Source organism: Zingiber officinale, unplaced genomic scaffold (genome assembly GCF_018446385.1).
Source record: "Zingiber officinale cultivar Zhangliang unplaced genomic scaffold, Zo_v1.1 ctg64, whole genome shotgun sequence".
Lineage (NCBI taxonomy): Eukaryota > Viridiplantae > Streptophyta > Magnoliopsida > Zingiberales > Zingiberaceae > Zingiber > Zingiber officinale.
Window position 1 is genome coordinate 1,426 of NW_024589961.1, and position 72,089 is coordinate 73,514.

Sequence of the window (72,089 nt, forward strand, 5' to 3'; positions counted from 1 at the left end):
ATCGACTACAACAACATCCCCATCAAGATAGACATTTACTCCTTCCTCCACCTCAATGGTCGGTTGCCCTTATCCAGTATGCAGCAATTCCACAGCGGTTGCATCTTCTTCACATGCTGGTTCAATATGAGTGGCTAATTCAGCCCCATCCATCATCTCCAAACTATGATCAACAGGTGCTTCCGACATTGATTGTTGGGCTTAGAGTTGAGATTCTTTTCCCGGTTGTTGATTAGCCGTGGCATCGCAGTGCGAATGGTAGTGCCCCATGCGCTGACAGCTTAAACAAAATTTGAATTTAGATTCATAGTGAAGTGGAAGATCTACCTCCATGCCTCCCGGAAGAGTTGTAGGGATGGCAGCTGGTGGTTCCTTTGTAACGTCCACCTCTACAAGAACTCTTGCATAGATGATGTGCCCCCGCCTTATAGTTAGTTGATCAATGTATAGTGGTCGGCCAATCAGTGAGGCTAGCTTGCTCAACGCACAAACCGTCCAACACTCCAGAGGGAGATTAGAAATTTGCACCCAGACTGGCAGACGTTGAAGCTCCTCCCTTTGAAAGAACTCTTTCGGCAAGTGCTTAAGGTATAGGGGGCATCCAAGCGCAATATACGGACCACCATGCAAGACTTTCTTACAGTCCTCAGCATTTTTGAATTTGAACAGAAGCCACATCATCTTATAGAGCCTGAACATCATACTCTAGTTTCCACCTCTTTGCCATGGCATAAATGGCCCGCCAACCAGGAAAACGTCCAACAAAACGGCCATCCAATCAATCACCCTCCGCAACCTTAATTGTATCCACATCTTCCATCTCCAAGGCAACTCACTCTGTAGTTTGTTGCATAAATTGTAGGGCATTCGCCTGTTCGAATAACCTGTTGGATGAGAATAGGTCTGTCCACTTCTTTCATTCATTGCCCCCCAAAGTTTGGTTCACAGATGGTTGTCTCGTTTCCTCCAGTGTTTGGTTCACTGCAGCCTGTCTCACCTCCACTCCCAGCCCCCTGTTCCTCACCATCTTTGCCAGGGGAACAAAGATAGCGGACCCTACCTAGTGAGATAAGGCTTGGTTGTTGTAGTTGTTCCTCTTCATGTCCTACATCTATAATTGCATAGCCGTCTCATCTTTTCTTGGTTGCTCCAGTTCAACTGTTCACAATTGTTTTTACTAATTTTTATTTTTCAGAATGGATTATTTTAATTTATCCTCTCTTTGCTCTTAAATAATCTCTTTTGAAGATTTTTGCTAACATGCTATGCCAGGTCACAAATTGACGAATCATATATCAATACATCTGGCATAAAATGTTTTTTTATTGTCTATACTTCGTACTGTCTCTATGGTGGCCAATTGTCAACAATCATGTTTTAATCTATATTTGATATACATTTATAATTCCTTGATCCTATATTTATCCTTATTTTGCATATCCATGAAATCCACTTGTTTGGCCATGATTTAATTTTATCGCTAGATCAACTACTTTTTTTTCATTCATCCATAAGTGGCATGCAGGCACTCTACTCAAGTAGGTAGTTTGTTTACCAGATGGGATAATCTGTTAAACTATAGCATGATGAAAGTCATGAGGGCATATGTGCATTGTGTCATAGGCTGCTAATATATTTTTCATTTCAATTGCTCTGAATCGTTTCTGATAAAACATCTGTTATAGTTACTTCACATTGAATAATATGATACTGTTTTTTATGTTGTGTATCTCCATAGCTCAAAAATGGGTTTACTTAAATCCAGGGGAAATTTCAGTTTATCCTTAGAGATTTCATTTTGCAATTATCCAATATTGTTTTAAATTGTTAATTATGCACTATAGTTTGCAAATTGTTATCACTTCGCCCACAGGATAGTTTCCATGAGGATTCCAGCTGTTAAAAATGACAGTTGTGGTGCACTTGCTGGTTCTTGTGTACACCATGTGGCTTTTAAAATCTGGAGCCAGCCTGGTGAGCAAAGTGACAAGGTATTGCAGGCTACACGGCCAAAGGGACAGTTACGAAGCTTTTAGAAGAGACTTGCAAACTGAGCAACCCATACATGCTTGAAAAATGTGATCTAATGATGGCTGGAACCCTAATGGCCACTGATCTGGTTGGCAAAGTGACAATGGTTTGCAAACTATGGGAGTGAAATGATATTTTTTCCAACTTTGGGGAAGTGAATTTTAATTAAGCTTATATGGTTTCATTTTTCTCATTAGGAGCAAATCTTCTAGCAAAGCCCTCATATCTTGTCTCTTCATTTTGCATTAGAAAAGTTGAGACGTTATGTGCCTCACTGATAATAAAATTGTTATGGAAGTAGTAGAAATTTTGGATTGTTTGTGGAAGTAGATAACTATCATAGGGGACTATGGTATGCACCATAGTTTTCCACTTGAGATTGGATAAACCCTTCTGAAAGTCGATTGAAATTAGTCCTTCAAGTTTTTTTAACTTCCTGCTAAAGCTTGTCTCTGTTCTTTTTATTGTCTTCCTGCAGATTGTATTGCTATTAAGGCTTGTTCCTTTACTTCCATTCAACATGCTAAACTACCTTCTGTCAGTTACTCCTGTTAGTATTGGTGCATATATGATGGCTTCTTGGATTGGGATGATGGTATGCTTCCTTTAATTCATTTGATTTTTTTCACAAGATTATTCTAGTTTTCATTATGCTTTCCTATGCATTTTTTCTGATTAGAAGTTTTCTTACATATATGTTCCTTTTCTTATTTAATAAACATATAATTACCATTTGTTCTTGGATTCACATCATGCCTAGTTTCTTATTGTCCTGGATTCAAACACCAAGATGTCCTTCGTACCCTTCCTTGAAGACGAGTCTTTCTCAACAAATATACTTGCTGGAATAAATTATCAAAGGCGGCTCTCAACAAATATACTTGCTGGAATAAACTCTCAAAGGCGACTCTTTCTCAACATATTTCCTGTATTCCTCTACATTGCCCTTTGAATACATTAGTTAGATTTGGCCCTTGGCAAACATCAATTTTGAAGAGATTTATGGCATCCATCGAGACTTCAATATGCCTGGTGCTAATGAACAAGGTGAATTCTATCAGAGTCAATGGCAATAAAGATTTGGGAAGAAGACAATAGAAGGGTGATTTTGGAATGACGATAAGGTTTGTGGTGAGCAAGAGTTTGTGGTGAATTGGTGATAGGATTTGTTGTGAGTTTGACAAAGGAGCTAGTTCATGACAATAGTAGGGCTTGGGGAGTAGGTTTGGTGAAGGTCAATGAGTTCACAAGGAGTTTGTTAGATTGGGTTGTTTGTGGTAAGCTTCCATTAAGGCATTACCATCATGATTTCAAATGGGTTGGAATTCTAATTCTAGATATAATATCAAGAACATTATTCTGAACTATTCTTGATTAATAAATTTTTTGATAAAATAATTATTTCCAATCTAACTTTATTATTGGTGGGGAATGAAATATCTATTTTTGTGACTCAAAATGCCACAAATAAAATAATTTTCAATTTTACCACTAATCCTCCTAAATAAGAGGCCTAACTGAACAACTCTTCGAAAATTTGAAAACTTCAAAAACCTAATTTTCCTTGTATGTATCATTTTCCTCATTGGGATAATAACTCAACCTCTAATGAATTGTCCTTATTGTTTTTTGGGTCGTCATTTTCGAGTGTAGGAAATAATAGCTTGATCAAATATATTCAATAATGTTTCCTCATTATCTTTTAGCTTTAGTTGTCTCTTCTAATTAGTTAAAAATCAACCTACCTTATTCTCCCTTTTGAGCTTTGACTTTGTGCCCTTTGTGCTTACCCTTTTTGACAAATAAGAAAATCTCAATTTGTCATAGGGTGAGGATGATGTCCACATTTACAAAATAATCACTGAATGTGAAAGTGGAAGCATCAAGATGAATCCATAAAAGCATAATCTTATCAACAACTGTTGATGAGAGGTTACTGGAGACAAGTGGCGGGAAGAAGTAACAGTAAGGACTGGAGGCGCTAGACTCTTTTCCCTAGCAGTGACAACCTAAGTAATAAATTTATGGTTAGAGGGATTATTATATTAGTTAATCTAGTGCTAATATATGTTTTTTATTATCAGTTTAATTAATGAGTTTTAATTAAATTAATTGAAAGTTAATGTTTAATTAATCAGTTTGATAACGATCAATATTATTTTTATTATCAACTTAAAATTTGTCAATTTTAATTAAAAATACTAAAGTATTAATTAAAACTTTCATAATTAATAATTATTTTAAGGGTAAATTTGCATGCAGTCCTTAATCATAAACTCATCTTTGCATGCAGTACCCATCCATAAAAATCTTTGTTTCCACTCCCTAGTCAAATATATTTACCTAATTGTCCATGATACTTTTCGGTATAAAAAGTCTAAAAATCAGTATATTTCCTTTTAAATTCAGTACATTAAATTAGAATCTAGTATATATTTTCTATCAAATTGAGTACGATTCTTTTTTCACCTCAATTGGATGGAAAATATACTAGATTTTCTTTAAATGATACTCAATTTGATGAAAAATATACTAGATTTTTTTAAAATGGTAAATGGTGCTGAATTTATGAGGAATTATATTAAATAAGAAAAAAATCGTGCTCAATTTAATAGAAAACATACTTAATTCTAGTTTAATGTGCTGAATTTAATAGGAATTATACTCATTTTTAGACTATTTGTACCGAAAAAATATGAGGATTAATTTTGATAGAAAATATACTCGATTCTAGTATAAAGTATTGAATTCTAGTGTAAAGTGCTGAATTTAACTCCCTGCATACTCGTTTTTAGACTTTTTATACCTAAAAACTTGAGGGGCAATTTAGGTAACAATATTTGCATAAGGGAGTTAAACAAGTAATACTTTGCATGCAGGGAGTGGAAACAAAGTTTTTTGTGATTGGGGATTTCATGCAAAGTTGTGATTGTGATTAGGGATTTTTCCCTACTTTACCGTTATTTTAAACAGGATAATCATAATAAATATTTAATTAATTAATGTTAAAGATTTAAGATATTTTAAAAAATATTTTTTATAAAATAATATTCATATTTTAAATAATTATTTTAAAATAGGAACTTTTAGATATATATGTAAAAAATAATTTGAAAATTTCAATGAAAATTTTAAAGTTATTTTTAAACTCTCAAAATTAATTTCAAATGTTTTAAAATAATTTCAAGAATTATCTATTTTTTGAAATCAATTTTTTCATGAATTTATTTTATACCTTTCAATTATTTTTATAAATTAATTATATTTTAATAATTAAAATAATTAAATATTAAAACATCTATATAATTGATTCAAATACTTTTAAAAATTAATTTATATATGAATTAAAAAGATAATGAAATCGTATTGATCTGATACGATATAGTCTCAAACTCTCAAAATCGTATCGTTATAGAACTTGTATGTCATAGTAAGATGAAGTCTTGAATTTGTCACAACAACTTATCATATCTTCAATTTTAAAAATTATTATAATGTCTAAATAAGTTGAAAAGTTAAATTAATATTATAATTTTTTTTCCTCGGTGTGATTAAAAGAATGTCATAAATGATTTCAAATTAATTAATATGAGATTTTAATTTCACCAATACAAAGAAATCTACTGACTAGCTTATGATAACCATTATTGAATATAAGTTTTCTTTAATTATTGACATGCATCCCTTAGCTTAATGGATAGTTCAGTGCGATGATGAGTGATAGATAAGGAAACTTACACATTGCATTAACGTGTTTTAAATCATGAATAAATCCTATGGAAGGATGCATAAAGATAGTTTAATTGATTTGTCAATGTTAAAATTGATGTCTTATATTTGTGGTTTATGCTGTTTGTTTCTTTTTTTGGCTTTTCTAGAAAGCATGAATGGATGAATAACTTATAGTTTGTAATCCTAGGTCTTGATGAGTATCAAAGGAGTTTTTAAGACGGGTCAAAATTAAATAATTAAGAGCAAGGATTAAGATCTTGTACTGTGCTGCTCGTGCCAGGCGACACAAATGAAATTTGTCATTCCGCTTGCCATCCAACATCAGTAGCATCGACACCATGTGCTTTCGTGATCTTGCAATAACCTTTGCGGAGTCGCGGAGGCATCACTATCCTATTGCTCACATTTTTTAAAAAATTATTTTATTTTGTATTTTGTGTATTTTATATTTTTATAAAATTTAGGTTAAAATTTCTATTTCAAAAAAATATTTTTATCTATTATATTTTATATTTAAAAATATCGAAACCATATCGGCACAATACGGTATCAAAATAGTCATAAATTGAAACTCCGATACTGATTAAAATTTAAACCATGTTTAAGAGACTCATTTAAGGTGCTGACAGGAGACTCTTCTGAAAATGATATTAGAGGGCTTTCCTAAGGATATGTTATCAAAGAATTTTTTTCAAGCTAACCCCTTTGTTTTAATTAGAACTTCATGGTGAGTAGGTGAAATAGATACTTTAAAGGTGAGTTTGATTTACTTAAGAATGAGCATTCTAGTTTCATGAATTTATTTTGTGATAGATTAATACGTATTATTAAGCAATTTTTCTGGACATCATGTGATGAGTTCCACTCTCATCATGTAATAATAATCCTTAATACTTTGCCAAACATCCATTAGTTGCTCTAACAAGTTGTTTATTGTTGGTAAATTGTACTTATTCAATTAAGGTCATGCCAATCAAAATCTTGTTAGCTAACCAATCTAAAACATTTTTGAGGTTTAATTGTCCATTAAAACTAAGGGTGTTATGCTTAGGTCTATATTAATAAAAAATTTTAGACAAGTTCAAACTCTCTAAACACAAGATAATGTGATGGTAGGCAAGTACATATGTTATTCTTGAAATTGTGTATCAAGAATAATATTTGTTAAAATCATTGGTTTAGTCTGTTCTAGCTCTCATAAATTTTTTGAGCTCGTCTTTCATAGTTTGGTTAATGTTTCTTATTTGTTATCTATTTAGTGGAAGTTGAGGTGCTTCCTCTCTTTATGCCAGAATAAACGTATGACTAATGATATTGATATAGTAAAAAGCAATATGAGAAATTAAGTACTAATATGAGAGACGGTGATGAAAATGAAACTAAGATGCAAGCAAATAATTATTCATTTGAATGATATATATATATATATATATTTAATCTTTTTGATGGATGAATATTAAATTAACAAGACGTATATGATAAGTGTTCAAAAATTTGTAAGACAAACTTAATTAAATATGAGCAATTTAATCAAGCCAACTTTGTAAACAAAATTAATTTTTGAAAAAAACAAGTTGCAGTTTACCAAGATTTTGCAAATTGAGTTCAATGTCAAAGTTGCCATCTAGTTCGAGCTAGATTGATGGATCAAGGAATAGATGTTCTTATGTTCTCTGTCTTGCTCAAAATCCCAACTCTTCTCTTTCACAATTCTATTTGTAATGTGCCTTGGAGTGGATCCAATATATTCAAAGATGGTTGTGCCCTTCTAATTATCTCATTTTTATTATTTTTTTTCATTGATACTTTTTATGGATTTAATGTGGTAGCATGAATAACAATTTTTAAGCAATTTACCAAAACAAGCCCTTTCTAGTTTAAATTTACCAAAAAACACTTTGTAATTGTTTTGATCTAGTTTGAATTTACCAGAAAAACACTTTGTAATTGTTTTTATTAAAGCACGTCTCTCTTCCTAGAATACCCTTGATTATAGGCAATAGTTATGTAAAAAGATTGTGGTTGGATTTTTTTTTATCAAAATTAAATTTCTTGAAGCTTACAACTAGAAAATACCTTAAAATAGACATAAACTATTTAAATTTTGACAATTATTAAAATTTTGACATCATAATTAGAATTTATTAGGTTTCCTTGTATTTTAAAGAAAACTCATTTTGATGAAAAAATAAGTTGCAAAATAATTTGTAAGCAACTCGCATTCACTTTTAGCAATCTTTAAGGTGCAACATAATTTGGTAATTAGTGTGTGCTTCCAATATATATATATGACTATCATGAGATTTTAAACATCCTAAGTAGAGCACTAGTGATTTTGATGTACAAAGGATTTCACTTGAATGAAAATTTTGGCTGCTATATATATATAGTTTGACCATTACGAGCTTCTAAATAGCCTAAGTAAAACATTAATACCTTTTCATGCCTAATAGAGCTTATTTTGATCTGAAAATATGATCAATAGTTGTTTTTATACAACTTGAACTTTTTTTTTTGATTTTCTTGCATTTTCAAAGTGAAAGATTTTGACCATCATAAATCTCCAAATGCTTTAAGTGAAATAGTAATATTTTGTGTCTAAAAGAGTTTCTTTTGATTGAGAATTTTACCACAAGTTGTTTCATAAGATTGCTTAGAGCATTTGCATGGTTCTAAGTTATAACACCCACCATCTCATCAAAAAACGTGGGGTCCACATGCCACATATCTATTATATTAACACATTCATTCTCTCACATTCGTTTTAACATTAACACTCATTATTAGTGGGTTCAATTGTCCACTCTTTCATCTTTATTTTTATTTTTATTTTACATTAAATAAATTAAATTTCAGTTTTATTTACCCAATTTAAATAATTATTATTTAAAATAAATAATAATAATAATAATAATAATAATTTTAAATATATTTTTATGTAATTTTTTTCTTATTTTATGAGTGTCATTTATTTAAAATTAAAATATTATTTTAATTTTTAAAAACTAACTGTTTTATTCAATTTTTAATTTTAAATTTTTTAATAAATAAAATTTAAAAAATACACTCACGTGGTGTGGGCCAGCCTTGGTTGGCCCACCCCATGTTATCTTGAACATGTTCAAGAGAAGGGGAGTTATAACACCTCTTCACCTTGGTTTTAACACCAAGGGGGTGTTATAACACCCCATTAATGCATCCAATGTGGATGCCCTTATGCCCTAAGTTTATAATTGAGAATCAACCAAGATTTTGACCATCATAAATCTCCAAATACTTTAAGTGGAATATTAATATTTTATGTGTCTAAAACAGTTTATTTTGATCGAGAATTTTACCACAAGTTGTTTCATAAGGTTGCTTATGCCGTATGTTTATAATTGAGAATCTACCAAAACAAGCTTTTAAAAGTAAAAATTGACCATTATCAACCTGCAAATATTCTTATTGCAATATTAGTGTTTTTTTATGTTAAAATAGTTTATCATAATAAAAAGTCAATCCACGAATTGGATTATAAAACAACTATGCTTTATCATTAAAGGTATTCTTGGAGGATTGATTTTTAATAAAAAATAATTATAAATGTGTTTTTTGATAAATTTAAATTATAAACAATGTGTTTTTGAAAATTGCCCATAATATTTTGATATGCAACAAAATATTATTAGAATAGGTCTTCTTCTCAGTTCGATGTTGTGACTAGGCTACATGGAAGTGAGAGGATCAAGGGGTTGACTTTCGGGTCTTGAGCAGATGGTTCCATGTTGCGCACTGAAAGTAGGGGAGGCAGCATAAGGGATCATATGTGTGTTGATGACCTGTCGTCCTACGTCAACTGCTAATTTGACTCCCACAAAAGCAGTGAGGTATGGAGAAGGTGGTTCCGTGAGTGTCAACTGAAGGCTTCATCATGACAACATTGTTGATGTTGTGTGGGCAACCAGAGGTAGGTTGTGGTTTTGCTTGTCAAGGAAGGAGCTGATCAAGTAGTAGCGTGGTGGTGCCACTGTGCCAATGAAGATGTGCTCTGAGATCTGTTGAGGCTGATGCCAAAGTTGTTGGTAGTGCTGATCCGCAGTTGTTGGTCTGTGTTTGCTGATCATAGGAATAGATGATGCCCTTCTCTAGTGTTTCATATAATGTTGCTGATGACCATTGATGGAGTCACACACAAGACACAAGTGAGGAAGCAAAATGGTGTGAAATTAGAGATCAGGACCAACGGCATTGCTATGTTCAGGAAGGCGCAGGAGGCTGATGGCAGCACTAAAACTGACAGAAATAATGGTGTCAGGGTAGGGTCAGTGGTGATATCTGGAGTAGAATTTCTGGCATTGTTGGGAGTTGCAGCTTACTTCTGTCAGCCATGGCTATGAGAAATAGGGAAGCAAACGAGAAAGAAGATGGCAGTTGCAAGGAAATAGCTGACTTGGGCATGCTCTTCATCTCATTTGAGAAGGGTGTGGAATAAAGGTGGTTGTTCGAGAAGAAAGTTCTTCCGTTGGTCTAGAGGAATTTGCTAAGGGGTTGGTGGAGGTGGGGATGTGGAACTGGAACGTGAAACCACAGAGATGGAAGATGGGTAGAATAGTTTGGCAACGCAAGGTGTGGGAGGTGAGACTTCAATAATGGATGAGCTGTGCCACAGTGTGGCACAAAAGAGGTGATAGATGGATGTATGTGTAAAGCTGAAGGAGACTAGGGTAAGATAAAGTATAAAATACCGAGTCATTGACTTTGATACCAAATTGCATCACCAAATTGAACACTGAAATCATAGAAAATTAGGATTAAATTAATGACTAGCTGTCTCACATAAAGAAAAAGAAACACATGCATTAATCAAAACAAAGTTTAATTTTGATAACTGGAAAGATAAAAAGATACATTAAAGATAATAGCTTTTCTAGACTTGACCAATAACAAGTAGGAAAATTAGGAACTATATCAAAAAACAAATTAAGAAAATGCACCAATCTGATTCAATTCCTACAGAAGCTATTTGAAATTTCTAACTTAACATACCTAACCTTCTTTAATCACTAAATTAAATAACTATTCTCCTAAACAGAACAGGACACCCAGCTAAAATCAACTTTTAGAAAATCTGAAACTTCAAAAACTTAATTTCTTGTTTGCATCAGATGGTAGCTTGAGTCAGTCCAGAGAATCTTGGTCTCTCCTTTGAATATGCACTCAACAAGCAAGCTAATTGGTGGCCAGGAAACAACAAATTAGGATCAATCTTGTGTGATTATTTATATATTTTGATAGTATATTATTGTCTGCAAACCTGGAAATAAGTATCTAATTTTATGCTCTTTCTTTGATTTGACAGCCAATAACTTTTGCTCTGGTATATGTCGGAACAACCTTGAAAGATCTTTCTGATGTGACACATAGATGGAGTGAGGTTTCAACTACACGTTGGGTGGGTATTTAAGCCATAACTGGCATTTACACCATATGGCCTTGCACAAAAATTCTTACTCGTTAAAATACAACGGAACCATCTGAACTATTTTTTTTTTTTAATCTTGTCTTCTTCAGTTTATTGTGCTGGAGTTAATATTGTTGCAGTTTATTAGTTATACGGTTTTTTGTTAGATGCAACAATATTTCATGCAGTTGTGTTTCATCAAAAGCAAAAGCAAAAACACTATTGAACTATCTCTCATAGATTATATATATTATTTGGTATTGCTGAAAACTATTCTTTTGCATAAGTTTGAATTACAGACAAGCATTCTATACTGTTAGCATTTAATTCTAACAATCATTTCCTATTAAAAAATGGATGCAGGTACTTATTATTTGTGGATTTTTAGTTTCAGGTATGAAATCTCGTGCTTACTGGTTCATTCTCGCATAGATTTCTTTGTTAGTTCAACTTATCTTTGTTCCATAATACAAGTAGCATATCATAGGCTTCAGCATTCTTTGGGTATGTTTGGAATCTTAAAAAAATAAAAATTGCAGTGCATGACTTTCATAGATTTATTTGGTAAATTTAGTGTCATGCTTGGCTAAACACTAACCTTGGACTTTAGTATTGTGACTTTTGTTTATGGACCTAGGCAAGATTTTAAGCGATGTATTCCATTGCTATTTTTAAGTGAATAGAGTGGAATTTCGGTGAATTCCACACATAATTAGATATAGTGCAACTGCTTTGCGGTACACAGTTTCAAGAAGACCTAGGCAACCCTAGTGGCTCTATTTGGACTACCCATTTGTTCAGGAGAAATGCAATTCCATTCTAACAAGCTTTCGGTTTTCTGTTTTCTGTTTTCTGTTTTCTAGCAACCTTGTTTGAAATTGTTATTGTCATCACTGTAAAAAAAAGTTCATTAATGACAAAAATTGTCACTAGAATTTTTGAAAATAAAAATTTTATTACTAAATTTGTTGAGTTAAGCAAGTATTAATAGTAGTATTAAATTGATCGACTACTAAATGTGTAATTAGTGATATTTTTTTTTATTATTAATTGACAATCTATTTTATAGTATCATTGCTAAATGATACAACAATGAAAAATTTTATGATAATTTTTATCACATAATTATTATTCATAGTTTATCATCAAAAATATTTTTAATGATGACAATTTAACATTAGTTGTAGCTAAAATTTTGCATCATCCTCATCAAATAGTGCATGTGATGTAGCATGAGGATGCTTTGTTCTACTTAATCTAGCATACAAAGAATAATCTCGCATAGAGATTCACAAAAAGGAAAATTTAATAAATCAATGAATTATAATATGATCGGATCCAAACTCTTCATATAAAAAGATACAATATCTAACTTATTCTGAAACGGTAGCAAACTTTTAAAATTTTAGACAATTTTATAAATTCATCAATTGTGTAAAAACTTAAATCCTTAAAAAATTTAAAATAAGTTTAAATTTCAGAAGTAGCAGAATAAACTTTAAATGAGATGCAAAATGAGAAAAATTATTCGTCTTGATAAAAAAGCGGTCAAATAATCTTAACCATTGAAAAAAATATCCAAAAAAACCCCCACCCCCCTCAACGGCTAGGAATCGCTGGGTCCAACAAGCAAAAAAAAAAAAAAAATTGGGTGAATCGGCGGGCTAAACCGATAGGCCAAATCGGTAGTCCGCCGATTTTTGACCCTCCCGATTCGGCCCAAGTCTGGGCCCGGGGTTAGGTCTAGGTGAAATGATAAAATTGCTTCCTTGTGACCTTATGGTTACGAGTTCAAATCGCGGAAACAATCTCTTGCAATACAGGGTAAGATTGTGTATAATAGATTCAATGTGGTCTGAGGACCCCACATTGGCGGGAACTCGTGCACTAGGCTACTCTTTATCATCAAAAGAAAGTCATTTAGCTAGTGAACAAGATTGGTGGTCTTATGGTTAGAAAATACCAAATCATTATGCAATATGTTTAGAGTTAACTCATTTCATTCAATTAAAATTTCTTTGATTTTAAATAATGTAGGAACTTTAGCCGTTGTCATCAAGGTAGGTGCCAATTTTGGACAATCTACTTCCTTTTATCTTGAAGGGATGCAATATTCTATGCTCGACAATAATAATTCTCTATATAATATTCTTACTCTGAAAGTTGTTTAAATTGTTATGGCTTTATAATAATCTCTTTACGATGAATCAGGAAAAATAATTTTAACTTCTAGGGTCAAGAAACTGAATAAACATAGTTCTTGGGCTTTCTCCACCTTCACAGTGAATGAGGTTGTACAAGCCAACTTTGGTATTCCATCACACTAAAGTATGTTGGAGTATAGACTTGAACACTACCAAAAGTTTAGCTGGTATGATAGTGTTATTTTTGAATCAATACTAGTTTGACAGTTTTATCATAATCAAACTAGTTTGATAATTTAATTAACTAATGAAGAAATATTAGGGTTTGTTCATTCAATGAAAGTTGAAACTAGGAGCATCTATCTTAACACCACCGGAAAATGTCTAGGCATCTATTGATTATTATCCTTGAATAAGTGAGATAACTCTTCTTTTCTTCTTTTATACGAGTTGAATTCGTTATATAACCCCCTTAACTATCTAATTTATTTGGTAATAGTAGTAATATTTCCTCTTATCATATTGTTCTAAGTATATTAATAAATAATGATGAAATAAAAAGTCTTTTTTTATAAAAAATTATTCTATTTTTTTAAATTTTGTTTGGAAGGTAAATATATATAAAAAACCAAAGGATCACAAAACTATTGCATCTCTAGATGTCTACACTCTAAACATCAACACAAACAACCACAGTTCAAGACATCTATGAAGAGAAAACATATCCAGCAAGCAACTAACACCCGACCGGGAGCTCTATCACTTGATGTCTACAAAGCGTCAGACATGTGTCTAACCTTGTGAAACATCCTCGCAATACAAGGTATAATGTTCTCAAAACGACAACGGTTATGTGCATCCTCTACAAGATAAATCATCGAAGACACTACAAGATATCACACCTTGGTGCGTCTTCCTTTCCCTTTGTAGTAGCGCCGAAATACCTCACACAATCTGGTGATGCTAGTGATATTAAAACTGATGTCCGACCATCTCTTAACCCTATAAAATAGAGATTTAGTAATAACACATTCAAGAAGATGTGGGCATTATACTCTTCAAACTGGCAGCGTAGGGCACATGTGTTGTTCGGTTCATATGGCGTGTTGTCTGCTGTCCTTAGCTTACTGTGAGCAAGCAACCAAGCTGTGAATTGATGCTTTGGTAGTATACATTGCTTCCAAATCATTGAAAACCAGGAGACTTTGGGTATTCGTGGGCGGAATAACTCATAAGCCAAAGCTGTCCCATTTTACTCTGCTATGAACCATTAAATTAGCTTCATGTTTGCTGCACTTACTAAGGTATTCCGCTCCAAAAGAACATCACGAATCTACAATATACGTTTAATAAGAGGCAAATATGAAGGCTTACTCTTCTAATTCCAAAAATTCACATGTCGGAGGTAATGGTGATGAACCCATCACATCCAAAGTGACTCCCTCTGGTTTTGAATGTTCCATAATATTCGGCATAAGAGAGCTGTGTTTCATACTTTCAAATCTCGTAACCTATAACCTCCTTCCTCTTTTGGTAGACATATAGTTACCCAAGAAATTGGGGGATGTTTGGTAGACTGAGAAAGATTATAAATCTTATCAATCACCCCACTAGGTATTAGAAGAATAGACAATCAAAAACATTCAACTCCTTGAATCATCGAACGTACCAATTCCAACCGGCCGACATGTGAAAGAGTGTGCTTCGGCCAAGAGATTACCTTCTTTGTAATTACCTCAAGAAGTGCCCCATAATTTGCAATTCGAAGTTTCTCCGTAGCTAATGGAATACCAAGATAACGGAAGGGGAAAGATCCTTGTTGAAAGCCATGTGGAGTAGTTGGTCACGTGTTTGTTCATCTAAGTCCAGCCACATACAAGTTGGATTTCAGCGGGTTCTCTCTAAGTCTTGCTTTGTCACCAAAATCCTTTAAATAGTCCATGGTGAGGTTTATAGTAGGAACATCTGCGCTTGCAAACAATAATGTTGGCGCAGCGTGGACCGGCAAGAGGGGGTGAATTGTGCCTACAAAATAAAATTAACCCCTTTTCGTCCTTTGGACTTGATTAGTATAACAAAGAATAACAGTAATAAAACTGAACTAAACAACTTGAAAGAAAACAGTAAGAAGACTAAGAATTAACTTGGTTACAACCTAGATGATTGTTAATCTAAGGCAATGAAAGACACTAGAAGATCTTCTTTGTAGGTGGAGAGGCCTCTTACTGACGTTGACAGCTCAAGAAATAAACTAGGAAAGAGTACAAGAGTTGTAGTTCAAGTTATGTTCTATTTCCAAACTCCAGGGGTCTTTTTATAGCCCCTAGAAAATTCTATTCGAGGCTGGAAGACGCCTTCAATAGGTTAGAAGGCGCCTCCAACGTGGCAAGTATTATTCGTGCAAAGATAAAATGTTATCTTCACTAACGGTCTTCCAAGCCATGGAAGGCGCCTTCCATATGGCAGATCAACTTCTTTGCTGATCTCTTTGTGTGGGTGATGCTCCGGGTAACCAGAGTTGAGCTCACCCGAACCCAACTCCGACCTTCTCCTCGAGTAGCCTTCCTCCCCGGCTTCTCGTCCCTCGGACCGCCGCGTGCATTCTTCTCGTCCGCCGGTGTACTCTTCCGCATCGCCTTATCCTTCGGATGCACCCAGCCCATCGATTCCCTTCCCGTGCCATCCTTCTCGTTGGTTGCGTCTTTTACTCGACTTCTTGTGTTCCTAAGCTCCTGCACACTTAGACACAAGAATCAAAATATACAAGACCTACCTTAACTTTGTTGACCGCATCAAAACTACCACGGGGTACTTATAATTTTCTCCTTTTTTATGTGTATCAACCCAAGTTAAAGTTAGGGTTAAATAAGAAGTAATAACTTGATTTTTCAATGAAGTAACTGAGTTAAGAATTTTGCAACGATAAGTACAAAAATTCCTAACTCCCCCCTAACTTTTCCATATTTCTCCCCCTTTGATCACATAAAAAAGAAGTTTTTGAAAAAATAAAGTAAATTGTTAGAAAAATTTGAAAAACTTTTACAGGGGTACATAACAACGATTACAAATTCACACGAAGAAATACTTTGTATTTGAAAAGAAATAAATTATTTCAGTACAGAAATTAATTTTCGAAAATAAATCTTTAAAAATAATTTTTTCAACTCTAAAAATTCTACTATTTTTCCTGGAGGTGTAAAACACATTGTTTAATGGCAGAAAATAAAATTTTTAAAATTCCTATTTTCTTAAATTTTTAATATTAACAAGTATCTTTTTAAAAAATAATTTGTAATAATTCAGACATTATGCGAAAAAATTCAAAAGTATTTGTAGAGAATATCATATTTCATCACAAAAAAAAATAAGATTTTTAAAATTTAAGCCTGCAAAATAATTTTAAATTTCAAAGTATGATTTTCGTTAATATATAAAAAATAACTCAACAGACAAAAAATTGAAGAAAAAAAAATCCTTTTTGTAGATTAAATCTTCAAATTGTATAGGAAAAATTTTCAACTCAAAATACGAACAGAAAAATATTTTTCTAATTGAGACAATTTCTATCTTAATAATTAAAAAAATTAGAATTTAATTTAAAAAAAATTTTGAAACCTAATATAGGTTCCTACCTACTGGATTTATTTAAAATTTTGGAGGTACATAGTTTCTAGGGATTTTCCTAATTTATTTATGGTGATTTCTTATGTACTAATTAAGCTACCATAATTTCTATATGCTGATATTTGAAAGTCGTTTGAACATGCATGGTCATTTTTTAATTTTTAGATTTATATTTCTAATTTTTCATTTTCTATTTTTAAATTATCATACATTGCTAATGGGCATGAATTGGCTAAGGTCATTTTTATCTTAACATTTTCTTTTTCTAGTTGTACTATATTCTTTGAAAGTATTTTAATAAAATTGAAAGACTGCTTGGGAGATAGTGCGTGTACTTCACTTACCTCATGTTGTGATGCTCTATCTCTATCGCAGCTTTCTTCTGAGGATCCTCCCCTTCATCGATGATCATTTCTGAGCTGCTTTTCTCTTCTCTTTGATGGTCTGCCAATAGGGCTAGTCTGGCGTATTCTTTAACTGCGGACTATGATGACGATGTTTCGTCCCAGGTCGCCTTCAGGGTTTTGAGCTTTGATTTTATTGGTCTTTTGCCCTTGTTCTTCAATTTAGGGCAGTCGTCCTTGATGTGCCCTACTTCATTACAGTTGTAACACCAGACCTTCCTTTTGCTCCGAGATTGTTTCTTAGCTGTCTTAAATTTATTAGATTTAATAAATTTATTGAATTTTCTTACCATTAGGGCCGCTTCGTCTTCATCGATTGATGCTTCGGAGTCTGGATCTTCCTTCTTGGCTTTCAAGGCAAGATTGTTGTTTGACTTTTCGGTTTCTTTAGGATTTGCACATCGGGTTTCGTGAAGTTCAAAAGTAGAAAACAAATTCTCTAGTGTACTTACCTCGAAGTCCTTAGAGATGTAGTATGCATCTACTAAGGATGACCATTCTGGAGTCCTCGGGAAGGCATTGAGCGTGTATCGGATTGTATCCCGGTTTGTTATCGATTCTCGAAGATTGTTGAGCTGAGTGATGAGTTCTTTGATCCGTGCTTCGAGTTGCGCTACCTTTACTCTATTGTTCATTCGAAGGTTTGTTAGCTGGGTTCGGAGGATGTCCCGCCTTGCTAACTTTACTTCCGAAGTACCTTCGTGGAGTTTGGCGGAGTTATAGCTATCGATTCGTTTTCAACTTTATGTTGGTCCTTGGGGGCTACAAAACCATATTTCATAATTAAAAGAATTTCAAAATCCGTTTTAAAAAATACCTCCATCCGGTGTTTCTATTGTGCAAAGTTTTCGTCTAATTTTGGTGGGTGAATACTTGTACCGGCCATCGTCTCGTTACTTCAGTGGCGGTTAGTCCTTTCTGAAGCGTTCTGTCTTTGATACCACTTGTTGGTGCAGCGTGAACCAACAAAGGGGGGGGGGGGGTGAATTGCCTACAAAATAAAGTTAACCCCTTTTCGTCTTTTGGACTTGATTAGTAGTACAAAGAATAATAGTAATAAAACTGAATTAAACAACTTAAAAGAAAACAGTAAGAAGACTAAGAATTAACTTGGTTACAACCTAGATGGTTGTTAATCTAAGGCAGTGAAAGACACTAGAAGATTTCCTTCTTTGTAGGCGGCGAAGCCTCTTACAGACGTTGACAGCTCAAGAAATAGACTAGAAAAGAGTACAAGAGTTTGTAGTTTAAGTTATGTTCTATTTCCTAGCTCCAGGAGTCTTTTTATAGCTCTCGAAAAATTCTATCTGAGGCTGGAAGACGCCTTTAATAGGCTGGAAGGCGCCTCTAACGTGACAAGTTTTATCCATGCGAAGATAAAATTTTATCTAAGCTAACAGTCACGGGAAGATGCCTCCAATATCTTGGAAGGCGCCTTCACACTATTCATCGAAGGCGCCTTCCAAGCCATGGAAGGCGCTTTCCATACGACAGATCAACTCCTTTGCTGATCTCTTTGTGTGGGTTATGCTCCGGTTAACCGGAGTTGAGCTCACCTGAACCTAACTTCGATCTTCTCCTTGAGCAACCTTCCTCTCCGGCTTCTCGTCACTCGGATGTTCGCCGGTGTGTTCTTCCGCAGGGCCTTGTCCTTCGGATGCACCGAGCCTGTTGATTCCCTTCTCGTGCCATCTATTGGCTGCGTCTTCCGCTTGACTTCTTGTGTTCCTAAGCTCCTGCACACTTAGACACAAGGATCAAATACACAGGACCTACCTTAATTTGGTTGACCACATCAAAAATATCACGAAGTACTTACAAATAATAGATTATCGGCTTAAGCTAAGTGAGTGAGTTCGACCACCACACACATAGGATGATAATTAAAAGCATCCATCCTACTTCATGAAGCGTGAGAATAGGGGTGTAAATGAGCAAGTCGCTCGTGAGCCACTCGCGAGTGGTTTAGTCAAAATTTGACTCGAGCTCGAAGTTCACCGAGCTCGAGTTGACTTGATTAGAAATCGAGTTGAGCTCGAGCCTAATTATTACTTGCTTGGTAGCTCGTTGAGCCAATCGAGTCAGTAATAACATATAACATATAATATATAATATATAATATATAATATATAAATTTATTTATTAAAAAATAGAAAAAAATAAAAAAAATTTGAGAGTTCGAGCTCATAATTAAATATTGAGCTCAACTCTACAAGCTCGAGCTCGAGTCGAGCCAATATAAATCAAGTCGAGCTGAGCTCGAGCCTAGGCTGGCTTGGGCTTGACTCGGCTCGTTTACAGTTCTATGTGAGAATACCTCCAAACAGAGTCCAAACAACAAGGGTGAGAGTGGATCACCTTGTCTCAAACCTCTTCTCCCATAAAAGAAACCATTTAACCTTCCATTGAGACTAATCGAATAGGAAACCATGGTCATGGATTCATGTATCCATCTACAAAATTGTTGGGGAAACCCATAACCAACAAGTGCAGACAAAAGAAATTGTCAATCAACCGTATCAAAAAGCTTTCCTCAAATCAACTTTAATCATGTACCTTGGAGAGATTCTTTTATGAGCATACTTCCTCAATAGTTCTTGAGCTAAGTGAATATTCTCTCTAATGGGCTCGTCCTTGACGAAAGACACTTGCGTCTGATCCAACAAACTATCTATCACATTTGCCAGCCGTGTAGCCAACACTTTGGAAATGACTTTATAGAAGACCGTACAACATGAAATGAGCCTATAATGTGAAACACGCGAAGAGTGATTAGATTTTGGAATAAGAGCAATTGAGGTATGCTTCCATTGCTTGAGAAGTCTTCCATGATGAAAAAACTCCTTTACTGCCGCTATAAAGTCATCCCCAATCTTATCCTAGGCCGTCGTGTAGAACTTTGCATTGAAATCATCCGGTCTGGGAGCTATATCAGCCCCAATATCAAAGAGGGTCCCCTTTATCTCTTCCAAAGTTATTGGGGCAACTAGATCCGCTGATTGAGCTTGAGATAGGTGGCTTCCAGGAATATTACTGCTGTCCAAAGGAGTGTTCAGCCTGGTTTTACCCAATAAGTCTTGAAAATACCGCACAAACTCTTCGGCGACTTCATCTAAACTAGTTGTTTGCTCTCCGGATTGCTTGGTGAGCGTGATGCTTGCATTTCTTTTGTTGTTGCGCTTCACCAAGTTATGAAAAAACTTTGTACATCTATCACTATTGTTGAGGTAGGTACTCTTTGCTCGTTGTTGGTAGAAAAGTTTTTCTGCCTTCGCTAGCAATGTTGCTCTCTTTCTCATCATCCCATAGTCACTTTGAGGTTTGGCCCTGACAAGAAGGCTTCATTGGGCATCCTCTAGAACTGATTTTGCCCTTAAAGCTTTCTCTGAGACATGTTGAAAGTGGAGTTTATCAAGTTCCCTCAACTTGCCTTTTAGCTTGGCAATAGCTTAACAATCAATAGTTGCATAATTCTCTTGTAGCCAATCCACGTCCACAATAATATTAAATTCAGACATTTTAGCAACTACGATCCGATGCAAGTACATAACTACAAGTCTAAACAACAATCCTTAACTTCCCATTGCAAGAACATAACACTTAACCTGATAGTACTTCACCTGATAGTGTCATTATTGCTAATCAACAAGATTGGAGAGTTGGACGCTTCTCAATCTTGTATACAAACTTAGGAGAAATAAATGAATACAAACTACCAGTGAGTATTAACATATCACCAAGAACACTATATAAACAAAAAATTTTAAGCCAACAAATAAAAAGGATTCCTAAATCCTCAGATATACCTTGATTTGCACGGAACATACAAAGAAACCACAAAATAGAAACCCAAAAATGAGACCCACCAACATAAATCACAAACTTGACTGTAATACCAACTAAAATTGTCACACACCGAGGTATAATTTTAACTTAACAGGAGATACCTCAGTTGGTAATAGTGTGATAATAGGAAACCAAGGGTCATATTAATGATAACCAAGAAGGTCAACCAACTAAGCATATTTATCATTTTTTATATAAAATCCAATAATACCAAAATTTATGAACAAAAAAAAAATATTAAGACAACATAAAACCAAAATACTAGCTGAAACTAACTATCAAAATGTCACCTTTGGTTACAAAACTGGAGGAATAATGGAGGCAGAGGCCAAGGAATAATAGAAAGTGAACTCAAGTTTGCCAAATGGATAAATAAGAAATATGTGCATAATTCAAGTAATAAAAGCATATATATATATATATATAAAGGAACATGATATCAAATGATACATTTATAGAACTCTATGTGTATCTACAAATACGATATAAAAAGAAAAAGAAAAAAAAGGGCAGCTCGGTGCATGAAGCTCCCGTTATGCGGGGTCCCGGGGAAGGATCCATTATACGCAGCCTTATCTTGCTTTTTTTTGCAAGAGACTGTTTCCAATTCTAAATAAGTCACTAACTCAAAATATTCTAAATAAATACCTAATATTAGTAACACAAATTCTAGAAAATAATTTGAATTCAAGGTCGATGGATCCAACCTTGATAACATCCCTAATTACAAAATTAGGCACTTGCTGCAATTGAATAAACACTTATTCCTCTTCTTAAACTAAATACCTAACATTCAATTGAAATATAATAGAATAATATGTATACCTTGCAATTTTTTCCTTGGTTGTGGAACAAGATAGGCATTTTGTTGATATGCAACACTATAGTCGGCTTGGCCAAAAATAACCTACTAGTGGTCTCCCTTGACTTGGTCAAAGAGCAGTCAGATGAGGGATGCCGACGTTGGAACAACAGGAGGAGAGAAAGAGAGGGCGAAGAGGGGAATGAGGAAAAAGAGGGAGCGACAATAGCCACTTCTCTTGCTCCAAGCTGTGGCAATGGTGCAACAAGAAAGAGAGACAACAAGAGCGAGAGAGAAGGATTGGTGGTGGTCCTCTCCCTTGTCTCAACAACGTAATGGAAGCCGCGTGAGGGAATGATAAAGAATGAAAAATCAAAAAATGGAGAGGGAGAGAAAAAAGGAGACCGAGGAAGTGGCTGATAGGAGATTGCCTTAATGGTAAATGCCAACGGCAGAGGTGTGTGGAGATAGAGCGACAACACAGAGAATGAGAGGAAGAGAGGACAATGATTGCTTTAAGAAGACGAGACAAAAAAGAAAAGAGGAGAGAGAAGGCACATGACGTGTGCAACTTATGTGAGTGGGAGAGAAAAAAAAGGAGAATATAAAAATTCTTTAATATGTTCTAACCAGATTATCTGGTTCAACTTATTTCATTTTATAAAATTAAATAAATAAATAAAATAATTTAAGACACTAAAATTTTAAATCAATTAAAAACATAAGCCTTAGATACATTTAACATATTTTATCTTTACATCAATCAGGTGCTTCTTAAGCTTGATCCACATTGAGGCAGATATGCCACACGTCTGTACACTCTTGATCACTGATCAAGCTTGATCGATCACCTCCCAACAATCAACATGAATGACTTGTAAACTTGTAAGAAAATCATTAAATATAAACATTGTGTTTGTCAAAGATTAAAACTGTAAGTTATCCTAATTATAAGCAAGGAACTGATTTGCTAACTTTCTAATGTGATAAACTTTAAAAGGGGCAAGGTTCTACCTGCAAAATTATCAAATTTTGAATCAAACATGACGAGGAAGAACATAGATTTGAGAAATTTAATATTTGAAAGTTTGATTTGAAATTGTTTAAATTTATTTGAAGAAACATTTAAAGTTAATTTAGATTTGACTTGGATTGATTTAGAGAAATTTTCATGACTGAAAGTTACTGAATGACTTGAGAATCTAATTTCAAGTTGCCTGGATTTGATTTGGTGAAAATTAGAATTAACTTGAATTTGTTTGGTCCAGTATAGAAACTAAGTTGGCTGACCGGGCCGGACTGTATCAGGCATGTTTACATTTTTATATGAAGGTATAACAGTTGGCTTTTAAATCTATGCAGCTATTTTGTTGGTGTGCGTTACAAGAGTAGCAAAAGCATCATTAGACAAAGCTCTGGCCGAGAACACGGAAGTGGAGAACCTCCTAGTGACAACTTCTTTACCAGTTGTGTCTGCTGCATCCTCTGACCTTCGTCAACCTCTTGTGATCCAGATTGACCCTTAAAGCGACAAGCACGAAAATTAAACTTTTTTTTGCCTTTTCCCTGTAAATCCTTTCACCTACCAATTTCTTCATCGACCAGCTTGTGGAACAATCTGCCTCATAACAGAAACAACACCTTGGAGAAGCCAGCTTTTGCCTTCTTGCTCAGAAAGCAAAATTGTAGCCGAACATGGATTATGTATTGTAACTACTCATCCTGACTTCTGTACACCTTTTTTTTTTTTTGTCTTTAAACATTTAAAAAGCCATTTTCTATATGGTTTTTTTTTCTTTCTTTATATCTTATCCTTACAACATCTTACCATCGATCATGCCAAAAGTTATACTAATCTTTAAGTAGTTTACTGAATGTGATGCTGAATAGACCACGGTTACGGTTTATTTAGAACGGAAGCCACGTGGACATCTTGAGTATTTACGAATATGGTAAACGCAAATAAAAAAGTAGAAAAGTTTATTTGGATGTAAAAAGGCTGGTTAATCATTTTGACGGTTGAAGGAGTTTAATTAGATTAATCATTTTCAGATGACGGCAGACTGGCTCAGGTTTGTTTGGGTCAGATGTGAGACCTCTCCGTTTGAAAATTCCTCTGTATTAAATAAATTGTTCAATTGGTTTGCATTAGATAAGATACAGATTCTAATAACAGTCAATTATGGGTTATGTGATGGGCATTCTTTGAATTCTTTGTTGTTAGGGAATTGGAAGACTTTCTGGATGATACACCATTTCTTGGATTTCGTCGCACAAAAGTATTTCATTTAGATTTTCAATAAGAAAAATTGAGTCCATCAAACAAAAGGTGGTCTTATGGTGTTATCAAGTGATGGATTGGTAGACATGGCTAGAGGGGGATAGGCGTAAATTTAAGAATAATTATTTCGACTATTCCTGTGAGCGAGGGCAAGGATAAGATAAAAAAGTTACCTTAAAATAAATCTTAGATTTGTTTCTATTAGACTAAACAATGCAATCTTGATAAACTTAAATGCAAAACATCAATGCTAACAAATAAAATCAATGGGGTGTGGATAACTTTATGCCTCATGAATTTTAGTATGCAAGTTTTGTTTTTCTAGGTACGCTTTCGTCGATATATGTATACACAAACCAACATTATAACAATATATAAGGAAACTCAAACAGTTAACTTTTTTTTTTTATTTAAATCAATCCGAATTCTCTTTAGTTGAATAAAACTTGGACAAAAAACAAGGCCTTATCTACTATTGTCTAGTTGTTAGTTGACTAAAAACCTTTAGGCTCAAATCTATCTTAGTCTACTCCAGTGGTGGATCTAGAAATTCAAAAAAGGAAGGACGATTTTTACATAAAACAAGGGACGAAGCCCAAGTGAATTATAAAGGACTAAGAAGTAAAGTCCAATTGTGTAGCATCCAAAACCCATTTACGTAAACCACATGCTTGATAAAATTAAATGTGCAATGTAAGTTAAATAAATGATTTAGATAAATAAATTATATTATTAAAAAATTCACATACTTTATATCTATTTGTAAATCGATAGTGATTTCGTTCTAGAAATTGAATTTTGATAAAATAGGGGACCTCTATGTGAAGTGCACCCAAATTTTGATTTGTTTTCAAATTGTTTTCCTATATTTTAACCAAAATATCAGACTTTAATTGGGCCTAAATGACTAAGATTAATATAGATTAGTTGGCCTAATTAATCCCTCAACATATAAAACCCAAACCTAAAGTCTAGGAGGGGAGGGGAGGAGACAAACCTAGGGTTTTGGGGGAGGAGCAGCCGAGACACTTGGCTGCATGAACTAGGAGGAAAAAATTGTGGATTTGGGGAAGAAAAGTGAAGGGAAGTTGTTTCCCATCCGTGATCCAAGTCCCTTCGCACCAGTACTTGATTTATGACTCTTTTTAATGAAAAGGCACGTTCTAAACCATTTCTTTTCATACCGTGTAGATATATTATGTGTGTTTACTTATATGATGCATGAGAATAAGTTGAATCACGCTTTTGTTAGATTAAGGTTATGTTTCTTAAAAGTCATGAAGTTTCTTGAAAGTCCTTGTTTGATCTTGTGGAGTTTGGTTGCTAGAAGGTTGCAAGGGAGGCTGCTACATTTAGAGACCATTTAGCATGTAGTCCAGGAGTTTTGAGGAGGGTTAGGACTGTTGGAAAAAGAAATTATTGGAGAAGAAATAAAAAGATTATAGAAGGAAAAATGTGGAAGAGGTGAAGAATCTCTACGTGGAGAGGAGGAGAATAAAATAAAATATACAACTTATTTCATTCATTGAAAAGAGGTACATATTTATAGACTTATTGGATAAGCACTAATAATTAAGATTTTTTTTTTTTTAAATTCTATCTCTACGAAACTCTTATCCTATCTTGACAACTCAACAATCCTATCACAAGTTTGGTCAAACTTGCCACCTCATCCTTCTATCTTCACAAATTTTATCAACATTAAAATAAAATTTAATTAATCTCCAACAAGGACAAGGGCCTTGGTTTTGGATGGGAAGGGGTCGAGGCGCAAGCTAGAGTTCGTTTCAAGAGGGAATTAGTTTCACTTAGGTGCAGATTTTTAGTTCACCTTGCGAGTTGGGGGTTTTCATGCCACTGTGGCATGTGCAGGGGGCTCGGTCAGGGCTTGGTCAGGGTCTGAGGATGTTGGTGAGGGGTTGGTTGCATCTTGGGTTGAGGCGAGGTGAAGACTAGGGGATTGGATAGGACCCAAAGGAGGGATGGTCGTGGGAGAGACTAGGACGTAGATTTTTGCGTGTTACATCCAGTTGTGTTGTGGCAGTCTTCAAGTTAGTTCCTAGAGTTTAGACGGTGTCTTAAGAGGATGGCAAGGGTCTGATCATGCCTTGGATTGAGTAGAGGAGTGAAGTTAGGGTTGCATTGGCTGAGTTGAGAGGCTAGGGTTGTAGGTTTGTGAGATTTAAGAAGTATGAATTAATTATATGGGATGGATTAGAAGAGGTGAAGTAGAAACTTAAGGTAAGAAGTCGAGAAGGTTAAAGTTTAGAATTTTACGGGTACGCCTATATCTTTTTTTTAAGAAAGTGAATCGGTTGTGACAAGAGGTGGTGAGGAACTCATCGAAAATCAAGGTGGTGAACTCACAAGAGGAAAGGGATCTGTCGAAAACGGGGGTGGTGAACTCATAAGAGGAAAGGAAATCCATCGAAAACAGGGACGGTATACGTGCTATATGATGGCATGAGGGATTGGACAATAATGGGGTCACTGAACTCTGCCAGCCTAGTACTTTGGTTTATAGATTGATCAATCGATTAGAGGATAATACTAAGAGGTCGACATTGGGCATAAAGTTACTATAAAGGTTTAGATTAATGTGGTTGCCATTGAATTAAAGTTAAATGCTTTTGTAGTAAATGAAATCATAACTATTGGGATATGTTCGATACGGGTGCGTGCTAAAACACATTTCGTAAACATGTGCAGCGAAAATAAAACAATAATAATTCCTAATTATTACATCACACACACCACATGCATACAAGGATATAACATGTCAAACATGATCATATAATTAAATTTTACAGAAAGTAAATTTACGCTAGGTATACCTTATAGATGACCTGTAACGAAACGAACATTAACCATAGCGACGTTGTCGAACCTCACCTCTATTCGTATCCACGCTGAGCTCCTCAAGACAACTCCTTGAGTACAAGCCTCTTTTTCGAAAGTTACTAGCCACAATCGAAGAAGAGGGATCAAGAGAAAGAAGAAGAGAAGCACACAAGGGAGAATTTTTCTCCCTTGTGGCGGTCATGGCAATAAGAGGGAACACCCTCTTGTTGGCAGCGGGAGAGAGAGAGGAGAGGGAGAGGAGGGTTGAGTTTCCAAAAGCCAATTAACCAAATATATAAAACTTGTATTTAATTCTCTCCCAATTATATCTATATATAATGCTCTTTAATGAGTTAGATTAGAAAATCCAAATCTAACTCATTATCTCTTAATAAAAAATTAGCCCATTAACTCCTTGGTTTGGTTCACAAACCAAGTTAGTTTATGACTAATTCGTGATTGAACCGTATGGTTTAACTCTACTATAAGAGATGCAGCTCATCCACGCTTCCATTATGATAAATATTTTCATATTTATTTTTTGTATGGTCCAACAAAATATTTATCTCTTGATCTAAGAATCATATTCTTTGACTTATTTTATGTCTTCTAGACTCATTGCGTGTAACCCAATAGGTTCTTGGTTTATCTTAATCGTCCATAATTAACTACTTAATTATAGAACGATCATGAGTGATACTTAGTAGTACATCATGATCTCCAATTAGCCAGAAAATCATAGTTGATCTCAGAACTAATTTTAAACCCTTCAGTAGCTGCAGTGAGTCGTGCCTTGTTTCTTTCACTCATCTTAAACCCACTTGGTTCAGGACATGGTCTATGTGTCCGCCTCCACTAGACTGACTACGTTACACCTAGCCAAAGTAATACTTCCTTGTTCTATGAATTCAAATTACTCATACATGTGTCTAAGAGGTTTGCACTCTTAACATATGATGCTTTGGTCAAAGATTTTAAGTAATAATCCTAACGAGTGGCCATAGGATATATGTCTCATCGCAAGGAGAGGTGAATCCTTTGTGGGCTATCTAAACATCTTCGAGCATTTCGACTTATACTCAATTACCCCAGGTCCACACCTCAATGAGGTGCTTGCTTAAAATGTCAAAGTATAAGTCTCCATGACCAAGATGACTTGTATACCTCAAGTCGAATGAAACTTACATTCGAGCTGCAGTAAGAGCTTCACAGACATATCCATATATATAGATAACCATATGAAGTCTTACAATGAGTCACTCCAATGAACTTGTTAGACTCTCGACATCTCAATGTTTCCAGCTAGTGAGAAAATAGCTGCTTGGCGAACTAAGGAGTATAACCCTTGTTAGTCTTACAAAATTGATGATGTCTAAATACATCAATTCAACGACTATGAAAATTTTAATACGTTCATAATTATACATGTAGAGATAGTTACTAGTTGTGATCCAATCATAATTTCTCTCATGCTATGAATTGTATTACGGGCATTCAGTAAATGAGTTTAAGATAATCAAATATATAATATGCACTCAAATAATGAATCTATATTTAGTAAAAATCATAAGATGATTACCTTAAGATATCCCTCAAAATCTAACAATAACTGCATGTGAATGTATGTTTATGTACTTATTATACTAGTTTGGACATGCTGAGTCACTAGGCTCACTAAATATGAATGGTTGCAGGTGAGAAAGATGTTGAGGCAGGAGGCTCTAATACTTGAGTGGATCCGGACCATGACAGTACACTCCCGAAGACCTTTAATTTTCGCATAAGACTTAAGTGAATAAGTTTGAGGGGAGAGTTTTAATTAAGTTTGTTGAGGTTTTAAATTTATGGAATTTTAAATGTCGATTCCATATGCTTTGAGTGGGTATTTAATTGAGACTTGAGTTATGTTTAAGAGTTTCATCAGTAAAGTTCAGATAATTTTTTTTCATTTAGTTAAATTTAGTGTTAAGGTTGTTTCAGTCGGTATCAGAGCAATTGTTCTTGTAAGAGATGTGCCTACTATCGGGTGTGAGAAGCCCAAGAAGTCAAGCCTCAAAGTCTTCAAGTTTAAAGTTTAGAAAATAAAAATTATTAAGAATTTAATTGATATGCTTTTGTTAAAATACACACACACACATGCGGTTTATGTGCTTTTTTGGACTGTGAAGAGAGATGCTGCCTAGACAGTACGTAAGGAGGAATAAGGGGAATGGAGAGGAGGGGCATGAGGAGGCATTGCCGTCGCCTGACATTGGGATCGAGTGCTTTAGATACCTCCTCCACATCCACCCCCAGACACTAGTACTCGTATGTTAGAAGGTATGGAGCAATTGTTGGAGCATCAAGTTAAAGTTGCTCGCAGGGTTCGACAAGAAGTAGTTTATGAGCGCTTTAGGCGGATGAACCCCAAAGATTTCTTTGGCACTACAGATCCATCCGTGGTTGAGGAATAGATTAGATCTTAAGGTAATATTCAAGTTTATGGATATCGTAGATGCAGATAGGGTGTGTTGCACCACCTATTTACTAAAGGATGATGCCTCTTTGTAGTGGGAAGGAGAAGAGAAGTCAATTGACTTGAACACCTTAACTTGGAAAGGGGTCAAGAAGATATTCTACAAGAAGTACTTCACAGTAAATGTACAGTTGAGGGTAAAGAGGGAGTTCATGAGTCTCTGACAGGGAGACTTATTTGTTGTGGAGTACGTTTAGAAGTTTGATAGGGGGTGTCACTTTGTGGCCCTAATTACAAATGATCCTGAGGAAAAACTGAGGTACTTTTTAGATAGTATGCTGCCTTCTATTCACCACGATGTGTTGATGGCAGACTCGACTGGGTACTCTACTGCTATTACCAGAGCCTTCTGGGCAGAGCAAGCCCTAAAGGATATCGATTTTGAGATGCAGAGAAAGAGGCAATATCAGTAACAGAACAAGAATTCATTTGCGAAATCATCGAAATTACAAGGACCCCCACAGGCCTCAAGGACAGTAGGAGCAGCCTCCGAGGCAAGTTGCCCTGAAATCAAGTGACAAACCCTTGTGCAAGGAGTGCAACCATCATCACTTTGGCAAGTGCCTGTGGGGATCGGGTAAGTGCTTCAAGTCCGGGGAGGACGGGCATCAATCTTATGGTTGCCCGAAGCTAAAGAGGACAGTGACTGGTAGGGCTTATGTGATGCATCCCGAGTAGGCTGAGCCAGACACCACACTCACCATAGGTATTATAGTTGATTCGGTAAAGTTTTAATCGTCAAATATATTGAGATGCTAAGTTCAAATGCTAGAATTATTACTAAGATAGGATTTCAAAATTTATGGATAATTAGAAGGAGATTTTTGAAAAAAAAAAATTGATGCCTATACCATAGGAATTTTTGAAATTTTGTGGTAGATTTTGAGAGATTTGGACTGGATGTGATGTTACTATTGACACAAGCATGATTTATATTGCAAGGGTAGCCACTTAGGCTTTATTGGATTCTGGAGCTACGCACTCGTTTATATCTAAATCTTTTGTTAATCGTTTAGAGATCATCCCTGAGCATTTGGAAGGGGGATATAGAATGACAACCCCTTTAGGGAAAGAGATGTTATCTACCAGTTGGGTTAGAAACGTAAAGCTTGGGTTGTAGGAGAACACTATTTGAGCAGATATTATTAGGTTTCCAATGCCTGAGTTCAATATTATATTGGGCATAGAATGGTTGACATTAAATGGAGTTTTGATTGATTTCTAACAAAGGCCAGCGTTGGTCAGACCGATCAACAGGAAGTCATTTATCTTTGAGACAGTGAAGAGCAAGCAAGTGTTGTATGTCATTTCTTGTGTTCGTGCGAGGAAGCTTTTGCATAGAGGCTGCTAGGGATTTCTAACCAGCATCGTTTCAGTTTCTAACGCAGTTAGTCAGCCTATAGAGGATGTGGAAGTAGCCAGAGAGTTCCCTGGGGTATTTCCCTACGATGTTGCTGGTATTCCACCTGAGAGAAAGATGGAATTTTTAATTGAATTGTTGTTGGGTACAGTGCTAATTTCTAAGGCAATGTATGGTCTAGCACCTGCTAAAATGGAAGAATTGAAGGACCAGATTCAAGAGTTGCTAGATAATGGATTTATTCATCCTAGTTACTCTCCATGGGGCGTGTCAGTGCTATTTGTGAAGAAGAAGGACAGAAGGATGAGACTATATATTAATTATCGAGAGTTGAACAAGATGACTGTGAAGAATAAGTACTCATTGCTAAGGATTGAGGATCTCTTTGATTAGTTGCAGGGAGCTTCGGTATTTTCGAAGATAGATCTTCGTTCAGGATATCATCAGTTGAAGATGAGGGGAAGCAGATGTTCACAAGACAACCTCCATAACTTGTTATAGGCATTGTGAGTTTTTGGTAGTACCATTCGGGTTGACGCATGTCCCAACTATCTTCATGGATCTCATGAATCACATATTTCAACCGTACTTGGATCAGTTCATCATCGTATTCATAGATGGCATCTTAATCTATTTCAAGAGCAGAGATGAGCACAAACAACACTTGAGGACCGCATTACAAGTACTTTAGGATCGAAAACTATATGCTAAGTACAAGAAGTGTGAATTCTAGTTGGAGAAAGTGGCATTCTTAGGTTACATTATTTTGAGTGAAGGAGTAGCAGTTGACCTATCTAAGGTGGAGAGCGTGACAGAGTGGTCAGTACCAAGAAGTAAAATCGAGATGCGCAGTTTCTTAGGCTTGGCAGACTATTATCAAAAAATCATCAAGGGGTTTTCGTCCATTGTAGTGCCCTTGATATCCTTGACGAAGAAGAATGCCAAGTTCGTATGGGGAGCTGACTGTCAAGAGACTAAAAACTCAACTGGTTACTTATCAATTGATAGATGATGTTTAACAATTGATTGACGGTGATCAAATTAAGTTGGTAAGAGCCGTTCTATAAGTACAACAATTAGATTCGATGGAGCAATCGATTAATAGGTAAGATCAGTCAATTGATAGGCATAAATCAACCTAACAACAACCCTATAAAAGAGAATTTTATGGAAGATTGAAGGCACCTATTCTTGAGGGGTTGCAAACAAAGTGTTGCTACATTTTCTACCATCAAGAGGCAATCTAAAGCATAAAAAAAACATTTAAAGCTAAGTTTTCACTAGTAATGTTGTTTTACTTTCATTTTTATTTTGATTTATTATTGTATTGTTTGTAAGAAATAAGTTGTAGGTTTATCCACCTCCTGAACACTTCGTTGAAATGATTTGCACATCTACTATGCTGAAACGATCTCTGACAACCTACTCTGAAATCTACTCTCTTATTGTCAGTAAATTTACTATTGTATTTCATTTTATTAGGAGATCAATAAAGTTGTTATTATCTCCTACATCTTGTAACGATTTCTCTCTTTGCTGAAAGTTTTTGGAAAGAGGATTTTAGTGAAATTGCATATTCGAAATAATCCACGTAAACCTTGGAGTAGCAGTCACTGGACTATGAACTAAGTAATCACTCGAGTCTCTTGTTTTTATTTTTCGCTGCATCTTTGGTTTTTCAAAAGGTTTTGAAAAAGATAATTAAAGAATTATTTAAACGAGCATTATTCACCCCCGTTCTATCAAGCTTTTCAGTCCTACAAGTTGCTCTTCACTAAATCGCTGACGGATTGGAGTAAAAAGTTAGAGAAAGAAGGTGTGATTTTAAACCCTCTAATACTAACAAGTCATCGGATTGAACATCAAAGGTGCTATTGTTAGAGGGAGCTATGATTTGGGATGGATTTAGATACGACATTCAATCAAACCCCCACCCTCCCCTCCCCTCTTAGATTAGGAGACTTTGATCATTGGAAGGAAAGGGTGGAGAATTTTTGATGATGTGCATTGAAAATTGGTCCACCTTGATAGACGGATTTGAAGTTCTAATTGATAGCAAAGGAAGACTTTTCAAGAAAAAATAGACTAAGAAGCAAATATAAAAATATGAGATAAATGACAAGGTAACTAAAATTTTAACTAATTTGGTTCCAAATGATATTTTGTGTAAACTATAAAATTACAAGGATGTGAAAGAATTATGGACAAAGCTAATAAATCTTAATGAAGATCGAACTTTAATGCAAAATGTGTTGGTGCAATCGGCCTATATAGGGTTTTGATAATTTGGTTTGAACAATATGTTTAAGGGAGCTTGGTCAAGAGTGACCAAGTAACTTGATCAAGGTTGATCAAGCTGGTGAATGAGCTCAAACAAGTTAAGGTTGACTTAAAGCTTGTAACTGAGTGAGGAGTCCAAATAGGACTAGATATAGATCTGACCTTGGGTCGGGTCCGAACTAGACCCAGCCTATAATCGAGTCAATGGGAAAGTACCAATTCGGTACGGGCCCAAGAATGGTTTTGTCAATACTTGAACTCTAGTCTCTTGAGGGAGAGCCTAGTATACGAACCAACTAGGCTATATAAATATTTTTGTGTGTTAGCTAATTATTTAATAACTAATCAATAGTTTCTTTAAAAAGTAGGAGAATAAAAAAAATAATTTCTTTCAACTCTATAATAGCCTAGAAGGAAGGAGTAAAAGCAATTTTGACCATTAGACTGATGGTTGTGATCATTGAGGAGAGGAGAAGAGTTTTTATTTTTTTTTTAAATGGTTCTTACTAATGATGATTTAGGATACACTTATAAAATCATAAGAGATACCTAAGAAACTTAAATTAGTTCAAACTCTTTTTTATTTTTATGAATTATATTTTAATTTTTTTTAATATAATAATCTTGAACCATGGCGAACCGTTGTAAACCGTCAATAAATCGTGAACCGTAACTATCTTGGACTGTTAAGATTAAGGGTCGACTTGCTAAAAATCATGAAATCGATAGTTTTGAATCGTCGAACTATCAATTCCAAACAGTAGTCGGGTCTAACCAGATACTTAGCAATTGGTGAAAATTCTGATTGGGAGAATCAGGCAATAAAAGACTAATAGGATTCAGCAAAGAGAAGTCTTGATTAGGAACTAGGCAGTGAAAGCCTTAGTGGGAATAGGCAATGAAAAATCTGGTTGGAAACTAGGTAGGAAAAATCCTAACAGGGTTAGGTAGTGGAATACTTAGTTGGGAACCAGGTAGTGGAAGACCTAGCGGGGCTAGACAATGGAATACCTAGTTGGGAACTAAGCGGTGGAAGTCCTAATGAGACAAGGCAATGGAAATCTAGTCGAGAACTAGGTAAATCTTGTTGGATAATAGGCAAACCTAGTTGGGAACTAGGTTAAGTCCTGGAAGATCAGCTAGGAGTTGAACACTTGACTGTGGAAGTCCTAATGGATCAGTTGGGACCTGAACAATTGGCAAAGGAAACCTAGTAGGTTGGGTAGACCAATTACTAGGTTTTGTATGTTGCTCTTGCATGTTTATTTTGCAAGAAAATAATAGTTGTATAAAGACTCAGGTCATACTAGTTGAGAACTAGTCCAAGCGATCGAATCCATGGTCAAGTCAATTAGATGGTAGTTCGGTTGACTAAAAAGCTCAATCAACCAAAGGGTCCAGTCGACCAAAAGTCAATGATATCCATCTCCGAGAAACTCATTGACTAAGTTCCAAGTGACGAGAGGATGTTCCAGGTGACCAAAAGGCCAAGACTTAGCCCAAAGAGGATCAAGTTCAAACTTGAGTCGGTAGAGGTCTAGTCAACCTGATGGAATTTCAATTGATTGAAAGAGTGTCGATTGAGCTCTATAAAAGGCAGTTGAGACAACCTCTTCTATCATCAATTGCAATCATCCATCTTTGTTCTAGTGCTCAGAAAGTTCTCCAAAGTTATACTCATGTGATTTGGGAAGCATTAAAGGAATGTCTCAACATCCAAGGTTTCTAGTTGGAGCAACATGGGCTTTGTACTTAATTGTTTGTGCTTTAGTTATTCCTTCCTTTTTTTTATACTTGTATTTGTATTACAAATCTGTACGAGGTTTTTCCACCTCTAGAAAGTGTCGAAAATAGAGAAAGAAACTTGTAGACTCACACTTGAGTGCATACCTTGAGCATAGCACCTCGGGGGTGTGCGAACCTAGTACAAAATTATGTCTTTCTATATGATTTATGTTTTATTTCTACTGTCTTTCTAACTAACTCTGATAGAAAAGGAAAAGAACAATGAAAAGACATTAATGTTATTCACCCCTTGCATAAAATTGGATCTTACAAAGTGAGGACGAGCCCAACGAGGGAGACTCATTGGTTCAAGAGCTTGAGGATTTAGAGGTTAAGAGTTGCTCAACATCCAAGAAGAATATTGAAGAAGCATTCACCTCAAGAATTGAGGGGAAGATGTCATTGACACTGGAACAAGAGGAACCCTCAACATTAGAAGCTAATGATAATGAAGCACGAGCCACCTCTACTAGCATGAAAGGTATATCAATTTCATGTAATAAAAATAAAGATTATATCATTTGTTTCGAGTGTAGGAAAAAAGGATATTACAAGAACAAGTATCTAAAATTAATAAAAAAAGAAGCTTTTAGTGACACCAAGGGTAAACGAGAAGCTAAAGGAGGTCATAACCTTAATACGTAGAGACAAGGAGCACATTGTGTGCTTCTCATATAATCAAAGTAAATATTATCAAAATCAATGTCCAAGGAGAAGTCATTCAAGTAAGAAGAAAGGAGGCCCCCTAGCCATGGCGCAACGGTAAGGCAATCAAGTAGTTTCCCAAGTATTCACGGTTCAAATCTTTGCTACGGCGCATTATAGGACATTTTCCTCCAGTTGGATGAAAAATTTGGAATATTGACTGCTAGGCAAGGATCCGCTTGTGCTTTTTGATCTGCCTAGTGGTCGTTCTATGGGGTTGGGTCATCCATCTCAAGGACTAGTTGGACCGAAGACTCAGATACCTAGATTATCAAAAAAAAAAAAAAAAGGGCAAATGAGGAAACTCAAATCTAGGGGAGCTTCTAAAGTAAAATCTAAGGTATCATTCATGATACAAATCCATTATGTCATGATAATAAGTATGCTACATTAAGATTTTATTATTTAATGCTTGCTATCATGAAAATAGGAAGCATGATAATTTTAATAATAATTTTAGATTATATTATGCTAGAATCACTCCATCTAAGGATAAGAAGGTTGAGAATAATTTAAGGAAGAAACCAAAGAAGACTAGATGTATTCCTAGGAAGAGAAATTTCTAAGGTAATCATGAAAAATCAAGAATCGAGCAATTGTAGGTTGAAAATCAAGTTTTGAGATCAAGGCTTAATCGATTGGAGAAGACCCTAAGAAAAATGATAAATGAGGTTAGTGGATCTAATCAAGAAAACCAAGGATTAGGAAGGCATAACAAATCCAAGGACAAGAAAGACTTGGGTCATAAGTCTAAGGCCAAGGTGAATGTGTGATCTTACCATAGAGTTGCATATAACTATGGAACAAATACTATAAGAAAACCATGGATTAGCAACGGAATTATAATTCCATCTCTAATTAGTGACTGAAATATAATTCTATCTCTAATTAGCCATGAAATTATTTTTTGTCACTAAAATAATGATGGAAATAAAGTTCCATATCACTAATGTTGACCTTGAGGAGACTAGCATAACTAAAGAATTCTAAAAAGACTAGAAAATTTATTAGAAAGGTATCCAGAGAGGTTTTGCTAAGTGAGTACCTAGTACAATCATGGAGCTCCTATTGATATTGGGTTCCTGAAAGTGTGATTCCTTTACACTATATGAGTATAGAGTGTGTTAACCTTAATTAGAAGGGTAGTTGATCCTACCATAGTAAAGTTGCCATTTTATGATATTTTTGAGATATAGTGATATCCTGTAAACAAAATTTCAAATTTTATTTTAGAAGATTTTTATAGAATGTCAATAAAAATTGAGTTATTAAGTTGATCAAAATTAACATGATAGGATAGAATTCAAAAGTGTGTTAAGTTTGGGATTTTGACACATTCTAAGGAGTTAGACAACTTATGTTAAATTGTGTATTTAATATAATGATTAGTTGATAATGCTTAGATTGGAAATCTAGATATTTTTATATTATTGTGTTATACTTGTTATGTTTTTTGTTCCATATCACATATCATGACATCATATCACACATCCATATTGTCATGAGAATGTATTGTTTATATTGATATATGAATTGCTATGTTATATCATACATGCATCATTTAAACTTGATAGAGTTCTTTTTTAAAGTTATGCATTTGATATTTATCATATTTATTTACATGTATAAATTTTAATTTCTCGTAATTAAAGACAAATGACATTATTTGACATCCTAGATAGGATAGTTAAATTTAGAATGCTTGAATAGAGATGTATGATTTCTTAGTCTAGGGAAAATAAATTTTACATCTTACAAGAATAATAGGATTAACTTATGTGTGTATTGAGCTACATTAGACACAAGTAAGTTGTTAGGATGATGAACTAAGTTCAAAATGCTAATTTGGTGTATCAACATGAGCTAAGTTTTATCAAAACAAATAGATTTTGTGTTAACCAATTATGGGAAAAACTAATGTAAAAGTCATGTATATTGAGCTCATAGATCATAATTAGAAGTTATTTTTTAGACTATTTCAAAAGTAGTTTAGAAAATATTGGTGATGTCTATTTGTTGATAGCAATCACCACTATTGATTAGGTTGATACAAAGTAAGAGTGAAGATTTTAATTATTTCCAACATTGTGTCATTTTTTTAAAAATAAGATGTATTTTCTTATAAAATTATTTTTCCTTAATAGAACCTAAGTAATGTTTGTATAAATTTTCATGAATTTTTAAAAACAGTAGAATTATGTATGCATTTCTAAAATTCAATCTGAAATTGAATTATAGTTTTTAAGACTAGCAATCGATCGTTGTCTACTAACAATTGACTAATACAAGTATCAATCGACTGTTGTCTGGTAGCAGCTGACTGTTAAGGTAATTTTTGATTGAAATAATATTGTTTCAATTGTTTAAGATCACATCTAGGTATCTTAACTATCCCTAACTCTATAGCATATTTGGATAAGCATTCAAAGGGAATTTTCTTAGTGAAAATGACAAGGGGATGAGGAATTAAAGGGGAGGTTTAGATTAAGGTTAAATTTATAACCTCATGACTTAGATTTTGAAATTTCCTAAAGGTTTTAGGAACTCTAAAATATTATTGATGCAATGATTGAAGTGGTGCATGCTTTAGGAGCTCCCCCTCAAAAGCATGCCTTAGGTATGAAAGGAGCAGAACAAAAATTTTTAATGATTAGTGAATGAATGAAGGATTGTATGCTCATGGTTGAGAATTGGATAAAATGGAAGGTAGAGAATCTGCATTGTGATATTGGAAGTTTGAAATGGAAGAAGTGAATTAATTTTGAGAATAGGTCTTTTTGATGTATGCCAAAGGGGGAGAATGAAGGATTTAAATCAGGAAACTTTCATTTATGCGTTCGCACGAGAAGAAGGATGAAGTTGGATGGTGGGCCAATGAGTTAACCTAACTTAAACATATTATCAAATATAAAAAAGGAAGAGATAATTGTTGTAATCGACCTTTGGTCAAGGTTGACCGAGCTCGAGTTTACTCGAGTTGAATTTCGATGTTTGATTAATATGTTAATTGGATTGAGTGAGATGCTAAGTCAAAATTGATCAAATACTTAACGGTGGAAAAGTCCAAGTGAATCAATGGTTGACCTGATATTTGACGATTGAAGGTCTAATAAAGAGTTGATAAAAGGAAAATCCAAGTGTGTTATCGGTAATCAGACACTTGATGGTCGGAAGAAAGGGTTAAAGTCTAAGTGGATCATTGATAACAACTATTTTTGATTATTTTGCCCTTATACTTGATATTTTAATCTACTCATATGATTTATTCACATAACCCATCATGTTTTACAAGCATTGGATTATTTAGAGTTTTAATGCAAATATCATCTAATTGATGATCATAATGCTTGAATTGATACATACTTTATTTTATAAGGCATTTGAGGAGCATATCGAGGAGTTTTAGAGCTAATTTAGCAAGGGACACAACCTAGTCGTGCCCCTTGACATGACCAAGTTGTGTCCTTTACTACATAGGCTAATTGACATGCAAACGGAGAGGGCGGCCCCATGCATGGCCAAGCCATGCCTAGAGGTACGACCATACACAGGAGCACAACCCTAGGCATGGCTAAGGCGTGGCCATGCCCAGGAGCATAGCCCCAGGCATGGCCAAGCCATGCCTAGAGTCATAGTTGTAGCCAAAGCTCAGCCCCAAACACGACCAAGACATGTTCACAGGAACGACCATGTCTGGTAATCGAGGAGACATGATTTTGGGTTTAGTTCATGATTTTGAGTGGTTCAAGGGCAAGTATAAAAGGAAAAAAACTTGGTTCAGATGGAAGGGATCTCTCAAGCCACTCTCCATCAATCATAGCCTCCTCCCCATCTCCATCTTCCTTCCTCCGAATTAGGAGGGAGGCCATCTTCCATCTCTCCCTCTCAAATTAGAGGGGAGAGTCTGCACTCGAGGAACCTCCGACGATCTGCATCCACCACTTCAGCGACATCACCCTTCTTATTCGGATTAGAGAAGAAGGTTGCATTCCATATCCGACGGTATCCCCTCGAGCTCAAACGAGTAGGGAGAGTTTGAATCCTCCACCAAGCTTTCAAATTAGGAGTTTAAACCATTCCACCGCTGACACCATCTCTTCATTGGATTAGAAGAAGAGAACTCATCTGCATTAACAAGCACTCTACCGAATTAGGAGAGGCGCGCTACCTTTATCGCCGAAATCTACATCCACCATCGGAGGGAGAGATCTCCACTTATCTTAGTTTTAGCTAGCTTAGTTTTATGCATGTTAAGTGTTTGTTTTAATGCCCTTACATGTTGTTGACTTTTGGTAATGCATTTCAATTCATTTAATACTTGCATGATTGTTTCATTTAATGATTTAAGTTCTTGTCATTTAGGTAGATGCAAGTATGTTAGGTTAAATTATATTTCATTTAATGCTTCTGTTTCTTTTCTCTTGCAGTTGTAGTTTAGATTTTAATTACTCGTATTGCTTTTTATTCCTTAGGTTTATAACCCAAAATCCAAATCCCAATTTCAAGTGGTGGCTATAAATTAGATAGAAAAAGTATAAGTGGTGGCTGTCAATTTTTGAGACTATCATTAGGCAGCTGGTTTAGCAAAAAGTAATATTATATTGCATCATCAATAACTGAAACATAATATATTGCAATGGTGAATGTGTAGCATAACTTTTATGGATGATGCATACTTTAAAAGATTTTGAATTAAACTACAAAATTGTCAAAAAATTTATTGATAATATAAGTTCAATAAACTTAATCAAAAATCCTGTGCATCATTTAAGAATAAAATATATAGAAGTTAAATATCACTTTGTTAAAGATCATATAGTTAAGGAAAATATTGAACTCAACTATGTTGAGTCAAAATCAAACCTAATGACACATTTACCAAACCTCTACCTAAGGTTGAGTTCAACACCTTAAGAATACAATTAAAAATGTGTTTAGTAGAATAGGATTCTTATCTATTATACTTGATATATTGTTGTTATACTTGATATTTTATTATATACAAATGGAACTAGCCTAGGCCCTAACTTAAAAATCATAAGCCTGTACATTTAAGCAACCTTTGCATCTCACAACATTAGGATTAATATGTTTGTGTATTGAGCCATATAGATAGGCGTGAGATGTTAGGATCTACCCCTAATTCCATATGTAGACAGGTACATCGACATGAATCAAGGGGCTTAAACAAAAAATAAATTAGACATTTTGACTAAGGACAATTTTAGATGAATTATTATTTTGAAATAAAATTACTTTGAAAATTTGCCTTAATGTTTTGAAAATGAATTATTGTATTGAAAAATATTTTTGATACATATTTGAAAAAAAAATAAAATGCATTATTGTCTTGAAAAATACATTATTTTGACAAAGTTGTTTCAAGTTTTTCTTTAAAAGGTGTGCATTGATCCCTATTTTGATGTGTGTCAAAGGGGGAGAGATAAGTTTAAAGTGAGTTGAGAGAAAACTTAGAAAATTGAACTTGAACTTATATTGAAATTAAGTGTAAGTTAGTTATATCAAGTTTGATTAAAATTTTAACTTAAAGAATGAACTGATTACTTACCATTTTTGCTAAAGGATAAGTTGTTAGAGTTATCAAATCTTGATTTAGTTTAACTTAAACATAACACTATGATCTAAGTTTGAGTTAGTTAATCTCTATGATCTAGATTTAAGTTTAATTGCTAAAGTTAAGTTTTGCTAAAAAGCATGTTAAACTTTGGTAAAAAGCATATGTTAATCTTTTTTTATCTTGATTCAAGTTTAACTAATGTAGATTGAGTTTGAAATTCTATAGAAAGCAAGTTAATTAACTTTGTTAGAGAAAGTGTATTTTTCTCTAACTTTAAACTGTATTGTCAAACATAAAAAAGGGATAGATTGTTGGTGTAATCAGTATCGATAATCAAACTTATATTTTGATGTTTGACAAAGGGTTTAAAGTTAGACATTACGTATTTAATATGTGAGTTAAGTATGTAGGTCACTTGACATAATGGGTCAGGAAGACTGGACATTATGAAACAAAAAGACCTAATGGATCAGGAGAACTGGACACTAGGCAAGGGAGTCTTATTGGATCAGAAAAACCAAACACTAAGTGATCAAACAAAGCACTTGATGAGTCAACTAGACCAGACATCAAGGAAGGTCCTGATGGGTCGATCAGACGCAAAGCAGAAGAAGTTCAAACAAGTCAGTTAGACCAGATATTTGGCAGGTATGTAAAGTAAGTCCACTAGAGGCCTTTCATTCTGGAAGGTAGTGCGGGCGTGTCATGGTTGGGACAACCATAGGCATTAATCCGTCTGAAGAAACCAATAATATTTTCTAAGTCAAGATCAGATAGTCTTAACTGTCAAGATTGATTCATGCATACTTATATATATCTAACTCTATTTCACAGGTCTATTAGTGTTATTCTTATTGTGTTAACTTTGTTTTACAAAACAAGAGAATCAAGTTGACCAGAGGGTTCGATTGACTGAACAAGTTGGTTCAGTAGACCAATCCAGATAGATAAGCATAGACAGATATGTATCCATGCAAAGAAGGAAACATAGTCCAGTCGACTGATAAGGCGTATCAGTCGGCCAAACAAGTATGGAAAGCGTCGATTGGATATGATCAGATTAAACAATAAAGGAAATTCTGGAATCCACTCACTTGAATAGGCATTCAGTAGGCCGAAAAAGTGGATTTCACCGAATTAATTTGATTCGATCGGAGTAATCAAGGAAAGAAGAGAAACTAATCGCCTGATAGATGGTTTAGTCAACTGAAAGGATTCAGTTGATTGATTGATTCAGTCGATTGAATGAAGCCTATAAAAGAAACCTCAGGATCTGAGGCTCAGTACTTCAATCTAATTCTATCAACGCTCTCTTTTTCTCTGCTATTCTCTTCATGCATGTACTACTACTATTATGCTGAGAGGCTCTCTGATAACCTACGATGAAGCTCTATCTTTAAGTTGTCGGTATACTTTTACTTACATTTACATTAAAAGGGATAATATCTTGTTACTATCTCCTTCATCTTTTGTATGCTTTCTTCCTTCTCCAAAAGTTTTTGTAGAGAGGAGAATATTAGTAAATTGTCCATACAGAAACGGTCCAAGGGATCATGAGCCTTAGAGTAGTAGTCGCTAGACTATGAACCAAGTAATTGCCCGAGTTTTTATCTTGTTCTAGTTTTCCATTACATATCTTTGTTTGGTTTTCAAAAGAAAAAAAGATTTTCAAAAGCGCGATATTTAGCACCCTCCCTCTATCGTACAATCATGTCCTATAGAGTGCTCGACATTCAGGGCTTCCAGACCACCTCTAACAAGTTTGTTTGTTGGTTCTGTAGGCCATGAGAGGATGCTTTCTCGAGGATCTGCACATCCCTTGATGTTATTCAAGACGAACAAGTCGAGCAGTGTCGCATGATGGAGGAGCAGTGCACCATGATGGAGGTCATATATAACTGACTTTTTCAAGGTATTTTCCCTCCACCTAAATATATATATATATATAGAGAGAGAGAGAGAGAGAGAGAGAGAGAGAGAATTGTTATCCTACGGACTTATTCCTGCGGAATGCTACGGACTTGTTGATGTGGCAAAATCGCGTCATTTTTTTTTTCCTAAATTCCCCCTTTCTCCTCCCTCCTCCGATGAAGGGGCATCACCTAAGGCTGCTATCGACGCCAGCAATTGTTGCTGTCACCGTCTGAGGCTGCTTCCGCTATCCAGGTTGCTGCCTCCATTCAAGGTGCTGCTCTCACTGGTGGAAGCTTTGCGTTGCTGCTCCCTCCGGCAGAAATTGTTCCACCCAAGGGGTTGTGCCGCCCAACATGTCCTGTTCCAGCCAAGAGTATTTGCTGCTAGTACGAGGTTACTGAACCTCCGTAGATGAGCTGTGCCACCGGTGATGGGTTGTTCTGCCTAGCCATGCTGCTATGCTACTGGAAGTTCTATTCCTGCTGAGTTAATGGCCGTCGAACAGCCCTGTCCCGTCGAGCAGTTGTTGCTGCTGAAACTCAGCCCTCGCTAGACTTAGTGCTGCTTGCCGACAGCGAAGTCTTTGCCTTCGAATAGCAACAATTGTTGTTTCCATTCATCATGTATTGTTGTTGGGTTGCTTCGGCCCCGACATGAATCAGATTGTCGCCCATGAGGAAGTAGCGGGCGTCGAGGGCGTCCTCAAAGGCAGCGGGCAGGCGGTGCTCCGGAGAGAGGCGGTAGTCGACGGAGAGGACGACCGCAAGAAGGGCAACTGCGAGGAGGGAGCAGAGGCCATGGAAGGGCGAGGAAGCAACACGGAAGATGATGAATCCGCCACCGTGGATGTAGATGATGACCAGGAGCTTGGATCTTGTGGGAGGCAAAGAGGGTGAGGGGAGGAAGAGGTGAATACCAGTGCCGCGAGCGGAGTCAGGTGGGAGGTAGCAGCAGAGGACGGCGGCATCGGAGGAGGGAGGAGGGAGGAGAAAGGGGGAAAATGATGCAGATATTTTTAGAAAAAAAAATGACGCTATTTTGCCACATCAACAAGTCTGTAGCATTCCACAGCAATAAGTCCGTAGGATAACAATTCTCTCTATATATATATATATACCTTACTACCTTTTACACTGAGGGGAATGCATATTTTAAGTTTGGGGAATTAGTTATAGTATTTTATAATCATCGTGTCTTTTTTTTTATTTCACACCTTATCATTTTTATATTTGTTTTTATAACATGATATTAGCACGTAGACATTTTCACATGTTTGAATAAGTTCTCTTATATTTTGCAATTCACTTTCTTTTTATTTGTAGTATGATCCAAGTGTTGTTGCGTCAGAAAGTTTCATTGTTTGCTTATTTGATAAGGATCTCTTTTCACATAAACTTGACTTCGAGAGTTGAAGTGTCTAAGAAGAGTTATTATTTACTACACTTGAATAGTACTCGAGTTTCCTTGGGCACTCCACTGAATTTTGGTTACTAGAGAAATACTCGAGTTAAGAGATTCATCGAAAAAAAGTGTGAGAAATATGAAAAGAGAAAGAGAGAGAGAGAGAAGCAAATGTTGTTGGTGCAATCAACCTTTAGAGTTTTGATATTTATTTGAGCAATATGTTTAAAGGAGTTGGTCAAGGCTGACCAAGTTAGTGAGAGAATCCAATCAAGTCGAGGTTGACAAATGCTTGAAAGTGAGTAAGTGAGAAGTCCAAGTAGATCAATGTTGACTAGATGCTTGGTAATAAAGTAAGAAGTCTTGACAGGTCAAGATTGTCCTAAGCAAAGGAAAAATCCAGTCAGGTTAAAGTTGACTGGATGACTGGCAAAGGGAAAGTCCAAACAAGTCAAGATTGACTAGATGTTTTCTAAAAGAAAAATCCAAGTAGATCAAGGGTAATTAAATGCTTGTCAAGAGAAAATTTTAGACAGCACAAGGTTGACTAAATATCTGGTAAAGGGAAAGTCCAAGCTGGTCAAGGATGACCAGATGCTTGACAAAAGAAAAGTCCAAACAAATCAAAAGTGACTGAATACTTGTCAAGAGAAGTATTGAAAGATTGAAATCCAAGCGAAGAGGTTTAGTCGACCGAACAAAGGTTTCGGTCAACTGAAAGATCCGGTCGATCAAACTAGTATGTTTAGTCGACCAAATAGTTGAGTTGGCAGAAAGATGCTGAGATGATTCCATATAAGCTTTAAAAAGTTGACGTGACCAAGGATCAACATTAGGTAGCTGAAGTGGCCTACTTGGACTACTCACTTACTCACTTTCAAGCATTTGTCAACCTTGACTTGATTGGATTCACTTACTAACTTTTTAAAGTAATTTAAATAATTATAATAATTGACCCATATATTCATGATAATTATAATAATTTGATTAATTCAAATAATTTTATTAATAAAAAATTAATTAATTCAAATTTGATTAAAATTGATAAGATTAATATAAGTAATTTAAATTCTAATCAGAAAAATAATCTATTTAATCAAGTCTATGATGAAGTCACTCAACACTTTGGTTAAGTCGATCAAAATTTTGATCAAATCAATCAAAACCTTGATCAGTTCAATTAACACCTAATCAGATCAATCAAAGTGATGATCTAGTTAATTTACACCTTGTCTCCCAAGGCACGGTGTGGTGGTAAGAGGAATGACGCTCTCCCAAGCAATAAGAGTTTGATTCTCATGCGACGCATGCCCGCGAAACTTAAACTATTGTGATGCCACATCAGGAGTCATCTATGCTTTCTAGATTTATCCTAATGATTAGTGGGAAATTTTCATGGGACTAGATTGATCGCCTCCGGGATTAATCGAATTGCAAGAGCTAGATACCTAAATTATCAAAAAAAAAAAAAAGTGATCATCTACATAATGATAACCTTGATCTGGATTAGATTGATCAAAACTTAGACTTGACTAATTAAAAGAATACTTCAATTAATCAAGATAACTTTAAATTAGTTAATTCAAATTCAAATCTAAAGAAAATTTTACAACAACAACCAAGCCTTTTCCCACTAGGCGGGGTCGGCTGTATGAATCCTTTTACGCCATTGAGCTCTATCTCCTATTATATCATCATCTATATTTAAATAAATTTTATCTTGTTTTATTGTTGCTAACCAAGACTTTTTTGGTCTTCCTCTTCCTCGTTTGATATGCATGTTTATCATAGTTTCACATCGCCTAACTGGAGCATTTATTGGTCGTCAAAGTACATATTCGTACCATCTTAAACGTGTCTCTCGGAGTTTGTCCTCAATAGATGCAACTCCGACTTTCTCTCTAATGCTCTCATTCCTTATTTTGTCCATCTTCGTATGTCCACACATCCACCTTAACATCCTCATCTCTGCAACTCTCATCTTATGCTCATGTGATCGAGTCATAGCCCAACATTCAGCTCCATATAACATAGCAGGTCTAACAGCGGTTTTATAGAACTTACCTTTAAGTTTAAGAGGTACTTTACGATCACATAAAACACCTGACGCTCCCCTCCATTTCACCCATCCTGCTTGTATTCTATGTAAGACGTCTCTCTCAATCCCTCCATCATTTTGTAAAAATAATCCTAAATATTTAAATCTCTCGGTTCCAGGCAACTCGTCCTCTCCTATCTTAACAATTGTTTCATTACTTCTAATATTGCTAAACTTAAATTCCATATATTCTGTCTTTAATTTACTAAGCTTAAAACCTTTCCCTTCTAGTGTTTCCCTCCAAGATTCTAGCTTAGCATTTACTCCTTCACGTGTCTCATCTACCAAAATAATATCATCTGCAAACAACATGCACCACGGTACTGTGTCTTGAATGTGCGTAGTGAATTCGTCCATAATTAGTGTAAAAAGATAGGGACTTAGGGCTGATCCTTGATGTAACCCTATCTTTATTGGAAATGCTTCAGTTAATCCGCCTGAAGTCTTTACTCTGGTCGTTACATCCTCATACATATCCTTAATTAGTTCAATATATGTTACGCTAACACCTCTCTTAGGACTCTATCATAAGCTTTTTCTAAGTCAATGAATACCATGTGTAGATCTTGTTTTTGCTCCCGATATTTTTCAATTAATTGTCTAAGGAGATGTATAGGTTCTATTGTCGACCTTCCAGGCATGAATCCAAATTGATTTTTTGTCACTGTGGTCTCCTTCCTTAATCCTTTTTCTATTACTTTTTTCCAAAGTTTCATAGTATGACTCATTAGTTTAATACCCCTATAGTTTGCACAATTTTGTATGTCTCCCTTATTCTTATATAAGGGAACTAGAGTACTTATCCTCCATTGATCAGACATTCTTTTCGTTTTCAATATCATGTTAAATAATTTTGTAAGCCATTCAATACCTTGTTTCCCTAAGCACTTCTATACCTCTATCGGAATATCATCTGGTCCAACGGCTTTTCCATTGTGCATCTCATTTAAAGTTTGTTTACTTCTGATGTTTGAATTCTACGATAAAAATTAAAATTTCTATGCTCATTTGACCTAATTAAATTACCTAAGTTAAGTTGGTCATCTAAACCTTCATTAAAAAGTTGATGAAAATACCTCTTCCACCACTCTTTTATTTCTCCATCATTTACTAATACCCTATTACATTCATCTTTAATATATTTTATTTGGCTAAGATCTCTTATTTTCCTTTCTCTCATTTTAGCTATTCTATAAATGTCTCTTTCCCCTTCTTTTGTATCCAATTTTCGATATAACCGTTCAAAAGTTTCATTTTTTGCTTCACTCACTACTTTTTTAGTTTTTTTCTAGGCTATTGTATATTTTTTAAAGTTTTCCTCGTTCTTACAAATATATAATTCCTTATAAGCTATTCGTTTTTCCTTCACTTTCTCTTGTACTTTATCATTCCACTACCAAGATTCTTTACTTAGTGGTGCATGTCCCTTTGACTCACCGAGTACACTCTTAGCTACTATTTTCAACTTTGATACCATCTTATCCCATGTTGTATTAGAGTCATCGTATATTTCACCTAATGCTTGTACTTCTACCTTCTCCTTAAATATATTTTGTTTTCCATCCTTTAACTTCCACCACTTAATTCTAGGAATTGTATATATTTTCTTTCTATTGATACTATGTTTGAGGCGTATATCCAACACTACTACCCTATGTTGGGTAGTTAAGCTTTCTCCAGGAATGACTTTACAATCTTTACAAATCTTTCTATCCTTCTTCCTAACAATAAGAAAGTCAATTTGCGATTTATTATTCCCACTTTTGAATGTGACTAAGTGTTCTTCTCTTTTCTTAAAAAACGTATTAGCTAATATAAGGTCATATGCTATCGCAAAATATAATATAGTTTTCCCTTCCTCGTTCAAACCCATAACTCCCATGTACTCTCTCATATTCCTCATTTTTCACTCCGACATGCCCATTTAGATCACCTCCTATTAAAATCATTTCATTTGGTGGAATATTTTATAATATTTCATCTAAGTCCTCCCAAAACCTTGATTTGGTAGCTTCATCTAATCTTACTTGTGGTGCATATACGCTAATTATATTCATAGTTTCTTTTGCCACTATTATCTTAAGGGCTATAATTCTATCCTCTTTTCTAACTACTCCTACAACTTCATCCTTTAACAAATTATCTATAATGATACCCACTCCATTTCTTACTTTATTCTTTCCAGTGTACCATAACTTAAAACCCGAGTTCTCTATCATTTTTGCCTTCTCGCCTATCCATTTTGTCTCTTGTACACACAAAATACTAATTTTTCTCCTAATCATCATATCTACTACCTCCATTGATTTACCAGTGAGAGTTCCTATATTCCATGTTCCAAATCTTAGATTATTAGTTTTCCTATCATATTTGTTCTTATCTAACCTATGGTGTGAGAACTTTTACCTATTTAACACTACACCCAAGTTCTCATGGAGATGTAGCGGTCCTTGTTGAGACGTTACAGTCGGACCCTGTAATGCGAACTCTTGCATATTTATTACTACACCCGAGTTCTGGAGATGTAGCGGTCATTGCCGAGACGTTACAGTCGGACCCTGCAACGCGTTCCTTCCGGGGAACAACCTAGCATTAGCACAATAGTTTAATGGATTCATTCATTGAATATTTGCCATAGTTTGACGCTGGCTGGCAACCTAACGCAACCCTCCTCCTTTATCCGGGCTTGGGACCGGCTATGACCGGTCATCATGGGCGGAGTTATCTAAAGAAAATTTTAAATAAACTAAAATTAATTAATAATAATATACCTTTACTTGAAGATGATAAGAATTTTAAAAATCAAGAAAAACATTTTCAAAATCTAAAATTTTGAAAAATCAGAAATTAATTTTCAAAAATAAATTTTCAAATTTTAAGACTTTTAAAAATAAAGAAAACAATTTTTCAAAGTTTAAAAATCTTAATTGAATTTTAAAAATAATAAAAAAACTTAATTTAAATTTTTAAAATCAAAATTTGAATTTCAAATATTTAGAAGGTAAATCTTTGAATTTTATAATTAAAATTTCAACTTTTAAAAATTTAGAAAATATAAATTTTAGAAAATTAACAAATTAGAAAATATTATTAATAATTTTACAAATCTTCAAAATATATACTTGGATTACAAGTCTAAGTCAAACACAAATCAAGAATCTAAAATTCTTAAACTAAATTATAATTAAGTACCTTTGATTATGGAACTAATAAATAAAATCATACCCAAGAAAACAACAAACCTAATAAAAATGAAAATGTGTTAAAGTGGATTGTCACATTCCAGGATTAACACGAAATGTATCAAATCGAGAATTTGATACATTATTAAAAATTAATTTTTAATTATTTTATTTGATTGACTTGTCTGACATATTTCATGTTTGTCATGTTCATGCATATTTGCAATTAATTATCATGTCATGCTTAATTATGTCATGTTATGCATCTTATTCATGTTATTCCATGCTTATCTTAGAATGGATATATATGGCAAATGAATTTTGGTCTTGATAACATAGTTCAAAGTGGGTTGAGCTGATAGTAAATTAGGGGAGCTTGTTTTTAGAGTTTGGTTATTGTTGGTGATTTCTAACCTTGCTATTAGTTACAAGTGAAGCTAATTGAAGTTAACTTGCCCCACTCTAAACTAGCTAGACTAAGACTTAGTATTAAGTACCTAGGGCTAAATGCTTTAGAAAAGCTTTGTCTAAGACATATGATTATTTTAATGATGTCTACTTAGAATTCGTCACAGTTTGGAAGTTTATTCTAAAAACATTGGCTTGGTGACCCAAAACTAAGTTTAAATCTAACCCAAGACCAAATTGTCTTAGAAAAAAAACAAATTAATTAAAGTTGAACAATTTCCATCTCACAACACTTATAAGTTAGCATGTATTATGTGTACTAAAACACATAAAATGAGTGAGATGCTAGGAAAGATAAATTGAAAATTTATTTTTAAAAAAGTTTTCAAAAACCTATAGGATTATTTTTTAAAAATTTATTTTTAAATAGTGATTTACATAATAATGTTTGATGATATTTTATAATTGATTGAGTGTTTTTATATATATCTTTTCAAAACTTATATAATTTAAAAAGATAGTTGCTGACCAAACACCTAAACTTATAACATCCTTGGGTCAACCAATAAGTTCTTAAACCCCAAAACACTTAGGTATATTTTCCTTGTGGTAAACAAGGATGTCCTAAGAGAATGTCGGGTTAAAGGGGAGACCTATTGACATATCAATATTTTAAAAGGAATTTTTCAAAATTTATTTGATTTTCAAAATATCTTCAATGATTTTGAAAAAGAAAGAAGTTGTATTTTGAAAATATCTTTTAAATTTCTTTAACAAAGGTTTCTTATCCTGTCTGAGTATTGAGTTGACGAAAACTGGGGACGTGGCGCTCTCTGCTACCTTCGGGTGATCTCCGTGCTGACGTGGACCTCCGGTGAACCTGCAACAAAGCCGGGCCGGGAAGGGGTTCCCGGCGACGACCCTCCGATGCTCAAGTCAGGCAACGACGATATGAAGCAGAGGCAAAATAACGAGATTGTGGCTACAGTATATGAGAAAAATATATCTCCGTCGAAGTCTGGAGGTCTTTATATAGGACCCCGGAGAGGCGCGTGCACGCTTCCCGAGGCATGCACGTTCCTCAAAGCATACCTCAAAATGGTTGTGTCAGAAAAGCGTGTATGACGTCATACCGCAACTATCCAAGCATATCTCTGCCATGACAGTGGAAACTTCCACCGTACGATTCTCGGTACGGCCCGGCCGCAGACCATGCTATTTGTCGGCGGCAGATGTCTCAAGAAGGATATCACTAGCTGCCCCTTTTTGTCCTCCTCTAAGTCTTTTGTCTCTTACTGGGTCGGACGGGATGCACGCGCGTCCTCCAGGGCGCTTGGGTGTGTATGCTCATCAGACCGGGCGAGAAGGCCGCTCGATCAAATACTCGAACGGGAGTACGATCTGGTTGATCTGCGGTTCGGCCGAGCGGATCGGCCGCTCGGCACGACGGTTCCTCTATAAGGGAGCTTGTGAATGTCGGAAGCTCGACCCCTGGTCGAGCTATCACGCGCCAGCCCGGGATTTACTCCGGCCGATCGGCCAAGCGACTTCCCCACCCCGCTTATCCAAGACTTTGACTCTCCCGTGTCGTTGACCCCTTCCTATGTGGGCCCCCGATCTTTACCACCGGATCACGTGTCTTCCCTTCAAGTCTAGTCGAAGGAGGTTGCAAATCCGACTGACTGAACTATTGTCTTGGTGATACCTCTGCCGCTCGGCTACCGATGTTGGTGTCTATCCGATCGGGAACTGCGGAAGGGGGCGATGCCGCTCGGTGAGACCCCTACTAGCACTTGGAAAGTTTTATTTGCCAGCGGTTGTCCCACCGCTCCAACATTGGTCAATGCCTATGTCCTTAGGATCTCCTCGGAATTCGTGCATATCCTCGCCATTAAGGATGAGCACTCGACCACGCCTGCGTAATGGTGCTCATTAAATGCAACCCGTGAGCGGGCGACACGTGGTCGCGTTGCCGTCACCGCTCGCTCGAGCTGTCAGGGCTGATGTGACCTTTGGCTTTTTGAATTTGACAGTCAGATCTGCGCCTCGGATCCCGTGACCTGGATCGGACGGCTCCAGTCGATTGAGCCCAACATTTATAAGGATATCTCTTCTTCCCCAGCCGCTTCGCGTTATCACGTGCTCACATCTGAAGGCTTCTGTTCCATATTGCTCAGTGCTCCGGCGACCTCGCTTTTCAGCGTTCCGACAATCCCTTGCCTCCGCCATCCCTTCCTGTAAGGAATCCCTGCCCTTTATCTTCTTCTTTGTGCTTTCTTTAGTATTTTTAGTGACATCTGTGTTAGTTCTGCACTGTTCCGACCTTCTCTTTCATCCATCCCTTTGTTCTCTGGTTCTTGCTTTCTCTACTGTTCCGGCGATGGCGAGCACCTCGCAACCGTCTAATCCCTCTCCCGGCCTCTGGTATACGACCATGGAGAGCCGGTTTGATGAGGGTGACGCGACGAACTTCGTCCGCGACTTCGAACTCCCCTCTGCCTATAGATTGATATTAGCTACCCCCTCCGACCGGCCACACAACCCGCCACCCGGCACTACTTGTTTCTTCCGAGACCAGTTTGTAGCCGGTCTGTGTTTTCCTCTACACCCATTTATCCTTGAAGTTTGTAATTATTTCCGCCTCCCGCTCGGCCAACTCGTCCCGAATTCATTTAGGTTGTTATGTGGAGTGGGCGCCCTCTTTAGGCTGCTCGAAATTCCCTTAGTCCCCAAGATTTTCCACTATTTCTACTATCCCGAACAATCCGAGTGGGGCACCTTCCTCTTCCAGTCGCGGATCAGCCTTGTTTTCTTCGACAAAATGCCGACCTCGAATAAACATTGGAAGGAGTATTACTTTTACCTTCGTCTTCCCGAGCTGCCAGCTTTCCGAACCAAATGGCAGACCGTCGTGCCAGCCCCGCCGGACCTTGGTAAATACAAGAGTCAGCCGGCCTATCTCTATGCAGCCAACCAACTGCCGAACAGAAATTCAACATTCATAAGCTGCTTTGTGAGGGCGTGCTGTACATATTCAGATTAAGTCCGATCCGAACGAAGCTTCCGAGCAGCATGGGTAAGCGTTTTCCTCTCCCCCTTTCCTTTTGATCTAACTGATTTATTCTTCTTTTATGCAGCCGACATCATGTGGCGCGCCAAGGCCACTGACCGAATGAAGTTGAGGGCCGCCGAGATAGAGGCGACGACAGCTAAGGAGATGGCCGACCAGGGCATTGAGCCGGTCGGCCCACACGAGGGTGAGAGTGAAGAAGATCCACCTGCCGTCGAAGAGTCGGCCGTTTAGGAACTTGTAGCCGAGGCGGTAGGCGATGCTACTTCGTCCGCTGGACATCCTACGCCGGAGGACTGTGGGCCCTCAGCCGACGACACTCCGTTGATTACACGTAAGCGGAGCCGGACGGACCCTCCTGCCCATTTGGCGTCAGAGCAGGTCGGCGCTCCTTCTGCAGCAATCGACCCAGCCCCCGTTTCGGTCGAGGCCATTTCCTCGGATCGAACTCCCTCACAACTCGATCTTCCAGCAACCTCCCTCGAAGCGCAACCCGTCAGTTCTCTTCCCCGAGCCCCTCGTCAGCTTAGGCACTCGGGCATAATCTCCGCTCCGCTCGGCGAGTCGTCAGGTCGCTCAACTTCAGCCCAGTCTGATCCGAGCGACCGTCGAGTGGAAGAGTTCCTTCTGGCGACTGATCGACCGACAAGCCTCGAACATCAGATCACCATTCGCGGGCCACTTGCCAAAGTATGAGAGGATGCGAGGGTCCGTGTTGCCTTAATTACTCCCAGTCAACTCGGTGACAACCATTTGCAGCAGGCTACCGGGGTATGCCCCTCAAACTCCTATATAATTATTTTGCTTGGTTCTTGATATTATTTTATCTGAGCGTAGAACTAGGTGGAGAACATCGCGGTCAACAACCGCCTGGCGACGCTGGAGGAAGAGTTGAAGAAATTTCAGATTTCTGGAGCGGCGCCGACTCAGGGGCCCTCGTACGCCACGCTTCGGACCGAGCTGAACAAAACGAAGAAACTGCTGGCGGCCGAGTGACACAAATCTTCTGGCCTGGAGACCAGGGTAGCTGGGCTTGAAGCCCAGGTTAAGCCTCACTACTAGGAGATTAAGCTAGCGACCAACAGGAAGAATAGGGTCGTTTCTGATTTAGAGGCGAAGAATGTGCAGGCCCGAGCACTGGAGCAACGCGTCCAAGAATTAACCAGCCTGCTGTCCACTGAGCGAGAAAGCCGCTCGGCTGATGAAGCTAAGTTTCAACGAGACAAGAAGGATCTCCAGGACGCCCTTGAAGCTGCTCGAGCTGCCTTTCAAGGAGTACCAAGACAGCGAATCAGGCCGTTTCGTGGTGATGAGGCAGAACTATTTCCTCTCGGACGAGTTCGACGAGAAGTTCAGTGATCGGCTAGTCCTAGCCTTTGAGGAAGCCATCAAAGCTACAACTGTTTATCTGAAGGCTAAGGGTCATCTTCCGGAGACGACGTCTATCCCCCCCAGTGACCTGGACGGACTGCTGGAAACCATCCCCGAGCCCATCTTTGATGTTCTAGAGTGAGGAGCGCCTTTAAATTTTGAAGTTGCATCTGTATACTCGTCGTTCAGCGGGTTAATACTATCCGCATTTATCTGACTCTTATCTTACTTTTATCCGCCTTTTGTCTATGTATTGGCCATGCGATGAGTCAATATAACCTTTCAATTCTGTTCTTGTTTATTTCTTCGAACGCATTCCTTTCGAGCGACATTCGGCGGTCTTCGGGCCAAGGGGTTTATAGTCGCCGGTCCGACTTTGGGATTTAACGTCGCCGCTCGACGGTCTTCGGGCCGGGGCTTTTATAGTTGCCGGTCCGACTCTGGGATTTAACGTCGCCGCTCGACGGTCTTCGGGCCGGAGGGTTTATAGTCGCCGATCCGGCTTTGGGATTTAATGTCGCTGCTTGACGGTCTTCAAGCCGGGGTTTTTATAGTCTCCGATCCGACTCTGGGATTTAACGTCGCCGCTTGACGGTCTTCGGGTCGGGGGGTTTATAGTCGCCGGTCCGACTCTGGGATTTAACGTCACCATTTGACGGTCTTCAAGCCGGGGTTTTTATAGTCGTCGGTCCGACTCTGAGATTTAACGTCTTCGCTCGACGGTCTTCAAGCCGGGGTTTTTATAGTCGCCGGTCCGACCCTGGGATTTAACGTCGCCGCTCGACGGTCTTCAAGCCGGGGTTTTTATAGTCGCCGGTCTGACTCTGGGATTTAACGTCGCCGCTCGACGGTCTTCGTGGCGGGGGGTTTATAGTCGTCGGTCCGACTGTGGGATTTAACGTCGTCGCTCGACGGTTTTCAAGCCAGGGTTTTTATAGTCACCGGTCCGACTCTAGGATTTAACGTCACCGCTTGACGGTCTTCGGGCCGGGGGGTTTATAGTCGCCGGTCCGACTCTGGGATTTAACGTCGTCGCTCGACAATCTTCAAATAGGGGTTTTTATAGTTACCGGTCCGATTCTGGGATTTAACGTCGCCGCTCGACGGTCTTCAAGCCGGGATTTTTATAGTCGCCGGTCTGACTCTGGGATTTAACGTCGCCGCTTGACGGTCTTCAAGCCGGAGTTTTTATAGTCATCGGTCCGACTATGGGATTTAACGTCGCCGCTCGACGGTTTGATGGAGATGGTCGTTCGGTGGAAATCGGTATACTCTTATGTTTCGTAATCCCATTCCTGCAGCTAAAGGGTACAGGAGAACGAAAACATGCCTAAATGATTAAGTTATCCCTACTAGGAAGGTATCTAGGGAAGTTATCCCTAGTGAATACCTAGAGCATCCAAGGAGCACCAATATGTTTTGGGTTCCTAGGAGCATTTTCTCTATCCCATAGATGGGTTAGAGAGTGTCAACTCTAAGAAGAAGGGTAGTTAACCCAACTTTGAAGAAATTGACACTCAAGGAGTATTTTCAAGGTTATTGTTAACCTTTGAAAATGAAATAGATTTATGATTTACTCTTTGAAAGAGTAAACTGGGCCAAATTTGAGAAGTATTAATTTTATTTTAAAATGACACATATTGGGAAAACATAAGGAAATACCAAGTTGGGATTTTGATATTTTCTTAGTGTTACTCTTGTGGAAGAATGAAATATGCCAACATTTGAGGAATAAGCTTAATTTCAATTGGCATAAGTTAATCAAGAGAACTAGAAATGTCAATTTAGGTTTTGGCATTTTCTTGGAGCATTTAGAGGGCAATCTAGGTTTAATTTTTAGCTTAGCTAAGAGTTAAGGATACTTAGATAGGTAATCTAGGTATTTTATTCATGATAATTTACCATGCTTTGTTTGCCCATTACATGTCATGACATCATGATTATTTTTGCATTCATACCTATGATGAAAAACACAAAAAAATACCATGTCATGATATACATACATCATGTAGTTATAGGAAATTTTCTTTTGAAAATTATTTCTTTTTGATGTATGCCATAACATTATCATGCATTATGTTTATTTCCTTAAAATTAAGGACAAATGGCAATTATCAATAAGTATCAACAAGTGACATCCTAGGTGGATGTTCAATATCCACAAAATGCCTAGATAAAAATGCATGATCCCTAAATTAGGGCAAAAACCAAATTTTACATCTCACAAAGACCCATAAGGTGACTTGTATGTGTTTTAGTGCACATTAGATACAAGTGAGATGTTAGGATGATGAACAAAACTCAAGATGTTGATTTAATGCATTCTTTTGAGTTTTAAGTTCATCAAAACACATAGCTATGTGTTTTGCCATCATTGGGAAAGCTAATGTACAAGTCATGTGCATTAAGCCCAAGGAACATGGTGGGATATTGGTTTTGAAAATGTTTCTAAAATGATTTTGGAAAACCTTGGTGAAGGCTATCTGTTGATAGTAATTACCATTGAGTAATTGGACACAAACTTGAAGAAAACACTAAAGTTTTTGCGAGTTTTCAAGTTTGTGTCAATCTTTGAAAATATGATGTATTTTCATAGAAAACTATTTTTCCATGATAATATATGCCCTAAATAATGTCTACAATGATTTTCATGATTTTTGAAATTTTGTAGAATTTTCTAGGGGTTTCTGAAGTTGACTGAAAAGAAATTTCAGCAACTATCAGACTTCAATCGATCACCCGATCGATTGAAGGGTCTCAATCGATCGGGCGATCGATTGAAGGGTCTCAATCGATCGGGCGATCGATTGAGAGTAGGCTTCTCGCGAACAAAAGTCTTCTGGATCGATCCACCGATCAATCCAGCCCTCCTAAATCGATCAGTAGATCGATTCAAGCAGGTTCAATCGATTGGAACCAAACTCCAATCGATCGAAGATGCTGATTTTGGCTGGGAAAGCTTATTTTCAGCATTTTGAACCTATTTTAGTCTAGGTAACCATTCCAAACCCCTCAAAATATATTTGTATACATAAAAAGGGTGTTTTCATGTTGAAACAAGGATGGATTGGTTAAGGAAGACTAAATTGAAGTTTATGTTGAGGTTTGGTTTCATTATTGAATTGATGAACCTCAAAACTTCAAAATTTGGGTTTCCTAAAGGTTTAGGGATTCCAAGTCATTGTTGGTGCAATGATAGAAGTTCACGACCATGTCTTTAGGGGGAGGTACTCTTTAAGGACATGAAAATTATTTTTCATACACCGTGGAGGGTGGTTAACCTTCATTAGTAAAAATGCTCAAGGTTGAGCATTGGATTACAATGGAGAGTGGATATCTTCATTGTTTAAGTTATAACTGCTCAAGGTTGGGCATTTGTCTACATTGGGGGAGAATGTAGGGTTAAGGATAAATGAAGGGTATGGAACCTTCATTATCGTGTTGATCACAACGAGTGAAGTTGTGAATAACGATGAGCAACTCTTCAGAGGGAGAGTTTTCAACAAGAAGTGTTTTTTTTTAACAAGTGAATTTGTTGATGTGTGCCAATAGGGGGAGAAATGTAGGGTTTAAGTTAGGCATCCATTATCTAAGAGGGAGCCTGCCTTCTTAGAGGGAGAATGAAGGTTGTAACTTACACCCTCATTAGCTAGTGGCATGAGAAAGAAGTTGAGACTATGGGACTAGCCTAACTTAAAGGTATTGTCAAACATCAAAAAGGGGGAGATTGTTGGAGCAATATTTCTTAGGTCAAGGTTGACCTGGTTGACCAAGCTTGAGTTTTGGTCATGGTTTCGATGTTTGACAATATATATAGATAACACATGGAGATTGCAGGGGCGATTGTTCATGTGGGGAGATTGTGAAGAAGAGTCAAGTAGGTCAAGGTGGACTGGATACTTGATGAGAAAACCCTGGTGAGTGAAGCCAGGTGAAAGTCCTAACTGGGAAGCTAGGCAGAAGGAAAGTCCTAGTGAGTGAAGCTAGGCAGAAGGAAATCCTGGTGAGTGAAGCCAGGTGAAAGACCTAGTGAGTGAAGCTAGGCAGAGAAAAAATCCTGGTGAGTGAAGCCAGGTGAAAGACCTAGTGAGTGAAGCTAGGTAGAGAGAAAATCCTGGTGAGTGAAGCCAGGTGAAAATCCTGGTGAGTGAAGCCATGCACAGGGAAAATTCAGATGAGTCAAGGTTGACCAGACATTTGATGAAAGTCCAAGTAGGTCAAGGGATTGACCGGATACTTGGCACGAGAAGAAAAGTCCAAGTGGATCAAAGGGATTGACCGGACACTTGGTGAGCGAGTTCTAGCAGGTTAAGGGTGACTGGATGCTAGGCACGATGAACCAACAGGTCATGGCTGACCAGATGTTGGTTGAGGAGCCGTGAGACTTGATTTTAGGGAGAAATCATGAGCTGGATCGATCAGCCGATCGATTGGCTCATGCCCAATCGATCGGCCGATCGATTGGGCGAGTCTTCGTGACAACCTCCTCCCAATCGATCAGTGGATCGATCGGGACAAGTGCGCGATCGCACAGAACAGAGCTGAATCGATCGGTCGATCGATCCAGGTATCCTAACCGATCAGTGGATCGATTAGAAGCTGCGATTTCACACGATAAGCCTTGGATCGATCAGCTGATCGATCCAGGCATTTTACCGAGAGCATAGAGGCACTCTGGATCGATCAGTCGATCGATCCAAAGCCTCCCCCATCGATTGGGAGCAATCCAATCGATCGGGATCCGACCGTTAGCGTCGATAAAAGCCACAGGCGTTCGATTCCTTAAAAAAAGACTTTACGATTCATCTCCAATCCTCTCCAGCAGCTCTCCACACTTCTTCTCCACTCTATCACCAGTTCTTGAAGAGTTCTTGGAGCAAGGTTTGCTAGTGATCCAAGATCAAGAGGCGGGCAACAACAAGAAGTTAGGGTTAGGGTTTTCACTGCATAACGTGTAAGTTTTGCTTGTATTTTATTTCCCTTTCCTTCTTCTTGTATTGAGAGTGTTGTAGGGCTTCTCCGCCTTTGGTAGTTACCATAAAGGAGTGCTATTCATAGTGGAGGGTGTGTGTGTGCGTGGATCCTTGGACTAGTCACCTCTTGTGAGGTGGATACCAAGTAAAATTCATTTGTTAGCGGTGTATGCTTTTGTTTCTTTGTATTTCCGCTACACATCCTTGAAGAAACAAGCAACGAAGCACACGAGCACGCGACGAGCTATTCAACCCCCCCCCCTCCAGCTACTTTTCGATCCCAACACTTCCGAGCCGAGTGGGTGATCCATCCACAAATATTTTCCATAAAGCTGCTGGCTCGGGGTTCCGTACTTCAATTATGAAATCTGCTAAGGACTGCGCCTTAACTGCCGTTCGAGGCTGGTACTGGATGTCAAATTCACTGAGCTCGGTTGTCCATTTGATAAGCCGTCCGGACGTCTCTAGGTTGAGGAGGACTCTCCCTAGAGGATTGTTCATCATAACGATTATCGTGTGTGCCAAGAATTAAGGCCGGAGCCTCCGAGCAGTGAGGACCAACGCGAAAGCAAGCTTCTCGAGACTAGTGTAGCGGGATTCGACATCCTTTAGAATGTGACTCAGAAAATACACCGGCTGTTCTTCACCGTCCGGCCGTACCAACGCCGAGCCAACAGCATGCTCGGTCGATGATAAATAGACGCGGAGCGGCTCGCCTATAATTGGCTTGGCTAATACAGGCAGAGAGTTCAGATAAACCTTCAAAGCTTCGAACGCCCGGTCACATTCTTCATCCCACTGGAATTTAGTAGCTCGGCGCAGAATCTTGAAGAAGGGCAAGGCTCGGTCGACCGTCCGGGAGATGAATCGCGATAATGCTATTATCCGACCGGTGAGATGCTGAACTTCCTTAAGATTTCTGGGTGGCGGCATATCCTGCAATGCCTTCACCTTGCTAGGGTTCGCCTCAATGCCACGATCGGTGACGATGTATCCCAGGAAGCGTCCACCTTTGGCTCCGAACAGACACTTCTGGGGATTCAGCTTGACTTCGTACGTTCTCAGCGTCCGGAAGGTTTCTTCTATATCTGCACACAGATCGACCGCTCGAAGTGATTTCATGAGTATGTCATCTACGTATACCTCTAAGTTCTGCCCGATCTGCTTTCGGAACACCTTGTTCATGAGCCGCTGGTACGTCGCTCCGGCATTCTTTAGTCCGAACAGCATCACGTTGTAACAGTAGGTGTCGTCCGTCGTAATGAAGCTGACTTTTTCTTTGTCTTCCCAGGCGAACGACACTTGGTGGTAACCCTGATAAGCATCCAGCATGCATATCAGTTCGCACCCGGCGGTTGAGTCCACCATTTGGTCAATCCGGGACAGTGGGTAGAAATCCTTCGGGCACGCCTTGTTCAGGTCATGGAAGTCGATGCAGACTCTCCATTTGTTGTCGGACTTGGAGACTAGCACCACATTTGCGAGCCAGCTTGGGAAATGTACCTCGCGTATGTGGCCGACCTCCAGGAGTTTCTCGACTTCCGCCCGTATGATGACGTTCTGCTCGGCACTAAAGTCCCGCTTCCTTTGCTTAACTGGACGAGCGTCCGACCGGACGTGTAGCTCGTGTTGCGTGATGCTTGGCGAGATTCCTGGCAGCTCGTGCGTCGACCACGCGAAGACGTCGTGGTTTTGTTGGAGACATCTGGTCAGCTCCTCCTTCTGGCTTGACTCCAGGTTGGAGGCTATGAACGTCGTGGCCTCCGCTCAGCCCGGGTGGATCTGCACCTCCTCTTTTTCTTCATAAACAAAAGTAGGTGGTTTTTCGGTTATAGCGTTTACCTCGATGCGGGGGGCCTTCCGAGCGGACCTCGACTCGGCTCGCACCATCTCCACATAACAATGCTGTGCTGCCAACTAATCGCCTCTAACTTCTCCCACTTAATTTTCCACGGGGAACTTGATCTTCTGATGGAAAGTTGAGACGACAGCCCGGAACTCGTTGAGGGCCGGTTGGCCCAAAATGACGTTGTACGCCGAGAGAGCATCCACAATGATGAAGTTAGTGGTCCGCGTCCTCCTGAGTGGCTCTTCCCTGAGAGAAATGGCCAACCTCATCTGACCGACTGGTTGAACCTCGTTACCAATGAATCCGAACAAGGGTGTGGTCATTGGTAGCAGCTCCGCCCTGTCGATCTGGAGCTGGTCGAACGCCTTCTTGAAGATGATGTTGACCGAACTCCCTGTGTCAATAAAGATGCGATGAATAGTGTAGTTTGCTATTACCACTCGAATGATGAGGGTGTCATCGTGCGGCACTTCGACTCCCTCGAGGTCGCCCGAACCAAAGCTGATCGCTGACTCATTCGCCTTCTCTTGGTTGCATCCCACAGCATGAATTTCCAATCGTCGAGCGTACGACTTGCGGGCTCGGTTGGAGTCACCCCCTGTTGGTCCACCAGCGATGATATTGATTTTCCCCCGAGCGGTATTACTTCTATTTTCTTCCTCCTGAGCAGATGGTCTGGCTCGCTCATGGGAGACTCGAGGGTTGGCCCTTAGCTGGTGATGTTGCTGCTGATGGTGGTGCTGCTCGGGTGAACGCCTAACTATTAGCCGCTCGGCGTGCTGATGATGAGCTCGTCTGTCCAGTGAAGGTGATCGGCGACGATAGTTCCTTGGCTCTGGTTGGCTGACCGGGGGGAGACTCCAGCAGTCTTGAGTGTTATGAGTGGCTGATTGATGGATTTTGCAAAACATGGGCATTCATACCCTGCCTTTTTGTCTAGGCCGCTCGGCCACAATGTGCTGCACGGCGGGCGACCTGGAATCTTGAGGTGGCCTCATTCCCTCGGCACATGGTCCTCTCGGCGGTTGCTGGTTGGTGTGCGTTCTCCGTTTGGCTTGGGCTGAGGGCTCGCTTGGCACTTCCTTCTTTCGGGCCGCTTGCGCTTCCTCCACGTTAATATACTCACTTGCTTTTTTTAGCATGTGGTCGCAGTCGCGCGGTAGCTTCCTGATGAGCGAGCGAAACAAGTCCCCGTCGACTAAGCCTTGTGTAAAAGCATGCATCATTGTCTCAGACAAGACCACGGGGATGTCCATAGCTGCTTGATTGAAGCGTTGGATGTAGGCTCAGAGAGTTTCTCTTAGCCCTTGCTTCATGGAAAAGAGGCTGACGCTGGTCTTCTGATAGCGTCGACTGCTGGCAAAGTGATGAAGGAATGTCGTTCGGAAATCTCTGAAGCTCTTAATGGATTCGTCCGGCAACCTTCGGAACCAGCATTGTGCCGAAATGGACAATGTAGTGAGGAAGACTCTGCATTTGATTCCGTCGGTGTATTGATGAAGAGTAGCAGCATTATCGAACTTACCGAGATGGTCGTTCGGATCGGTTGTACCGCTATACTCTCCGATCGATATGGGAACGTAATGTTTTGGGAGAGGGTCTTGTAAGATCGCCTCGGAGAACTGGCGATTGACCCGCCCAGGGGATGACTCTGCACGCGGCGCCTTCCCCTTCCTGGCGTCCTGCATGGGCACTTCATCGGACGACCCCTGGTTGGCTAGGGCCAGCTCCGACGGAGTCTGGAACAGTACCCTATGGAACGGAATAGGGGTGGGTGGCACGTCTCCTGGTGTGCCAGTTTGCCCCTTATTCTGTGCCCAGGTAGAGTACTGTTCCGGTCGATCCTCCATTGCCACTCGGCCCCCAGAAACCGAGGTGGCCTGTTGTGCTATCCGCTCGGCTTGGGTCTTCTGTTGTTGCTCAACCATCTTCGCAGCTCGCGCTTGGATGAGTGCGTCGAGCTCCTCGGGAGAGAGAGTCACCATGAGTTGACGTCCAGCTTCTTTCATCTTCTTTGCTCAGATTCAGGTGTGTTCCCACAGACGGCGCCAATTTGATCCTGTCCGAGAGTTGAGTCGACGAAAACTGGGGACGTGGCGCTCTCTGCTACCTTCGGGTGATCTCCGCGCTGACGTGGACCTCCGGTGAACCTGCAACAAAGCCGGGCCGGGAAGGGGTTCCCGGCGACAACCCTCCGACGCTCAAGTCAGGCAACGGCGAGATGAAGCAGAGGCAAAATAACGAGACTGTGGCTATAGTAGATGAGAAAAACATACCTCCGTCGAAGTTCGGAGGTCTTTATATAGGACCCTGGAGAGGCGCGTGCACACTTCCCGAGGTGTGCACGTTCCTCAAAGCATACCTTAGAATGGTTGTGTCAGAAAACCGTGTTTGACGCCATACCGTAACTATCCGAGCATATCTCTACCATGATAGTGGAAACTTCCACAGTACGATTCTCGGTACGGCCCAACCGCAGACAATGCTGTTTGTCGGCGGCAGATGTCTCGAGAAGGATATCACTAGCTGCCCCTTTTTGTCCTCCTCTAAGTCTTTTGTCTCTTACTGGGCCAGACGAGATGCACACGCGTCCTCTAGGGTGCTTGGGTGCGTATGCTCATCAGACCGGGCGAGAAGGCCGCTCGGTCAAATACTCGAATGGGAGTACGATCTGGTTGATCTGCGGTTCGGCCGAGTGGATCGGCCGCTCGGCATGACGGTTCTCTATAAGGGAGCTTGTGAACGTCGGAAGCTCGACCCCTGGTCGAGCTATCACGCGCCAGCCCGTGATTTGCTCCGGCCGGTCGGCCAAGCGACTTCCCCACCCCGCTCAGCCAGGACTTTGCCTCTCTCGTGTCGTTGACTCCTTCATATGTGGGCCCCCGATCCTTACCACCGGATCAGTTTCAAAATATTTTTAGAAAATATTTTCAAAATTATTTTTGATAAAAATATTTTCAAAATTATTTTTGATAAAAATATTTTCAAAATTATTTTTGATAAAAATATTTTCAAAATTATTTTTGATAAAAATATTTTGAAAATATATTTTAGATCTTTTCAAAATAAAAATTTAAAATATGTTTGAAAAATACTTTGAAAATGTATGTTTTTGAAATATCTTGAAAGTTAATTTTGAAAAAGATTTCTCAAAATATCTTTACAAATAAATTTTGGAAATACTTTTGAAAAAGGATGAAAAACACTTTGTAATAAAATATTTCTCAAAAACCTATAATATATGGCCTTTCAAGAAGATAAAGAAAGCTATCTATGACTAAGGAAAATCCATGATTTTTTGTGAAAAATCTTGAATGATTATAGGGAGTGAAAAGGTGAATTATAAAAAAAAAATGAACTAAGTGATCCTACCATTGTCTAAGTGCTAGGGGGCAATCAAAGGGCAAGAATGGTAGCTATGAAATGGATTTCAAGAAAAGTATTTGGTGAATTTGGTTGGGTGTAACCTATTTTGGATGCCTAAATAGATTCTTACTCCTTAAAGTATCTTAGGATAGTCAAGCATAGTAAAATTTAATTCACATCATTTAAGAAATGGTTAACTCTATAGTTAGCATGGGTAGAATGATGTACATGAACACATACCTCATTTACACTCACAACAAAGATATAGGTATAACATGATCTTTGTATCGGGAATTAGGTATCATATGAAATGTTAGGATGATACTAATAGTTCACATTGCTTGAGTCATCTTGATGAACCATAGATAATATGAAATTTAGTGATGATTGATCAATCATAGGGAAGACATATGTATTTATAATGTACAATTGGTTCTAAGATCATGGTTGGACATTTTATTTTGAAAAATACAATTTAACATTTTTAAAACTAAGGGTTACTATTTTCGAACATAAGGTATCAAAACAAAAGCTTTGAAAGTTATACCTAATTGTATGTTTTGGGGAATTTTAAGTTTATGGTCAATATCTAAAATTAAGAAGATTTGTCAGCAAAAACCATTTTCCATAATAAGTTGACTTAAAACAAATGTGTTTGTCAAATTTTATGATTTTTCAATTTTGTATGAAATTTTAAAGCATTTTTGAATTTAGAACTAGAGTACAGTTCAATAACAACTTGACTACTTTAGTTATCAATCAACTAGGATTATGAGCAGTCAACTAGAACATGTTTGAGTTAACTCAGTCAGGGCATAAGCATTAGTTTCAAATTTTCAAGATATTTTTAATGAGATAAATTTGTGATTTCATGTTACATCATTAGAATTGTTATGACATGCAAATTTAAAGTATTTTTCATGAATTTGGTAAAATTTTATGAAGAAAAAAGTTGAATGATGCAATTTTTTTTTATGTCGTAAAAGGGGGAGAAAGGGTAAGGTTTAAGATAAAAACATAGAATTCTCACCTTGATGACAAAATTGAAATTATAAATTTTTCATATTTGAGAGAAAGCATAGGGAACTTAGTTTAGATTCCAAAATTTCATTTTGTTTTACTTAACTTAAACATAATGTCACACATAAAAAAAAAAAAAGAAATTATTCGGGCAATCAGCCTCCTTGGTGATAAAAAAATGGTCATAGATTTTAATGTGTAGGCAAAGAGTTTAAGTTACGTGTGTCTTTAGTTTTAGTGTGTGTATTGGAGTCTTGCTGGACTTAGAGGATTTCATATGGAGATGACTTGACAACATTTGCTAGCTTGAGGTTTATGGAGATCAGTGAAAGATACTATGGAGCATCCGAGGGATAGTAGGATATAGAGCATCATAGAGAAGTTGAGGGAAGTAGACTTCAAAGGTAAAGATGTGAAGGATGACAAGGAGAAGAGTTTTGGGCTCATGTGCCTGAACACTGGTTAATTGATGGAAGAATCATAGATTTAGCAGTCGAACAAAAATGTTTTTTGTTCATGGTTATCTAGTCTAGTCAACTAATGGACTGGATCCAACTAATGGACTGCATCAATTGACTATTAAAATCCCAAACCCCAAATGAGGAGATTTTAGAGTTATAACCCATTCATGGTAATTTCAATTAATTGATATCGGTTAACAGTTAACTAGACTGATGCAATTGACCGGAGGTGATTAACCAATGAACTAAATGGTTTTATTCGTGGTTGAGTTGGCTTGCGAGTCAATTGGTCATGAATCAATCGACTAATGAGAAATTCTAGTCAATTGCTGCTATAGTATCAACATGGAGGGTGCCATTGATAAACTGACAACGATCCAATCTATGATGACAATAGTGAACAATGGACTAATGAAGAATTTCAATTGACTGATGGTAACCAGGCTAAAAGAAAGCAATAAAGGAGGAGTTGATGGAGAATTGAAGGCTAACATTCCTAAAAACATTGTAAGTAATTCCTAAGCTTCATGTATTCTTTTCTTTAGCTTTCTATTGTACTCCATTGTAAAACTCTCAAGTGCTTTGTAAGAGGTTACTTCACCTCCAAAAGAGTTTCAAGGAGAAAGAGTAGTGACTAATCGAGGATGACCACCTAAAAGTTCGATAGGTAGTGGAATAGGAGCTGAGGCTGTCGAACTACGTTACAATGTTATTGGTATACATGTGTTTTTCTTTTATTTGCATTGAGCTTTGTATAAACTATCTAATCTAAGATTTAATCAAGTATTTGTGAGTTTTAAACTCAGGAACATTTAATATTCACCCCCTCTTAGTCATCCATCCAGTCCCAATAAGCATGAGTCGATTAACTCGCTAATCAATTAAATCCAACCTCGAGTCACTTGGATCATCAATTACAACCAATTTATGTCATCATCTAAATTAAAGTGTACCTAAAATCCAAATTACTCGTGGACTCTCATCTTTAGAACTTTCTTGTCTAGACTTCGTTGTACTACCAAGAGGTCTTGCCTTTGTAAATTCCTTTGCTAAGAGGCCTTGCCTCCCAATCTTGTACATCTATTTGGTATCTAAATAATCTTGACCTATCAAGAAGACTTCCACTAGTTAAGCATTTGGTCGAATTTAAATTGTTTGCCTGAACTTGCATTTATTAAGCATATGATCACTTGTAGACTTATCTCACTTCCTTATCTTGTTAATTATCACCCCATCTCGGTCTCACTTCAAGAATAACAAATTGCCAAGAGGCCAGAGCTTCAAGAATACCTTTGCCAAGAGACCTAGACTCCAAATTTGACACATCTACCTATTATCTAATCAATATTTTACCTATCAAGACTCTTGTCAAACATCTACAATTTTAACCTGCATCTAATTAACCTTTACCTACTACTACTACTACTACTAAGACCATCTCGTCTCAAACATTACTCGGGACTTAAAACTATCAGCAACACTTTCGACTTCTCTAATTCTCAATAATCCAACCAACCTTAACCTACTTAATAAATCATATTATCCTAACTTAAACATAAACTTTTTGTAGAATATCAAAACTTCTTAATGGATATTGATAACTCAGGTGTAATTGTACCAATAATTTTCCAAATAATTTGATCTTTCAAATATCAACCACTTCAAGTACAAACAAAACAATACTATAGTGTTCACAGACCAATAACGAGTTGATATCATGAACTGGAAGCTACAAATGGAGCCAAAGGTGTAAATCTATTTTACAATCACTAGAAAAATGTGTATTCTGCCAACACAACTGACTGCCAGCCCTGTGGGCATGCATATTCACAAAACACATCCATCGAGTACCATTTCTCCAAATAGTTTATGTTTACTTTCCTTTTATCTCTACAACAAATGAACCAATGTGTGAAGAGATGAAAACAGAGCACTTCTGCTAAAGTGCATATTTACTTTGTTACAACATAGCAACCACCATATATCAGAGATATCTGTCGGGCATCACCTTCAAGTCTTATTGGTTTCCCTTAAAGAAGTTAAGACCCCATCTCCGTGTTAATCCCTCCATGATGTGGCTTGTCGAGCTCTTCTGAACAACCAGTGTGGCCCGTGTACCATCTGCGTTAGGATCCTGCACTGAGTTGGTTTGGCTAACTTCACTACTGTCAGCACTAAATTCTGGACTGACCGACTTTTTTAAAGATGCTTCAATTTCTTGAGACTCTTGATTTGGTTGAGGATTCATGTTTGAGCAACTGGTGCTTGATGAGATGGATTTTTCAGTGCTGTCATCTGCCCCATTAAGCTCAACTGTGGAGGATTCGGTGTCACATGCTGATTTTGATGTCCCAGTATCAACACTGAAGTGATCATCTTGTTGGTGCCTCATCTCCATGTCCTTGAGTGATTCTATCATTGCCTCCATGATCATCTGTACCAGAAGCAAATAAAAAACAAAGTGATTACTTCGGTGGGGAAATGCTCAACCTGAATACATGGAACATTGCATTGTTGTGCAATGCTTCCCACCACCACCCTCACCAAAAGAAGCAAGGGAGACTTTTGCTCTTTCCCACTTCCCAAATGATTGTTTCTCGTTGGGACAGAGAATGAGGCAAAAGTAACCAAATAAAAAGAAAAGGTATCCAACAGGGAGTAGAAATTAGTTATAGTTGCAAGGTTAATGCACAAAGTAGAAGGAAGAAATTTCTAGAAATTAGTATAATTGAAAGATTAATGCACCAGGTAGAAGGCAGCAATTTCATACACTCGGGTGCCACATTTTGTAGCTTCCAAAATCTGATACACTAAACTAGTGGATCAATATAACTAGAATTTTTTTCTCTTTTTCTAAGAATCCTCAACTTGACCTAGGGAAATTTTAAGAGAAAAAGGCCACATGTAGACAAAGAAACAAGACATTGTTGCATCACTTTTTAGTCACTATTACAGATAAAGAAAACACATGATATTGTCAGGCTGCGTTTTGGCCACTAATACCAACTAAAGATGTAAAATTATGAAAGAATGAGAAAAGAAGAAGCTATCTCAGATATACCCTTTCTTCATCTTCAATGCTGCAAGGCATATCGGAAAAGCTATCAAATGAATACTCGAGATATTCATTTCCTTGTGAAGTTGGGGTAAGCCAACCATATGAGTCACCATTGGCCATGTTATCATGTGGTAAGGTAGAAGATGGACCAACATTGCTTGTGAGTCCATGTTCCTGCAATATGCCAGATAAAATTTAGTTCACATAGCAAATATGTGCAAATGCAATATATGCTTGCAGGTGAGAAAATGCAATATGTGCAAAGTACGCAACAAGAAAGTTGAGGCGGATGAAATTTACCTAATTCAAACCTTTATTGAGTCTAAATTATTCAAATTCAAAAGTAAGTAGAGTTGACTCAAAACATGTTTTTTCTTTAAAAAAAATATTTGCATTAAAGAGGCTGAGTTGACTTATATTTTTGTGTGAATTAAGTTTAATATGCTACAATGTGTTAAAATTGTGAGATCAGTGAATAAATTGTTCAGCAAGTTTAGGATGAGTATCAAGACACCTATCAAATGTTGAAATTGAATGACCGGCAAATAGATAGAGAACAAAATAGTTTAACTCGTTAACTAATGCTAAACAGAATATAGGCAGAGTAACTACTAACTAGTGATGCAGATGCGTAGGGAGAGGGGAGAGGTGGAAACTTCACTTCTATGCATGCAATTTTGTATGGATGGGGACAGAGTTTGAGGATTTCATTCTATCAAAGCTAGGAATTAAGATTTGTCTTTTACACAACCTATCCCACTAGGTGGAGAAAGTACGAGTGCAGTTTAATGTACCATCGAGTGCAATAGAGAAACAAAATATATAAAACCACATTGGGGTCCATAACATTTTGATGAACAATATCACTGCCATGTTACTCAGATGATTCCTCATATTCAACAAAAGGATCAATCGACATCATCAATTTATGTTTCTCAAGTGGTTAAATCTTGCTCGATGGCAAGGGCACAATTTAGACATCAAGATGTTCTATCACCCCCCATTGTGACAATAAAAGCAATTCAACTGTGAAATATATTCATCAGGTAATCAGTTCAGTCTAACCCTTGTACTATTGCGATATGGTCACAAATAACCAACCCATTCGGAAGTAAAGTGGGTGAGTAATTCATTTTGTAGAGCAGCAGAATGGGGCCAAACCACCCATGGAGGGAGTTTTCCAACATTTTGAAAATAGGCCTCAAGCAGGAGGCGATCCTCCAAAGGCACATCACCTAAGCAATAGTGGCTGCCAGAACAAGGTGAGGTGCCTAAACAGTTAACATTAAAATAAACTGGCATATATCAACAAGTACTCTATTGAATTAAATTTCTTTTATCATAAATGTGTTGTAAATATAGTGAGAGCAAAACTAGAAGTGTATTATGGCTAATGCCTACGATATGTTGTAGACTTCAACACGTCTACAATAATTTCTTAGTTGTATGAAACTTCAGATATATCACATACATGAACAAACTGAATCAATCAATCAAACAAGTTTCTAAGCACAAGCACCCAAGTGCTAGTTAATAGTAACCACATAACGACATCAAAACTAACGAAGAAACCACATGATGCAATAAGATAAACATATAATACAATGAAGGAGAGATGTAGTGAGGATGTATGTATAATTAGGATTTTATTCAAGTAAACTAATTATATAAATAAATTATTTTTTAATGAACCTATCTGGATTGGCTATTTGAACCACTTGGGCCGCTTAGGTAGGCCACTTGCACCGTCTAGGAAGAGATGATTTGAAATAGCTGCCAAAGGATGCTTGGCTTATGGGCTGGCCGTCGTCGTGCTTCCCGATTTACCCTGGTGACCGGTGGAAAACTTCCGTGAGATTCGGCCGGTCACCCTAGGGATAGTTAATCAGGCTAACTGAAATTATCATTTTTCTTTTTTTAAGGTAGACATAGTCCCTTTTATTTCTTCTAAAACCACCTAATCTGTTGTTTAGAACTATAAAGTTTCCTACTCTCTTAAGGATGCATAGCAGATCATGAATTATGCATATGGGGGCAACAGGGACAAGCCTCAACTCTTTAAGGCTCCAAGATGTAAACATTTGGCTCAAAGATACTATGCTCAAAAGTAGAATGGACTGATCACTCTCAAAATTAATATTATCTGGTGGGAAAATGTAACATTCTAAAGCATACAGAAAACTTCAGCAATTCTTCAAACTAGTTGTGTAGTCACAAACAAGAATTTATTGCTTCCCATTTATTAGGTATAGAGTTAGTCCTCAAAGTATGTAGCAGAAACAGACTATTTCTAAAAAATGATCTGACAATGTTTTTAGTAACACCAACCAATCGTCTTTTACCACAAAAACTTGTTCAATGTCAGTCAACCAAGTCATATTCTTCCACATATACTATACAATCAAAAAAAGGTAGGACCTACAGATGAAAGAAAGAAAAGATAGGTACATATCTAGGGGTTATCATTCAGTTTTGATCGCCTAACCGGTGGTATGATCTTAACACTGAATTGTGAAAGCATTTAACACACTTTGGCGTGAATTTAAA

The 72,089-nt window shown here is 37.4% G+C and overlaps 3 protein-coding genes across 3 annotated transcripts in view; 1 reads left to right on the forward strand and 2 right to left on the reverse strand.

Moving 5' to 3' along the window:
• Nucleotides 1-734: 734 nt before the first annotated feature.
• LOC122037579 (transmembrane protein 64-like) lies at nucleotides 735-23,830 on the forward strand. Its single transcript, XM_042597104.1, has 7 exons — nucleotides 735-901; nucleotides 949-1,063; nucleotides 1,845-1,991; nucleotides 2,432-2,626; nucleotides 11,105-11,197; nucleotides 11,570-11,600; nucleotides 23,389-23,830. The coding sequence occupies exons 1-7, from the start codon at nucleotides 735-737 to the stop codon at nucleotides 23,550-23,552; spliced, it is 912 nt and encodes a 303-aa protein (XP_042453038.1). The 3' UTR covers nucleotides 23,553-23,830.
• A 19,994-nt stretch (nucleotides 23,831-43,824) lies between these two features.
• On the reverse strand, nucleotides 43,825-52,603 carry LOC122037580 (carboxylesterase 1-like). Its single transcript, XM_042597105.1, has 2 exons — nucleotides 52,522-52,603; nucleotides 43,825-44,318 (listed from the first exon to the last, which is right to left on the reverse strand). Exons 1-2 carry the CDS (start codon nucleotides 52,601-52,603, stop codon nucleotides 43,825-43,827), a joined length of 576 nt encoding a protein of 191 aa, XP_042453039.1.
• A 15,617-nt stretch (nucleotides 52,604-68,220) lies between these two features.
• LOC122037578 overlaps nucleotides 68,221-72,089 on the reverse strand; it is a 12,436-nt gene continuing 8,567 nt past the window's right edge. Inside the window, exons 6-7 of the mRNA XM_042597103.1 lie at nucleotides 69,546-69,716; nucleotides 68,221-68,918 (exon numbers count right to left, since the gene is read on the reverse strand). Coding sequence (XP_042453037.1) covers nucleotides 68,502-68,918; nucleotides 69,546-69,716 — 588 coding nt within the window. The 3' untranslated portion in view covers nucleotides 68,221-68,501. The remainder of the gene's footprint in view (nucleotides 68,919-69,545; nucleotides 69,717-72,089) is intronic.

Coding starts and splice junctions, on each gene's coding strand:
- LOC122037580 (XM_042597105.1), bottom strand. CDS start 52,603: ATGGCGGAGGCAAGGGATTGTCGGAACGCTGAAAAGCGAGGTCGCCGG. Junction 44,319..52,521: donor TGGAACAGAAGCCTTCAGAT/GTGAGCACGTGA, acceptor GTGGCAAAATAG/CGTCATTTTTTTTTCTAAAA.
- LOC122037579 (XM_042597104.1), top strand. CDS start 735: ATGGCCCGCCAACCAGGAAAACGTCCAACAAAACGGCCATCCAATCAA. Junction 2,627..11,104: donor CTTCTTGGATTGGGATGATG/GTATGCTTCCTT, acceptor TTGATTTGACAG/CCAATAACTTTTGCTCTGGT. Junction 11,601..23,388: donor TTGTGGATTTTTAGTTTCAG/GTATGAAATCTC, acceptor AAATCTATGCAG/CTATTTTGTTGGTGTGCGTT.